Genomic DNA, 72089 nt, shown 5'->3' with positions numbered 1-72089 from the left:
TACATGACCTTTGACCTTGATCATGTGACCTGAAACTCGAACAGGATGTTCAGTGATACTTGATTACTCTTATGTACAAGTTTCATGAATCAGATCCATAAACTTTCAAAGTTTTGATGGTAATTCAACTGATACACCCAATTCGGCCAAAGTTCATTGACCTTTGACCTTGGTCATGTGACCTGAAATGCGCACAGGATGTTCAGTGATATTTGATTACTCATATGTCCAAGTTTAATGAACTAGACCAATAAAGTTTCAAAGTTATGATGGTAATTCAACAGATACCCCCGATTCGGCCAAAGTTCATTGACCCTAAATGACCTTTGACCTTAATCATTAGGCCTGAAACTTGCACAAAATATTCAGTGATGCTTGATTACTATTATGTCCAAGTTTCATGAATCAGATCCATAAACTTTCAAAGTTATGATGGGAATTCAACAGATATCCCCAATTTGGCCAAAGTTCATTGACCCTAAATGACCTTTGACCTTGGTCATGTGACGTGAAACTCATGCAGGATGTTCAGTGATACTTGATTGACCTTATGTCCAAGTTTCATGAACTAGGTCCATACATTTTCTAAGTTATGATGACATTTCAAAAACTTAACCTCAGGTTAAGATTTCAATGTTGATTCCTCCAACATGGTCCAAGTTCATTGACCCTAAATGACCTTTGACCTTGGTCATGTGACATGAAACTTTAATAGGATGTTCAGTAATACTTGATTAACCTTATGGCCAAGTTTCATGAACTAGGTCCATATACTTTCTAAGTTATGATGTCATTTCAAAAACTTAACCTCAGGTTAAGATTTGATGTTGACGCCGCCGCCGCCGCCGCCGTCGCCGCCGCCGCCGCCGCCGCCGCCGCCGTCGGAAAAGCGGCGCCTATAGTCTCACTCAGCTTCGCAGGTGAGACAAAAATCACTTCAAATACCGCTTTCTCTTTTTTCTCGTAATAAAAGGGAAGCCCAATAGACACACGCTTTAAATTCTTAGGCCTATTTATTATCTCAATATCATATTCATTTTTTATAGATGAACACTGAAATACGAAAGCTTGGTATAACAGGTCATGAAAAAGTGACTACAATAGTCAAATTGTCTTTGTAAATTCATAAAAAGTATAACTATATTCCCTTTGTGTGCTCTGGCTCCGTTGGGAAATTGAAAATTCAACATTATAAACTTTTGTTAGTTTAACCTCCTTACACCCTCCATAAAATGAAATCCCGATTGAGTGTCTCTTAAATGTTGTCTATTTATGTAAAAGGTATTCCCTGTTAAGGCCGAGTTATGATGATTCAACATTATTCTTTGAGACTTAATTACCACGAAAATGGTATTAAACTAAATGTGGAACTAACTTGTCAAAGGGCAACAAGAATAAGTAAATTAAGATTGCTACCCCCCCCCAAAAAAAAATAATAAGAGAAAGAATTTGTCAAAATAAAGCGAGCCAATTTCGAGTTACATATCACTCTTGCCCCCCCCCCCTCTCGATCTCTCTCTACTCCATTTTTTCCTTTATCACAATGGTCATGCATTCTCTCCTGAAAATCCTATTAAAATACCTTTTCATGCAAATTAAGAGTTATGACTTGTCATAAATCATTGAAAATACTAACTACATAAAATAAATCTACAGAGTTAGCAATGTGAATAAATTTAGATGAACACTTTTAATTCTATAACATTAAATCATAGCAGCAAGTGACAAATAGAAAAGTAAAATATAACATTTTTTCATATCAATCATTTCGATAAAAGGTATGCTTAATAGATTCATTAAAATATCATCTCCCTATAATGTTAACAATGTAGATATATTTTTATAAAATTTTTATTTCAATAATATATAGGACCATTATCGCTAGTGACAGCTAACATTCTGTTTTTTTAATGTAGAAATATGCAGTATTTCTGTTTAAGATAGCACCAAGAAAAATGAAAACATGCCAAACAAATGAAAAAAGGGTAATTCTTTTGCATCCATATTTGGACGATTTGTATAAGCAATTTACACATGTAAGTATAGCAGTATAGCAGATAAGTGACTATTCTGAACTTTATATTTGACTGTATAATATATTTAAAGGACTTCATAATTATATAACTATAAAAGCACAGACTAGTTGAAGCAGTACAGTTTCATTATATAATACACTGCTCTAAAGCTGAAACCAGATTTGAAAGTCCTATCAAAATTAAAACTAAACTTATGTTATTATTATTATTATTATTATTACTTATTATTTGTACTGCACTTTTCCCATTAGGCCCAAAGCGCTTACAATGAATCGATAAGATGTAATATATTAAAAATTACAAAGTTTGAAAGAGATGAGTTTTTAATGACTTTTTGAAGATTGCTAATGATGGAGACTGTCTAATTATTAGTGGCAGGTCATTCCAGGATTTTGAAGCCGACACCGTAAAAGTTCTGTCACCAGCTAATGTACGAGTTAATGAATATGTGAGGCGAAGGTGATCACTGGCCGATCTAAGAGCTCTAGTTGGTGTATAAAGACTCAAGCAGTTACCTAAATACTGTGGAGCCTGTTTATTCAATGTTTTGTAGACAATCAAGAGTAATTTGAACGTAATTCTCTGTTTAAAAGGAAGCCAGTGAAGAGAATTAAAGAGTGGTTGGGAAGGATGATCACGGGAAACCTGTAAAATTAATCGTGCTGCCCAATTTTGTAGTCGTTGAACACGGACTAATTGATTAGAGGGAATTGTAGAAAGGAGCCCATTGCAATAATCGATACGAGACAGAACCAATGAACGAACAGCATTGTGACAGGCAGACTGGTCATTTTGTAGTCAAAATCACAAGAAAATAAATATTGGTATCAGTTACCCAGCTAGAAAATAAAGAAAAAGTTATATGAGAGCCCTGATACCGGAAAGGCCATGGGGCAGAGCCAACTCCTTCACATTTTTCACAAGTGTAGACAGAGTTTCATCATCAGAATTGCAGTCTAGAGTTCTCAGAAGATGTTTCTAGTTTGGTTACTTGAACAGTTCAAAACCAGGGCACACTATTAAAATCCAGTCACTACCGATTCAACTGTCATGTCACCAAATCAGATCACATCTGCGGTGTTCAGGGAATTATCAATGACCCATCTGACAAGCGTGTCGGCCCCTGGATCCAACCTATGTATGTAGAATGAAATAATATACAAATAATCTGTTTGTTTTCAAAAGTTTTTTTGTCAATCCAATATGAAGTTTGTAGGATAGCAGACTCAATATTATAAATTGCCATTACCAAACAAAAACCTGCTCAGTCAGTATGGTACTAAAATTACAGCAAATATTTCAATTAGATGTTTCCAATTTATAAGAAAGTTTCAGCTGAAAATATGATCACATGACAAATTTTCAATGCTCTAGGGCGGTACACCAGCATTTGTCATAATGGGAATAATGCTCTTTTACAGCTTAGAAATACATGTATATCTGCTAAATTATAACATATTTCAAAATTGCTATTTCCTGGTTATAACTTTGAGTCAACATAGTTTTATAACTTCATTGTTTCCTAGATTTGCAATTGAAATTCATTTTGGTAGTGAGTGAAAATCAATGGATTGCTTATACTGATAGGATGTCATGTGAGGAACACTATGAAAATTCTCACCTGGAATTGTATCCGACCATCAGCATTGTTAAATAGCAAGTGTACCAGGTCAGGACTTCTCTCATTTGTTCTCTGAAACATCGCTTATTGTATATACTGCATCTGAAAAAAAAATGAAAATATCTTCATCATCATGATTATGATCAGATCTGAGGTGCAGTTATTAATGTAGATTATTTCATTTTCTGTAAAATGTCATAGAGACAAGGGCGAGGAAGTGGCCACCAAACAACAAAGTATAAAGCTCTATCTACATTAGATGTAGACTAAGTTTGGACTTAATAAGATGATTTATTTAAAACATAAATCCCCAGTAATCCTTGGTTTAACTAAGGACTCAACTTATTTTCCCACATGGGTTGGCCACTAACTTTACCAAATTAATTCATGATCTCAGCATTCACACTGTTATTTATTTATAGAGAGCCCCGCCCCCCCCCCTGCGGGAGGGGGTTATCTTTCCATTACATATGTTTGAAAGTACTTCTAGGAAATTAGATGATGACTTAACTAAAGTAAAGCAGACAATAGAATCTATGTATTCATTTGAGATTTTTTTAAAGGAAATTTGTTTCAAATACTATTCATGTGGGCACTTGGGAAGACAAGAACATAACGAGTACGAGTTAACGCAATCACAATGCAATTCTTGTAAATTAGTCTAGATCTAGGACTAAACTAATGCCCCTATAGATGATTATTCCACCAAATCCTCAGCCTTCATTAAATCTATTTTGTCTTGATTAATGTCATAGAATATTCTAACCCTTATGGTTTGACTAAACTTACATTCAAGTTCAATTGAGTGACAAAAAAAGGACACGCAATACTCCGTTCAATTTTTACTGACACGAAAATAAATATGTGGGGCAATGTATGTAGAGATTGGATGTTATTTTAAGGATTTTTTCTATCAGAGACGTTTAAAAAGGGTTGAAATCACTCGAAATGACTTTAAAGGCTGCATTGCATTTATTTCATTTCCTACATTTACAAGAAAACTCACCATTTCATGGTCTTCGGCTGTTCCAAACTGTAAATATTTGCCTTCCGTCACTTCGTGAAAAAACTTCTGAGTGCAAAGCGTATTCGTTTGTTTTCACGTATTGACGGCTGCTTATCCGTCACTTCGTGAAAACAAGAAATCCTTTTACCCGGTATTTTCTTGAATGTCATGTCGTCATAGCAACGTAATTAGACATTTTTGTGATCTGAAACTTTTTGAGGTTCAAGATATAAGTCATAGATGTCCAAAAATGCAAAAAACTCAAAATTGAAAAAAATGCAATTTTCCTCGTATCCGTCACTTCGTGAAAACAGGGACGAAATTGTTAAGAAGTATATTATTGGTGCATTGATATAAAAAAAATGGCGATCCTATGTTTTATAGTGCCGTTACGCGCAGGAACGCGCGCGTAACCTTGCGCGCGCGCAAATTTTTGAAACGCTTAAAATGACCTGGTTCATACTCTGTTTTGGTCAAAAAGTGATTTTGAGCATTTTAAAATTTTGACGCGCGCGTACGCGCACGTCATGACCTTTACATAACCTTTGATGACATGGGCGATTGACCTTTGACCTGAAGTTAATGTGATGTAAATATGATTAATTTTTGACAATTGATAATGAAGATATGATTGATTATGTGATTTTACAAAATGGCGTCTAGATGACGTCATGATGACCTTTTGACCTTGAACCTGTTTCATACACATGACATGATAAGTCCCCATATCTGATGATAGTTTGAAGATAATTGATGATGTAGATTTGGAGATTTTATGGTAACAAGAAAAGGGTGGAAAAATAAAAATTAAGAAATAAATAAACTAGATTTTAATTCGTCATGAGGACGAATTAGGTGTTCTGTCATGAATTTTCATTCAGTGTCGGCTAATGTTGTATGAAATGAATTACTTGGATATGATTGATAATCTTGATCAAAGTCATCATACGACTAAATTTTGACCATTCCTATATGTGATTATTAATGTGGTGATGACAATCGTGATGATTATAATGATGGTGGTGATAATACAATACGGTAAATATGAAATGAAGTTTGGATCACGTAAAACACCTTAAAAACTCCTCAAAAATTTCAGACGATTTTTACCAAAATTGACATTCTAAAATTGCGCAATGAATGGCGCCTTAATTTCCACAGCAGCTAATTTTCAATCGACAGTTTTATGGTTTTTTCTGTGCAAAATCTTTTTAAATACCCTTTGTACTGTTAGCACTTTTTTTAAGATGTCAAGCAAGAATTTTTACAATTTCAGTGGGTATAAATTTCACAGAATACATGAAAATTCATAGGTGATACTTTTTTAAAATTAAAATATATTTAATACTTTTGTTCAAAATTTCTTCTAAATTTCAATAATTTTAATTAAAAATTTCTGATCACAATGCTTCAGTTTCCCAGCATTCACTTAAAAACTGATCAGCGATGTTTTCTATGAAAGAATGACGTAGAATTTTGTTGTAAAAGTTTGCACAATTTCTTCAAATTTCGAAAAAATTTCACATTTTTTCCGTCAAGAATTTTCAATATCCATTGATTAATTGAGTATGACTGAAATTTACTTGAAAGTTCTTTCGTCATGATTTTTAGTGAAAAAAGGTAAGGTAAAAGATTAAAATACACGCAATTTTCCCGCAAAATTAACGAAATTGCACAATTTTTAAATTTCATATAAGGTACCTGCAAATTTGTTATACATCATATTCAATAGAAATGACCACAACAAAAAAATCCGGGAATTTACACAAAATGTCTGGAATTAATTTTTCCACCAAATAGCGTTTCAATATTGTAGCGTTTACTCAGAAAATACATAAATGGTCTTTTACAATGTTAAAATTACCTCTCAGTTAAAAAGTTCCGGAAAAAATACGAAAAATGTCGTACATGAAAAAGCGCAAAACCAGTGGGCTTGAAACTTACAGGAAGACCGTAAAATTTATTAATAAAACATTTTCTCCAAAATTTTTTCAAAAATTAGGCCCAGAAAAATTTTGCAAAAACTTAAACAGGTCACAAAACATTGATGCTGCGGTCGAAAGTGAAAATTATTCCCAGGTTATTTGTAGAGAATTGTTTTGACTACATCATATCAAAATTTGAGAGAAAACAGATCACTAATAAAAAAGATACGGTCAAATATGCATAAATACGTTGACGTATTTTGCGAAAATGTGTAATTTTTATTTCTAACATAATTTTGTGGTATTTACGCAATCTCCAAATGAGATATTTACTATATCGAAGACTGAGGAAAAATTGGGGGTCAACGGACTCCTTGAAGAGCTACAGTGAATTTTATATAGGCATATTTTTGCCCACTTTTGACTTGTTTTGCGAGTTTGCACGCGCGTGTAATGCACATTTGAATTGACGCGCATTTGCGTATTATTGGTCGTAAGAGGCTGAATGAGGTATCAAATTAATCAGAAGATCATGGACAGTGAACAGACATAAAATAAATGACGACTCGAAGATGCATACCGATGGTAGGAGCAAAAACGCGCACGCATACCTGTGCGCGCGCAAATTTTTGACATACTCAAAATGGCCTGAAACGGACCCAAATTTGACCGCGATTGATTTGGGAAATTTTAAAATTTTGACGCGCGTGTACGTGCGCGTCGTGACCTTTGCATGACCTCTGTTGACATGTCCTGATGACCTGTCATCTGAACTTGATATCATGCAAATATGAATGATTTATGATGATTAGTTGCGATGATATGATCAATAATTTAATTTTACAAAATGGCGCCTAGATGACGTCATCACGATTTGATGACCTTGAAAAGTTTCGTTTCGCGATTCCACAATAATATCCATACATGACATGAAAATCAAGAAATTTGACAGGCCCGATTTTGAGATAACCTGGTAACAAAATTTGGCAATAAACAGAATGCTCAGTAGTGAGCATATTATTTACTAACAAGCTATACTTACCTATACCATCTCATCAAATTGCTATTCGTTACCCTGACTCGAATAGCCACCGGTAAAAAACTCCCCGAAAGAGGCTAACTGCAATCAGGTAGCCTGGGAAACCCGTCACGGGACGAGACCCATAAAACCCCCTCGCCACATATAAGCCTCCTCTTTCGTTGCCAAGGAGGGGCGAGGTCTGCTGGGGAGGACGGGTGGGGAGCTATAGGTAAGTATAGCTTGTTAGTAAATAATATGCTCACTACTGAGCATTCTGATTTACTACACTGCGCTATACTTACCTATACCATCTCATCAAATTGCTAGAATAGCACGGAAAAACTGGAGGAGGGGCAGAAACGAGACCCTTTCCAGACAAGTAAGCATAACAATGATAAAGAAACTGATTTACTATAAAATTGAGTAGTCTCCCAACTGGAAAAGCTACTCTTGTAATAAAGGGATAAGAATCATCAACCACGTTAATGAAATATATCAACTGGAAATAGCCTAGGAAAAATTAGGACAAGACAAGAACCGCCAAGGCAAAACCTGTGTCAAATAAGTAATAAGATACAAAGGTATTGAATAGGTCCAATAGGATGCCTGGAGGATCTCCTCCAAAGAGGTACCCTGAAAAGCGCCCAAGATGCTGCTATGCCCCGTGAATCGTGGGCTCTAAAGGATCCTGATAAAATGGCATTTTCTCCATCTGACCTGATCCCCTGCACTAACCTTCGAGAAATTGTAATTGGATTAACAGGGCTGGGAGGAATCTGTTAAGAAGAAGGATCTTGTTAGTCTGGTAAGGACAGCTGAATTGAGGTAGTTTCCCTATTATAGAAGCCTGAATGAATGGCTGCTATGGCCGACCAGTAACCCTTATAAAAGAGACTGATAAATCTTTGTCAAATAATAAAGGAAATAAATCTGCTATCTGACTTAAAGAGGCAGAAATTGGATCAATTTGTAAACTGCCACACCATCTGAAGTATCTCTGGAGTCTAGAATCATGAGTGTTCTAATTATGATGTATATTCATGCATTCATTGTTTTCTTAAAATTTCAGTGAGCTTCTCTTGTTTACAAATGACATTATGCAAATTACCTGTAGAAAAAATTTCATGACACTGATGGATTTCAATATAGTTACGATTAATTGGACGATTGATTGGATCAATCGTAACTCTTTGTAAGACAGGGCCCTGGTTTGAGAACAAACCTGTCATATCATAAGATATAACCTTTCTGGTGGAATCCCCAACAAATCTAGAATTGTCTTTTCTATCCTTTTCAAATAGTTATTTTGGATGGAAACCTCTTTACACAGCACTTGCTCAACCCTTTTGATAGTTGTTGGATTGCTGCAAGGTCCATAGCGACTTTTTGATATCATACGAGGGCTTCATGATCAAACCAATGACATTTGCAGAGTAATGAATATCGTACAGATGATGTGGAGCGTTGTGGCCCTGTGGATTAGTCTTCCAACTTTGTAACAGAGGGTCGTGGGCTCGTATCCCAGTCATGGCATAATTACCTTCAGCAAAATTTTATTTATTTATTCATTTTTTTTTTTTAATCCACATTGCGCAGCACTCAATCCAAGAGAGATGAATGGGTACCTGGCAGGACTTTATTCCTCGAAAACCCAAGGTAATAATATCCAGGTCTTTGGACATAATGTGATATGTGCTAAACAAGAACTGATTTATTATCATTAACCAATTCCTAATGAAAGCTGCAGGCAAAATATATGAGATACCATATTGGCCTTCAATTTGATGTAGGCAAAAAAATTGACCACCCCTTGTACACTTTCAGAACCAGTCAGTTGGATCAGTTGGTAGAATGTACTTCTCACAAACAGGTGTGGGGGGGTATTTGCTACCACCCTGTTCGGCGTTCAACATTTAGAGTATAGAGCCTCATCGGTCTGGAGCTGCACAGTGGCTGCCGGGCTCACAATAAATTTGGTAAAAAGAATTTTGGAATATTTCTAAACTCAGATTTCTATTACGAACATTAAAATATTATCTTAATCACAATCCCTGATTGAGAACTCTGGGATTGTATGGGAATCTTTATCATTGGAACACACAGTAGATTTATGTTATAAATATTTCCAAGGAGAAGCTGATATCATTGTGGTAAGTGTGGTAGAAACTGATGGACAATAGCAGCAATTCTTAAGGGTTCACCACCCTCAGGCCTTGGTTTGAGATCTCAAGACTGTCTGAGCATCCAAAGATCACTCCATAAACCACATCTACAAGTTACTTCTGTCATTGCCTTATAAGCCAAAAATAGTGTAGATATATACCTCAGATGCCACAAAATTATCAAGAATATTACTAGGCTACATTCTATACAAGTGAACGCAACTTTGTAAGTAACCCAAGTTTGGCAAGTTTTACCATTATGCCTGTATGATTGGCCTGGTATGATTTTGACAACCTCATCCATCACCACTATTTCCTCCTTTCTATGTTCTTCTGATATGAAAGGGTTGTTTATTTTTTTAATAGCACATGAACACCTCAATATTACACATTGCTGTGGACTTGGAACAGATTTCAAATAATGAAAAGCAAAGTAATAGTCTTCTCCCTACTGCTTGTGGGGAAGGGTTAGTGTTAGATTGTCATAAGTCCCGGTTATGAGTGGGGGCCCTGAATTTGGTGCATTGAAAGAACGCCTGGCGGCCCCGTCCCCCACCATGAGGATTCCTATGACTTTCCCAGCGGCCCCTTTCATTCCTGGCGTCGCTACCAGAGCGAGGGAAGAGGGGGATGACCCCTTATGTTCATTATAGGTCTAGGGTATGGAGCTAGAGCTAGCGTATGGAGGTCTCTGGTCTGGGCCTGGCCCTGGACTAGGGCCTGGCGGACTAGGTCTACTCGAGGAGAGCTTAAAAAATGTCTTGTCAGCTGTGGTGCTGGCTGAAAAAGACTTGTCCAATACTTCTTGAAAGTGTCCATGAAACAAGTCCTTACCTTCGCAAGGAAGCTTATTGAGAATGAGAAGTCCAGCTCAGTAGCTGCCCCTTTCTCAATCATCTTGAGAGCATCTAGTCTTTAGCCCTCCTTGCCCTTGTGCATAGCAGTGTTGATTGCTGCTTGCTCATACTGGAGATCAGAGATTTTTTGACTCTAGCAATAAGTTCTTGTCATTGGTAGAGACTCAGTCCAAGCCGCTCAGCCTCACTACGAGCGGATATCAGATACCCCTAGTACATCGCGAAAACCATACCGCTCCGGGCGGCCACGTCCAGTGCTGCAACTGTAAGCTGATAGTCGGCTGAGTGGTAACCAGTGCCGCGGCGAGGGTTACGGCCCGATCTAGTCTTCCTCGCTCCCGCATCCCCGACACGGAAGGCAACGTCCGGGGCCGAAGGGATGCACAAAAAATCCTCAAAGTCTTGAGCGGCAAACCGATAATAGTTCGAGACTTCTTTACTGATGGGTATAAGCCGAGAGTGTCGCTTATCTGGGAGCGGACGTCCCGAAAGCAGGATCTATATACGGAGCGTCCATCTTGATCGCAGACGGACGAGTTCAGGCGGAAGATTGACTTCTCTCTCACTCATTATTTTCCCTACGTATACGCTACTGGTATACTGTTTTTGGCCCGAAGATGAGGGCAGTATTTAGAATGCATGTTCCCACTAGTCGGAGTATCGCGTTTGAGTATGTCAGAACTCTCTCGTACCCCTAATGGTGAATCTCTTCGATCGAATCCCATTTGCTGGGCAGCTTTCAGGGAATGCAAGGAGCTGCTATAAGAATTTGATGGGGGGGGGGGGAATCGCCCCCAATCTCCTTTAATGAATTGGGTCGGTGGTAATTGAATTCCGAATCAGATTCTCCCACGATGGAAAACTCCTTTTATCTACGGCTAGTACGAGGCGAGTTATCATTAGCCCCAACTCCGCGATCTGTATGAGGCGATCTAGGCCTCTCTCTCTACGTCTAGAGCATTGAATTATGGTCTAGAATGAGTCGAGTTTTCATTAGCCCATTGTCTCGGGCGGCTCGGGGTAGGGATGGGTCGATTGCAGCACCCGATGGGGGAGGATCGCCTGCAAGGCTTCCAAGATCCAACTACTAAAATTGTTAATAATTCCTCTTTATTATTATTATTATTATTTTAAACCGCATGTACGTAGAATAGATCTTAAATCCACAGCACTGTATGAACTCCTGCACAATTCTACAAGTACGATGATACACCAACCTGGTGGACTGTACTATAGATAACGGATGATGACCCGTCTCGGCGGGGTCTGGCAATGAATGGACTGACCGGTCACAATCCCGGGCCAGTCGAAGCTTCTTATAAAATATAGGGGTTGTAGTGGGTCGTTAACTCGAGCCTGATTGTCATTAGAACACGAGTGGTCATCGCGAGGGTTCTTCTTGCCCGCCCTACTCTTTGATGAGGAGCTACCCCGATCGGAAGGAGTGTAAACAGCCTCTTCCGATTTATCCGTACCCTTGTCTACATCCCGCCTAAGGGGCTGGGTGTCTGATTGTGTAGTGTCATTAGCCGGCGTTGTCTTGGCCGGGTTATAGGTGTTAGACTTCTTATTCTTCGGCTTTATCTTGGCCGCCTTATCATCGTGCTATGGAAGCTTAAAAGTGCCACCGAGATGTTGAGATAATTATCTCGGGAAGTCGACATCTTGATAGCAAAAGATAAGATGACGAGATCCTGGATCTCATCATGTCGACATCTTTTAGAAGAGATGATGAGATGACAAGATCCCGGATCTCATCATGTCAACATCTTTTCGAAGAGATGTTGAGATGACAAGATCCCGGATCTCATCATGTTGACATCTTTTAGAAGAGATGATGAGATGACAAGATCCTGGATCTCATCATGTTGACATCTTTTGGAAGAGATGATGAGATGACAAGATCCTGGATCTCATCATGTTGACATCTTTTGGAAGAGATGATGAGATGACAAGATCCCGGATCTCATCATGTTGACATCTTGTAGAAGAGATGATGAGATGACAAGATCCTGGATCTCATCATGTTGACATCTTGTAGAAGAGATGATGAGATGACAAGATCCTGGATCTCATCATGTCAACATCTTTAGAAGAGATGTTGAGATGACAAGATCCTGGATCTCATCATGTCAACATCTTTAGAAGAGATGTTGAGATGACAAGATCATCTCATCATCTCTTCTACAAGATGTCAACATGATGAGATCCAGGATCTTGTCATCTCATCATCTCTTCCAAAAGATGTCAACATGATGAGATCCAGGATCTTGTCATCTCATCATCTCTTCTACAAGATGTCAACATGATGAGATCCAGGATCTTGTCATATCATCTCTACCAAAAGATGTCAACATGATGAGATCCAGGATCTTGTCATCTCATCATCTCTTCCAAAAGATGTCAACATGATGAGATCCAGGATCTTGTCATATCATCATCTCTTCTAAAAGATGTCAACATGATGAGATCCGGGATCTTGCCATCTCAACATCTCTTCGAAAAGATGTTGACATGATGAGATCCGGGATCTTGTCATCTCATCATCTCTTCTAAAAGATGTCGACATGATGAGATCCAGGATCTCGTCATCTTATCTTTTGCTATCAAGATGTCGACTTCCCGAGATAATTATCTCAACATCTCGGTGGCACTTTTAAGCTTCCATATCGTGCTGTTATTATTTCTTGACTTTGTCTTGACCGAGATAATGGCCCTCGGTTTTATCTTGACCGAGTTGATCTCCCCTTTTTATTGAGATCTTTTGGGTTGGGGGAGGTTTGGGAATTAATAATGTTTATTTCAGTAATTTCTTCAGACATCGTGATTCATAAAAAAAATTGCGCGGTGGCTAAACGTTTCGAGTGTACTCAACGACGTCGCGGTAACGAAAGAGGAGGCTTATATGTGGCGAGGGGGCTTTATGGGTCTCGTCCCGTGACGGGTTTCCCAGGCTACCTGATTGCAGTTAGCCTCTTTCGGGGAGTTTTTTACCGGTGGCTATTCGAGTCAGGGTAACGAATAGCAATTTGATGAGATGGTATAGGTAAGTATAGCGCAGTGTAGTAAATAATAAATAAAGTAAAATCTGATGAATATAATAGGTGATCTGTCATATTCATGACAGACCACCTAATAATAAAGGAAAAAAAAAAAGAGAGTCAAGCGAGGTTTGAACCACCGACCCTAGCGTTACCAGGCAGGTGCGTTATCCAGTCGACCACAATCTTCCGGACAGACAGGGAGCGCAAAACAGGAAACATATTGTCAATGTAAATTGTTGCAAGTAGAAAAATGTCATGATGACAAACCTAGTACAAATTCGAGTTTTGAGAATAGTACAAGTTTTAAAATGAAACAATGGACATATTGTCTAAAGGGTACATTCTAAGGTAAAACGTATTTAAAATTTGGCGAGAAAAGACCAATATTTACGTAATTAGAATCAATTTACATGAGTGTTGTGACATCATGAAACAGAAAACACTCATTTTTAGTTCCGACGCCATGTTGATGACGTCACGATGTTTTTAAGGGTCAAATGTGGCATAAAATCATATCTCCAATTCACACTCTATTCGAATAGGAAAAAAAATTGGGGGTCAACGGACTCCTTGAAGAGCTACAGTGAATTTTATATAGGCATATTTTTGCCCACTTTTGACTTGTTTTGCGAGTTTGCACGCGCGTGTAATGCACATTTGAATTGACGCGCATTTGCGTATTATTGGTCGTAAGAGGCTGAATGAGGTATCAAATTAATCAGAAGATCATGGACAGTGAACAGACATAAAATAAATGACGACTCGAAGATGCATACCGATGGTAGGAGCAAAAACGCGCACGCATACCTGTGCGCGCGCAAATTTTTGACATGCTCAAAATGGCCTGAAACGTACCCAAATTTGACCACGATTGATTTGGGGAATTTTAAAATTTTGACGCGCGCGTACGTGCGCGTCGTGACCTTTGCATGACCTCTGTTGACATGTCCTGATGACCTGTCATCTGAACTTGATATCATGCAAATATGAATGATTTATGATGATTAGTTGCGATATGATCAATAATTTAATTTTACAAAATGGCGCCTAGATGACGTCATCAGGATTTGATGACCTTGAAAAGTTTTGTTTCGCGATTCCACAATAATATCCATACATGACATGAAAATCAAGAAATTTGACAGGCCCGATTTTGAGATAACCTGGTAACAAAATTTGGCAATAAAAATAAATAAAGTAAAATCTGACGAATATAATAGGTGATCTGTCATATTCATGACAGACCACCTAATAATAAAAAAGAAAATTCTTACGAAATTAATAGTTGATCTGTCGATTGACAGATCACCTAATAAATGAATTTGATTGTAGTATATTACTGTGGAGATAATTATTGTATGAAATTCTATAATAGTGAAGTGTTTTTCACCGAGTATTGAGTATGCATACCTGCATGCACACGGCTACCTCAAGCGAAGTTCGTGCAGGCTCCATGTCTCACTACCGCTACACTACACTCCCGTCTCCACCTACCCGAAAGTACCGGTAGGTGGAGGGTAGTGAAGTAGAGTGGAGCCTGCACGAACTTCGCTCGAGGTAGCACACGGCGGGACGGGCATCCCATGGACAATGACCATACAATGTAGGCCTAAGCTTATAAAATGTGATCGACTCCAACAATGTCGAATGCGTGTACAATGTACTGTACTGTGTCGTGTCATGTGTGTCTTGCCTGGTCTTGACCGGGTGTCTGTACTCATGTACGTGTAGGCTAGTTTCACAGTATGTGGTAGGCCTAGGGCCTAAATTTAGGGCCTAACTTACATGTTTTATGTTAAACTTAAACAATCGTTAAGTTTCGAAAAAAAAGTAGGCCTATTTATTGTTGGGACTAGGCCTAAGTATATGTAATATAGGCTACTTGTTATCAGTTAATATTTGTACTCAAATTCAATAAGTAGCAATAAGGAGAGACCTGTCTGGACTGCAGACTGTTACACTCATGTCTCATGACAGTCAATAGTGTTGGCCCAGGCCTAATTTACTTACTGATTGCCATATGTTTGCCAGGCCTTTTGACTGGGTGATTCACTATCATCATTTTCATGGCCTTGGCCTACAAGTATATACAAATCCGACTTGGCACATTTCTATGCCCCACCGACGCCATTACGAGGGCAATTTACACATAAACTAGCATTGTTCGCTTAAATTTCGATTTGCGACGTTCACTGTCGCGAGCCACGTGAACTCTACCAAAGATGGTAGGATTTATGATTACAATTTCTTCAAATTAATGCCTGAAGTAGTCTAAACAAGATCTTTACAGGAGTGTGTTTGTGGTTATGATAAGCTAGCTGATTTACAGGATGAAGCTGTATCTTTCTTGTCAGTAAAAAATTATAAATCCAATCAGCCATTCACTATAACACCAATAAGTTAACATGTTCAACAACACCAGCATTAATCTAGTGAACAGGGGTCATGATGTTTGTCATATTTTCGGTTTCTTGCAGAGTTTCGCAGGATTTATGGTGAGGACCTAATCACACTGTTCAACCAAGGACTACAAAGACTGGCAGAACCCCTTTCTGGACTTCACAAAGATAGATGCAAATGAGCCAAGAAAGATGTCAGTTCCCGGAAGTAAAGAAGGTATTCTGTTATTCGGATATTTTTAATTTGTTCATAACATCACACATTAAAAACCCAAAATGTTATACAGTGCGTCCCAGAAAAAACGAAACCGAGATTTAGTGATGATTTATCATGACTTAATCATAAATAAAATAGACAAATGACCTATCAATGTAAAGCTTAGAATCTCCTCTTTCATCCGGTATTACTTAGATTATTTCTCATTCCCGCATGAATGAGCAAAAACAATTTGAAAAGGGGATACCAAAAAGTCACTTGGCGGGCCGTATCTGTGTTTTAAAAAGAAAACCACATTTTTTAAAAGTTCAATATCTGCTCTTTAATTTGATACCTCAATTACAGAAAATGGTCAAGAAATAACAAAGTTCTGGTTATTTGAAATAAGGCTTGAATTTCAATAATTTCAGAAAATGAAGAGGTTTTACAGGCTAGCGTTCAAACTCACTCGACACTCCGTTTTGTAAACGATTAGCCATGCATGAAGTCTTTTGTTACCGTGCGATAGCTTCTGTGGGAAACCGGTGAAAACAGGTTTATTTCATGAAATTAGGGAAATACAAGCATTATTTTGAGGGATCATAACTTTTTTAATTCTCGACCATTTTCTATTATTGAGGTATCAAAGAAAAGAGCAGATATTGAACTTTTTAGTCATGTGATTTTCTTTTTGAAATTCAGATACCCCCCGCCAAGTGAGTTTTTGGCGTCCTCTCTTCGAATTGTTTTTACTCACTCATGCGTGAATGAGGAATAATCTAAGTAATACCAGATGAAAGAAGAGATTCTAAGCTTTACATTGATAGGTCATTTGTCTATTTTATTTATGATTAAGTTATGATAAATAATCGCTAAATCTCGGTTTCGTTTTTTCTGGGACGCACTGTACAATGGAAAAATAATTTGTAACATTACTCCCTTATTACAATGGATAATTTTCTCTTCATTCCAGGGTGCCACACATGATAAAAGGAAACTGTAAATACACTTTAAGAATTGAAGTTCGAACCCCTTCAGGCAACCAAATTTATGCTGACAAAGGCATGCAACCATTTTACACTCACACTTGGCATAGTCACTTGATGTAAAATGGATGTGTATCAATGTCCAACAATTCATGAGTTTGTCTCTAATGCCTGCCTAAAAGTGTTGAACTCCTGTCCATTTGTGGTCATTTTTTAAGCCGATATTCTGAGATAATTCTTCATTGAATTTGGGTTTTTTCTTTTCTATCTTTCAATAATTTGAGCTTTAAGAGTCAGATGTTAGTTATGAAGCATGTTGGTATTTAAATTTGGAATCGTTGGCAGGGCCAGAAATTTGGTGCTAATTGATTCGCTTATAGATTCTTGTAGACAACTTTATGTGTGAATCAAACTTGATTTTTGCAAACTGGTATCATGAGAATCAAGGCTGAAGGCAAAAGCTATTCATTAGTTTTGAGCAAAATTACAGCTCAGAACTTCAGTCCCTTCAATCCATACATGATCTAAACATTGCGGTGGTAACGTGGTGGTATAATCAATGTTGGATTCCAACTTGCAGAATACAAGCTTCTGTTTTGAATTAAAAACATGGTGCATTATTTAAATTATTGACATTTCTTAATCTGATTCTAGAAATTGCCATACAGATCCTACCAACCTTCTTCAAGGAAGACCTGGGTGATGTATTCTTCTCAAGTGACAAGGTATGGTACCGCATAACCAGTTTGAAGTAATTTTACAACATTGACATGGACTAGATTATAAGTTTCATAAAGCCAAAACCTACATGTAAGAATCATATTTTAGCATTCTTTTCCACTCCGCTCTACAACTTCAGACTGCTGAGCCAACTGGTGGGTTGTGTTTATCATGTTTATCACAAAGTACACTGGTATTATGTGATCAGGTACTTGAGATTTACATGCATGTTATGTGTGATAACACAACATTCCATTCAGCCCACTAGCATGCAGTTGCACATTACAGCACCAAACAAAGCTGAATATATTCTGAGTGGTGGAATTTTGTTAGTTTTACATTTTATCAGAGTTATTTATATGCCATCTTATTAATGTTATTTGAAAAGAGAAGAGAGAAATGTTTCAATCCAAGAAGGGTGAAAAATATTGTGTGTTGCTTGCTAAGAAATCTTATAATTTTTTTTTATAAAACTCCGCCCACCCAATGTCCCATAATGGTGGGCCAAGTTTCTTAAAAAAACAAACATATTTCTTCTTGAGAAGCTAAACCACATGCATTGAATAAGAAACTCTTGTTACTGTTTTTCATTGACAGGTTGATATGAAGCCCATGTAATACGTGTATCCGGCAATCAAGAGGAATCATATGAGCTTGTTCTGGAGGAGCAAAGAGTCTGTCAAGTCCAGGATAAAGTGCATGCATTGGCTTGTTACGTAGCTGGTTTCTACGTTTTTCATTTGGCCTACGAGCCATCAGTCATGAAAATTCTTGAGTTTTGCCAACTTGGAATTCTTCAGGTGAAAGATGCATATCCTGTTGATAAATCTGTTATCAACCTTCTCAACAAGTTGAAGAAGAAAGTGCCCTCCAAACAAGGGAAGTAACTGAAGTCATGGAACAGCTGTTTTTAAAGTCACACAGGCATGCCCTTTAGGTTAAAATTAATACAAGTTTAAAGATTGTAAGTATGTATTGATAAATTGTGATTTTTTAAAAGAGATTCGAAAAAGAAAGTTTAAAGTCTCATTCAGAGCATAGTAGATGGAGATGGCTCACACACTTGATGAAGCATATTCTATGGAAGCTTAAAAGTGCCACCGAGATGTTGAGATAAATATCTTGGGAAGTCGACATCATGATAGCAAAAGATCAGATGACGAGATCCTGGATCTCACATGTCCACATCTTTCAGAAGAGATGATCAGATGACATGATCCCGGATCTCATGTCGACATCTTTTAGAAAAGATCAGATGACAAGATCCTAAATCTCGTCATGTCGACATCTTGTAGAAGAAATGATCAGATGACAAGATCCCGGATCTCGTCATGTCGACATCTTGTAGAAGAGATGATCAGATGACAAGATCCCGGATCTCGTCATGCCAACATCTTGTAGAAGAGATGATCAGATGACAAGATCCCAGATCTCGTCATGTCGACATCTTGTAGAAGAGATGATCAGATGACAAGATCCCGGATCTCGTCATGCCAACATCTTGTAGAATAGATGATCAGATGACAAGATCCCAGATCTCGTCATGTCGACATCTTGTAGAAGAGATGATCAGATGACAAGATCCCAGATCTCGTCATGTCGACATCTTGTAGAAGAGATGATCAGATGACAAGATCCCGGATCTCGTCATGCCAACATCTTGTAGAATAGATGATCAGATGACAAGATCTTCTATCTCGTCATGTCTACATCCAGTGGAAGAGATGATTAGATGTCACGATCTCGTAACTCGTCATGTCTACATCTTATAGAAGAGATGATCAGATGACATGATCATGAATCGAAGATCTTGTAATCTGATCATCTCTTCTAAAGGATGTTGACATGATGAGATCCGGGATCTTGTCATCTGATCATCTATTCAAAAAGATGTCGACATGACGAGATCCGGGATCTTGTCATCTCATCATCTCTTCTACAAGATGTCGACATGACGGGATCTTGTCATTTGATCATCTCTTCTAAAAGATGTCGACATGATGAGATCCGGGATATCGTCATCTGATCTTTTGCTATCATGATGTCGACTTCCCAAGATAATTATCTCAACATCTCGGTGGCACTTTTAAGCTTCCATAATATTCACACTTCGTTTACTCACAGGAAAATCTGAATATCTCATGAGCTCCATTCCTGAGAAAACATAGTGCAAGGTCTTGTATCTTCTTTATATTTATGTGGGAACTTTTGTACACATAATCAATGTCGACTCTCAAATCTCCTGTACAAAGAATCCTTGCATAATTGCTGGGGTTGGCCTGATGGACAGATGCCAAAGTGTAGCTTGCAAGCTTTTGAATATACATTGTACTGTGAGGTAGCCTCACCAACTGCATAAAGATTCTCTCATATTAACCTGTACTGGTTAAAGAACTGCCTTGTTTATGTTATTGCACCAGCTGAATGCAAAATTGTTTTTTAAAATATGCTTGAAAAAAAGAAAAGAAAAAATAGTATTGTGAACAAGTCAAACAAAAGGACAATATTTTAAAACTTGATTGGCCATTAGTTTTGGTCTCGACGTAAATGTGTTTTCTACAAAGTGCAGTAGTTGTACATACCTGCCAAATATTCAGATTTTTGAGCTTTCAAACTAAAAATTCTGGATAGTTCAGATTTTTGAAAATCTTCATGATGGTTAATTTAATCTTAAAGTTCAAACATTTTATATATAAATTCATAGGAAAAAATCTCCATCTTTTCAATTTGATGATTTTAGACTATCAATGTTGGCAGTTATTGACTGGCATTGTGTATAGCTAAAATGTTTTGCTCTCTAAATGTGAAATGGTAAGTGGCAAGTGGGCTCTCACTTTCAAGGAAGAAAGAACAAAAACAGTAAATACAGTTCCAAAAAGACTGAAACACTAAAGAGGGATTTTCATTCTTTAATGGCCTTGGATCAAGGAAATTTCTCTTTTTTTGTTAAAGTTGTCCAGCATTTTATTGTGCTTTTGGAATGATTTTCAACTCTTAATGGAAAGTATTTTGATTCGTCAGGTTTGTAATAAATCATCAAATTTGTTGTTTTTGTTTGACAAAAATCAGTTGGTTTTGTCAAACAAAAACACAAAATTTTATATTTTGATATTATTGAATTTGATGCAATTGTTGCATGGTACTGGTTATTGCATTTGATGTCAGGAAGTTAATGCCAGGGGCATATGCAGGATTTTTTTTGGGGGGAGGGGGTGAAGTTTTGGAAAGTGGACTTTTTGCTAAATTTTCCTGAATATACCACATTTATGTTTAATTATCGACCAAAAAAGAGCTAGGGGGGGCGGCAATTTGACAACCCAATTTTCGTTTTCAAATGTACAAAAAGGGCGATTGATTAACGCAGACGCACAAAAGTAGACCTTTCGCATTTTGCGAACGCACACCCCGCACCCCCTGCAATGCATATGCCCCAGGTTAATGCAAAGTATTTTGACATTTTTAGTGAGTTTGATGTACCGTAGGCCCTAATTGTTCGAACTGAATTTGTTGCAATTGTTATACAGTAGTGGTAACTGAAAAGAATTTGTTGTCATGACGAAGATTGCTTGTTGCTCTTAAGAATATATCGAGATGTTCTAGCTTTTCTCCTTCGCAGCCTGCTTAACACTCATACTGTGACAGCAGGAGTCTCAATCAGACTGCGAAGGAGATTTGCTAAAACTTCTCTATATCCCTAATGCGGAGTATTTTGACATTATAGTGAATTTGATGTAGGCTAGGTTTGTAACTGAATTTGTTGCAATGGTTATTACTGGTAATTGAAAAGATTTGTTGTCAGGATGAAGATTGTTTGTTGTTCTTATAGGAGTGTTTGCTAATCTCCTTCGCAGTCTGCTTGACACTCATACTGTGATGGCAGAATTATCGATCAGACTGCAAAGGAGATTAACATCCTTAATGCAGAGTATTTTGACTTTGCAGTGAATTTTAGTAAATATTTCATAAAATGTTACTTGCTGGCAAGTGTTGACTGGAGTTGATGTATTTTGAATTTGTTTCCTCAGAAATTTCGAGGTTCTATTAAAACTTACAAAAATATTAACTATCTGTATTTGTTTGTTTATGACAGGTGTGCTTTCTGACTATTACATGACAAATTAACGTCAAAATGCATTACAAATTGTTGAATGAAAAAAACAAATTGAAAAATGAGAATGAGGAATTAAAATGTTGTAATGACAAACTTTGAAAAAGGTTTGTCAAATTAGACCACTTTTCATGACAAATCAAAATTCGTCATGTTATGGTGCATGACAAATCTATAATGACAAATCTTTGGCATGACAAATTTATTAATTTGTTAAATTAAACCACATTAATGACAAATTTATATTTTTCAATTGACAAAGTTATCTTTTCAGTGTAGGTGAGGGCTTCAAAACTCGTACACAGAATTTTGACCTTTGACTTCTTTGACCTCGATTTTTGACCTATATTGTACATTGGCTACAAAATGCTACATTTTTGATAACATAAGTTTTTCTTTTCTTCCATAGAAATCGAAACTTAAAGGAAATGGCTAGTAACTGATCAGTGAGAATCAGTGGGAATGCTGGGGATGATTGTTCCAATCATTGCAGGATTCATTAAAGAGTACATTATGTAATGTATTGTGTGAAAATTGTTCGCTTCAGAATGGTCTCATATTCATGTAATGTACAGTTTCATGTTTCCAGGTTAGCATGCCTGTACAGTGACGGGGCATCAAACTGCACATTACTTGAATATGAGACTCAAACCATTCTAAAGCAAATAATTTACACACAAATATATGGTAAGTACTCTAAAATGAATCCAAGAATTGGAACAATCATCCCCAAGCATTCCAACTGATTCCCACTGATCAGTTACTAGACATCCCCTTTAACCTCATAAGCTTCAAAATGATACTGGTCAAACATGTCAATATTGAGCAAAGACGAAATGTAGCCTTCTGAGGGAACCTTATCTTGGACTTACCCTGATACCGGTACTAAATTTATTATATGGAAATGTTTCCGGTCTTTAGTTATGTTACATTGGAAATTATTAAAGTTAAAGAGTGTGTACAGTTCTCGTCGAGGTGAGGATTTAGCTTATAACTTTTAGTGAGATATTCAGAAACCACACTATTATCAAGATGTCAAAGAGCATGCAATTCTATGGGGTATCAAAAGTTTATTTGATGAAATCGGTTTTTAAATAGCCGATCCAAAAACAAGGTGAAACAGAGAGATCCTAATAAAAGGCGTGACCTGTGGCCTTTAATTATTATCACTTTTTTGGGGATATCTCGGCCATTTGGAAACCAATATTCATCAAATAAATGTTGAATCCTTCTTAAAACTACATGCTCTCTCATATTTCATAAGAGGATTATCTCACTTAGGAATGTTCAAACATGAATCCCCACCTCATCAAGTACTGTACAGTCCCTTTAAGAGCACATCTTTCCTAGTGTGTTCTTTTTCTGTGTCCATTATTAAAGGTGTAGCCACTCAGCAGGGCCGGAAGGACTGTATTGTACAAAATGGGATATGTGTGCTTTAAGTGTGGCCAGCTTATAACTGGAAACTCTGTTAATCTTATTTGGCACCTGAAAAATGTTCATGGATTCAAAACTAGACGTCAGTTTACAAGTACTGTAAGGTGTGGGCAAGACGGCTGCTTAAGAACATTTCAAACACATGTTCGGAGGTTTCAAAGACATTTGCAGACTAGCCATTCCCTTGGAGGTTTATTAGCGGAAGAAAACTACGTAATACCTGAACATGAAGACATCGAGGATGACATTGAGGATGCTGAAGACATACATGATCATCAGGATGTCAATGAACGTATTGAAAACGAGCAATTTCAGGAAATGTGGGATGACTTTGATCATGAGGAAATTGAAAGGAGGTGTGCTATGTTAGTGTCAAAGCTGCTGACATCTAGCAGTATTGCCCACTCATCTGTCGATACAATGGTTACTGAGACAGCAGATTTGGTGGAAGATATCGTTTCATTCTTGCAGGAAAAAACCAAACAATTTGCTGAAGCAAAGGATATTCCAGTTGATGACGCAGATTATATGGCCCTCATGGACAGATTTGATATCTGCAGTCATCCATTCAAGAATCAAGCGGATTGAATATTTTCAGCATCTTGATTCGTTTGTGTAGCCATGTGAAATTCCTCTAGCAGTTGCATATTATCAAAAACTTAATAGGTCTACAGGTAATGTGATGCAGTCTATGCATACTGTGTCTCCTCCTTATGTACATCTGAAACCCCTTCTGAAGTTTATTCTGGAACATGGTGATACATTTGATCGCATTATGGCACACACACCTCGACATGATGGTCTAATGGAGGATTTTCATGATGGTTCGTATGTCAAATAGGATCCCATTCTGTCATCTCAATATACTCTGAAATTGATTCTATATTTGGATGACTTTGAGGTATGCAACCCCCTTGGAGCAAAGGCAGGGACACACAAGCTAGGAGGTGTATACTTCACGTTTGCAAACCTCCACCCCCAACTGAGATCTTCACTTGATAGGATATACCTAGTCATGTTCTACAATGCCAGTGACGCCAAATTGTATGGTTATCGGACCATACTTGAGCCACTAGTCAATGACCTCAATATGCTTGCAGACGTTGGAATTGACATCAGAACCACGAGGTACCATGGAAATATCAAAGTAGCCCTTGGGCAAGTAGTTGGGGATAACCTTGGGCTAAATGGAGTACTGGGATTCACAGAGGGATTCACAGCTAATCACTTCTGCAGAAGATGCACTATTCACCGTAACGAAGCGAAGACCTGCTTATCCGAGAATAGACTAATGATGAGAAATAGAGAACAGTTCGTAGAAGACCTAGCGCTCAATAACCCCCAAGAAACCGGAATAAAGCTTGACAGCCCACTGAATTCAATCAGCAATTTTCATGTAACTTCAAATGCAGTACCAGACATTATGCATGACCTACTTGAGGGGATTTGCCCTCTGGAACTGAAGCTAGTGCTCAAGAAGCTGATCAGTGATGGACATTTCAGCTTAACAACAGTGAATAGCCGAATCACCAGTTTTAACTATGGAGCCCCTGACAGCAAGAACAAGCCAACTGTCCTTACAGAACATGCACTTATACATCCGGATGGTTGTACTGGGCAAAGTGCAGCCCAGATGTGGTGTCTCATGAGACACATTTCTGTGATTTTGGGAGACCTCATACCAGAAGAAAACCGGTACTGGGACCTCATCCTTGTTCTTCTGGACTGCATGGACATCATATTTTCACCTCTTTGTAGTCTGCAAGATTGCATCTATCTGAAGCATTTAATCAGTGACAATCATAACCTCTTTCTACAACTATTCCCTGAACGACACTTGAAGCCAAAACACCATTTTATGACCCACTACCCCAATGCCATGAAAGCTGTGGGGCCACTCAAAAACTTCTGGACCATGCGTTTTGAAGGAAATCATAACTTCTCCAAACGCCTGTCTCATATAACGTGCAACTTTCAGAACATGGGGAAGACTCTGGCATTTCGCCATCAGCTTGCGCTGTGCTACAAACTACTTGCCAATGAATGTGAAAAGAAAACAGATACTGAAGTAGGCCCAGGCTCATCAGTGCTTGTGATGTCTCTTGAAGCTTCTGATCTTCTTTCAGATGAACTTCACATTGCAATGCATGATGATGTGTATGTAGCCAAGTGGTGCAAGGCATTCGGGACAGAATATAGGCCAAATGTCATGGTTGTTGTAGCCAAGACACCAGTTGGGGATCCTGTGTTTGGCAAAGTCTGCCATGTCGTTGTAACTGAGAATGTGGTTGTTCTCGTGTATGAGCAATGGGACACAAATGGCTACAAAAGGCATTATCATGCGTATGAGATAGCACCTCACCAGCCACGTTCCTTTGGACTTTGTGCAGTTGGAAATTTGATTGACTTTCATCCCCTTCATGCTGTACAACCATACAATGGCTTTGGACACCTCATCAGTCTGCGCTACAGAATTCTGTAGAACTGGTACCTGGTACTGGAAGTAATACCCAGAGAAAGATTTCCTACGTCACTTTGATTGCATCGTGGAAGTGGCCTGTAGGTATGTACACATATGTACTACATACAAATGTATTATTTTGGTCAACCCTAAAAGTACGGGGTGGGGGGGGGGGGAAGGAGCACATCCTCATCTACCCCTTGACAGTTTTATGCCTCTGCCAGAATCCCTCAAGATCATAATGCTCACATTTTGGTATTTCATGCCCTTACATGTGTACGTATGTATCTCTGTAATGCCTGAATGTATTTTTAAAGAAATTTAGTGTACATATGTATTACCAAATAAATAATCTGTAGGGAAGGTTTTTGTGCCATGGGGTCAGAGGTCAAATGACAGGTGAAAATGCTAAAATTTCACTTTTTAATCCATTTCTTTCAAAGAACTGAAAGTACACAATTGTATCTTCATGAAAGTTATGTACATTGTAGGTCCTATGTATTTCCTGATAAGATTCTCTTTGGATGTTTTGGGACATGAGGTCAAAGGTTAGGGTCAAAGGTCACCTTGAAATGCTTGTTTTGCATGATTTTATACTGAAATTACTCTATTTTTTCCACATTTACTAAATACCATGTTTTTACGTACTGCCTAATACAATTTGATATATCAAATTTATTCATACATAGCTGCATGGTTATAATATAGGGAAAATTTTGGACCAGGGGTCAACGGTTAGGTGAAAATACTCCGTGTAACTGCGTGACTTCGAGATAACGAAAAAGTTAGGACGCCATCTGCGGCACCACATCTTGAGTTTTGATGATAGGCATAAAATGCCTGATATTTACATGGAATTGAAGAAAATCTAAGTAATCCCTTAGTTGCAGTCATCCTAAACGACAAAATAGTGGCAAGAAGGTCAGTGTTTACACTCGTATTGAATAATTTATTAGAAATAATGTGTACCTTTATGACATTTATGTGTTCAAACATTAGTTGATTACACTCATACATGTGAGTAGTGTTACATGCCCCACATATAAGAATTCATGTTGGTTTATATAGTTTACGAAGGTCGAAAGTCTTAATGAAACAGTTTCTTTGATAAAAGGATGGATTTATTGTTGAATATAGTATCGACCTGTATAAATCAAGTATTGAAGTTAGTCAATTTGTGAACATTTAGCTATAATAGAAGTGTTTAGGATAATTAATGAAATACAAAGAAGGGGCAATTTAAGGTTATAGTCAGATAGGGCAATTGTGTTGAAATGCCCATGGGTCATGCCCATTTTTTATTTATGGAGATGTTATAAGAGATATATAATAGCATGGACCTGAGGAAGCTTTATTAATGATATATCATCTAATTTAAAGAGCTTAGCCAAGTTTCATGGTACTAATTGGCTTCCATCTGTGTATTTTGTTCATTACAGTTTTCACGGAGTCAAGGAAAGGACAATAAACGAAACTACTCCTGTAAAAGCATGTCTGCTATGTTTTATTGATTGGCTGCAACTACAGTGAAAACTTCAGGCTGAGAGGTTATTCTTCAACAAGGACAAGATGTCGGACGATGACTCCAAGAGGGGCCTGCAGTATCAGCAGCAGGAACGACACTTTCGCTCACTGATAAGGACTTGGCGACAGGCGGCAAACAAACTGAGAGCTGCCCTCATTGATGAAGAACTTATGTTAGTAATCAAACAAGAGAGAGATGAAGTACAGGCATCTATAGATAGGGCATCGACACTGCAAGAGTCTCTTAGCCAGACTAAAGAGGCATTAAATCTGGATGACGACAGTATTGACAAAATCGAAGAGATTGAGGAGCAACACACCGAACTGATGAAGGAAACTCATATTCGTATGAAAGCTCTACAAGTAGGCTCCTCAAGTTCAACTTCGTCCAGACATTCCTCCAAACGTTCATCACGAAAGGAGAATGAATGCAAGCAGTGGGTTGACGCTCAGAACCAAGATGCTCCTCCTACGGCGAAAATGACTCCGAGTGCTAAAGTACTTGGAACTGGGGATCAGTTGGCAGCAACCTATTGGACCAGATGAGTCTAAATCATCTGCTCCATCCAGAACCGCCTGTGTTTGATGGGAGTTCTTTGCAATATCCCACATGGAAAAGAAGCTATAACCTGCTGATTGAAAGAAGGAACATAAGGACAGAGGATAAGTTCTATTATCTTCTGAAATACTTGAAGGGCCAACCTTTACAACTGGTTCAAGGTTATTCATTGTTAGGTGATGCCTTCTCCTATGATGGAGCTAAACAGGCCTTGGAAAGTAGGTATGATGATCCCTTTATCCTGTCCAACGCCTACAGAGACAAGTTAGAATCCTGGCCGAGAATCAACAAAAGGGATAGCCAAGGCCTACGAATGCTGTCTGATTTTCTGAACAGTGCTGTACAGCAATGCAAACCATAGGAAACCTGGCGCAATTGGATGACGAGAGGGAAAATAGAAAGATCCTGGCCAAACTTCCAGACCATCTCGTCATTAGCTGGGGCAAGAGAGTTGCTAAATGGAGAGAAACTCACAGAAACACCTTCCCTTCATTTCAAGAATTTAGCAACTTTATTGAAGAAGAAGCTAACATCGCATGTGATCCTGTTACCTCACTGAATAGTGTAAAGGAGCTGAAGGTAGAGAAGAAGCGGACTGTGTTGGGTGCGACATCCATGTACCACTCAACAGATCAACGCCCACAGCCTCCAAGAAAAGGAAGGAAGCAGGCCCATGTCTGTTTGCTTTGTAAGGAACATCATCAGCTAGGAACTTGTCAGAAGTTCCTTTCAATGACCTTGAAAGAACGAAAGACCTATGTTCGAGAGAATGGACTGTGTTATGGCTGTCTCAAACGAGGGCACACTTCAAGGGAGTGTAACAGGAAACACACGTGTAGTGTCTGCAAAAAACGACACCCCACAGCTCTTCACGAATACTGGAACAGAAGTAATCAAGAGAGAATCTGTGTGCAGATGGAGGCCCAGCCTGCCAATGACAGCTCTTGGCCAATAATAGAGCAACTCAGAACATCAAGTTCTCATACCACAGTAAACCATTTGACTAAGAACAGGTAGGCTGTAAGGTGTTCTTCAGTCGTTCCAGTCTGGATATCTCAGAAGGACAGCATTGATGAGAGACTGATCTATGCATTATTAGACACACAGTCTGACACAACATTCTTGCTGGAGTCTACCAAAGAAACGATGAACCTACATGGTTCAAAGGTGAATCTCCTCCTCTCTACTATGTCAAAGAAATATGAAAGGATACCTAGCGAGAAGATTCAAGGACTCACACTTCGTGCCCACAACAGCACAAAGGTTGTCAATCTTCCCGCGGTGTATACTCGAGACATTATGCCCGCCAACAGGGAGCATATTCCTGTACCTGAAGTGGCAGCTTCGTTTCCTCACCTGACTGAAATTGCAGAGGAACTGTTACCACTACAAGATTGTGAAGTTGGACTGCTCATTGGATATGACTGCGCCAGTGCTCTAACTCCTCGTAACAAAATTCCTTCCCCTGATGGAGATGGACCGTTTGGCATGAAAACTGACTTAGGTTGGAGCATCGTTGGCGTAGCTAACCAGAAGGAGTTCGAAGTTAGCCCTGACGACAGAATTGGGTTCAGTCATCGCCTCATCACTTATGAGATACCTAATGAGCTGAACGAGAACAGAACTTCAAAGGGAAAGAGTGTGATACTTTCTCACAATGTCACCATCAAGGGAGAAATAAATCCTTCAAAAGTGCTTAGGATGCTGGAAGCCGATTTCTCTGATCTCAGAACCAGTAAAGAGCCCTTCTCACAGAATGATGTAAGGTTCATGAGAATCATAAAATATAATGTTCGAGTGTTAGATGATGGACATTGTGAGACCCCACTCCCATTCAAAGAAAATGCTCCAGATCTGCCAAACAACAGATATATGGCAGATAAGAGACTGCAGCATCTCAAAAGAAAGTTTGAAAGTGATCCAAACTACCACCGCAGCTACACGGATAAGATGGAAGCACTCCTTGAGAAGGGATATGCAGAGGTAGCACCAGAACTCAAGGCAGAGGATAGTCCAGTGTGGTATATCCCACATCATGGCGTTATACAGTGCGTATCAAAAAAAGTTTACACTTTGAAAAAGCCATGGGAATTAAAAAATATACATGTGGGTAATTTTTTCACATATAATAATGGGTTTGGGTCTCATCTATCCAATGAAAGTAAAAGTTTTGACAGAATGTTACACTTGAGTGAGCACTGTCCATTTTTGTAAAGCTCGCAGAAATCTGTTTGTGCAGAAATGCTTGTTTTCACGCTGTGTCAAGGGGAAAGGGCGAAATCAAACTTACCCTGTGAAGCATTTCTCATAAATTTCCCTAGCACTTTTAGCCAATTGAAATAAAACGGATACATTCAAGCATTTTGTAACAATTTTGCCGCCCAAATTTGAAATTTCAACACTTCCTAAGCACAACCTTTACCCTTTTTTGTGCCAGCTGGATATGAGGACATAATTGAATGTGAACAAAAGTTTATATCAGACATCTCCAGCATTTTTCATTAAGTTTTTATCATTTAAAGTTGGTTTGCATTTCATTTTCATTTAATACTTGTTTCTCCACACTTTTTCCAAGCTTGGCAATGATTAACAAAATGAAAATCAAGCCTAAGCCATTTCATGTAAATCACAGCTCAGTGTAAAGCAAATATCGTCATGATGGACTCGGTGTGTGGGGGAGTGGGATAGGGCGCAATGCACTCTTCAAAGTGTTTTGGGCAAGGAAACAAGTTTAAAAAGGTAAAAGATATCTTCATATCAATTTTACTAGCTAATTTCCACGTGTTCTTCATGATTAAGGTCTACTTTTATTCGCATAACTATTTCAAAGTTCTGCGCAAATCATTTTTCACCAACTTTTCAAAAGTAAGTGGTGCTCACTCAAGCGGAAATATTTTTCGACAGTTATATCGTCATTTGCTTAAATGGATTTGTACCAATGCTAAAATGTGGCAAAATCGTCAGGATATTACAAATATATAATTTTACAGGATTTTTTCTTAGTGTAAACTTTTTTTTGATACGCACTGTACAGCCTAACAAACTACGGGTTGTGTATGACTGCAGTGCTCAAAGTAAAGGACAATCTCTAAAGCATCATCTCCTTACTGGACCGGATCTGACGAATGCCCTTGTAGGTGTACTCTGCCGATTTAGGAAGGACGAGATTGCATCTAGCTGTGATATAAAGGAAATGTTTCACCAATTCAGAGTGAGAGAGGACCACCGTGACTACCTGAGATATTTGTGGTGGAAGAATGGAAATATCCATCCAGATCCTATGGAGTTACGTATGGCTGTCCATTTGTTTGGAGCATCTTCCTCGCCAGGCTACTCCAACATTTGCTTAAAGCAAATAGCTACTGACCATGCTGATGAATTTGGAGATGACGTGAAGGATTTTATCCACCGAGATTTCTATGTGGATGATGGATTGAAATCTGTCCCTTCTGCTAAGGATGCTGTTGATCTAGCTTCAAGAACAAGGCAGTTATGTAAGAAGGGTGGACTACATCTACACAAATTCATATCTAACAACAAAGAAGTAATGGAATCTGTTCCAGAGCCAGATAGAGCGAAAAGAGTCTCAAAGACGGATCTTCTGGGAACCGACTCACCAATGGAAAAGGCTCTTGGAGTGTTATGGTGTATCGAGTCTGACACACTGAAGTTCAGACTCACTCTACACGACAAACCCCTGACGAGAAGAGGAGTGTTAGCCACTGTCATGTCAATATATGATCCACCAGGTCTGCTGGCGCCAGTCATACTACGAGGCAAACAGATCTTGCAAGAACTATGCAAGAGCTATGCAAGAAAGCAGTAGACTGGGACGATGAACTGCCTGATGACCAGAGGAGTAAATGGGAGAAATGGAGAGCTGATTTACTCAATCTCGACTCGATATCCATACGGCGATGCTACAAGCCTGCTGCATTTGGAGATGTCAAGAAAATGCAGCTGCATCACTTTTCCGATGCTAGCGCTACTGGCTATGGCGAGTGCACATATCTAAGGTTGACCAATGATGAAGGCAAGGTGCACTGTACACTGTTGATGGGAAAAGCCAGAGTGGTACCTCTCAAACCTATCACGGTGCCACGTCTAGAACTGACTGCCGCAGTAATCTCAGTCAAGATCAGTGCATTTCTCCAGAAAGAACTTGTGCCCCCAAACACCGAAGAGTTCTATTGGACAGACAGTAATGAAGTGATGGGGTACATTAACAATGACACGAGGCGGTTTCATGTGTTCGTCGCCAACCGTATACATCAGATTAGACAGCACTCTACCCCATCACAATGGAAACATGTGGGAACACATGATAACCCAGCTGACCTTGCATCCCGGGGAGCTACAGTCAACCAACTCCTGTCATCTTCATGGTTCAATGGTCCAGAGTTCCTTTGGGAGAGTAAGGCAGATGAGTTCAAACAAGATGATGAGTTTGATGTAGAACCAGATGATCCAGAAGTAAAGAAAGCTCATACAAACATTGTACAGGGCCACTCTAAGCCTTGTGTCTTTGAGATTGATCGACTGGATAGATTCTCCTGTTGGAACAGAGCAAAAATGGCAGTAGCAAACTGCCTAAGACTGAAGTCTCTTGAAACAGCGATGTCGAGAACGAGGTCTTCCCATCTCATCCCGCACCAGGAAGAGTTCTCACCAGATCGTACCACACAAACTGACTATGAAGGAACTAAACCAAGCCCAATTGGAAATCTTGAAGGCTGTACAAAGAGATGAATTCCATGATGAGATAACGGCTATACAGAACCGAGTAGCCAAAGGTAATGACACAAATAAAGGCAAGAGATACAGACGTAAGCATCAAGGCTATAGTCGGTTTCACCGTCTAAACCCTTTCATCGACTCTGATGGGATACTTAGAGTAGGTGGACGTCTCACATGTGCTGAAGGTTCCTATGAGAGTAAGCATCCAGTTATTCTACCCAAGAACCACCATATCACAGAGCTGATAATAAGACATTGCCACATTCAGACAGCCCACCAGGGTCGAGGCATGACCACCAACCAGTTGAGGTCCAGTGGTTTCTGGGTCATATCTTGGAGCTCGACGATCTCCAGATTCATTAATAAGTGTGTCACCTGCCGTAGGCTACGCGGTGAATCTCAGTGGCAAAAGATGTCAAACCTGCCAAAGGACAGAGTTGAACCTTCACCACCCTTCACATACAGCTGCATGGATGTTTTTGGTCCTTGGGTGATAAAGGACGGCCGAAGAGAACTAAAGAGATACGGCCTCCTTTTCAGCTGCATGGCTTCTAGGGCTGTACATATAGAGACTCTTAACTCCATGACAAGTGACTCTTTCATCAATGCTCTTCGACGATTCCTATCCATAAGAGGTCCTGTCCGTCAACTTCGTTCAGACAGAGGCACAAACTTCATCGGAGCTGAGTTAGGAGAGGGTAGTGCTGCTCATCATGACCAGATCAGAAAATTCCTTCTGAATAAAGACTGTGACTACATCCACTTCAAATTCAACGTCCCATCAGCAAGTCACATGGGCGGCATGTGGGAGAGACAAATACGCACTATACGCCGAGTACTAGAAGCCTTGTTATACAAAGCTGGACAACAACTTGATGATGAGTCCCTGCGCACCCTCATGAATGAAGCAGCTGCTATTGTAAATAGTAGACCTCTGACCATCGAGAACTTGAATGATCCCACACATCCTGAACCCTTGACACCAAACCACCGTCTTACGATGAAAACTAGTGTGCTGTTACCATCTCCTGGCCAATTTCCAGTTGAGGACTTGTACTCTAGGAAAAGATGGAGGAGGGTCCAGCATCTAGCCAATGAATTTTGGAAGCGTTGGAAGCACGAATTCCTTCAGAGACTTCAGTCACGTCAGAAATGGATTTATCCTCAGAGAAATGCGCACGTCGGTGACATTGTAATTGCGAAGGATGAAAATCCAAGAAACCAATGGACGCTAGCCAGAGTAGTTGATGTATACCCATCCTCAGACAATCATGTGCGCAAGGTTAAGTTAGTGATGAGTGACTCTAAATTGGACAGTCGCGGAAAGCGAATCTCACAGCAACGTTACTTAGAACGACCGATACATAAACTTATTTTGTCGGTCACACAAGAAGACCAAGGAAGATTCCCTAACAAGGAGCCATAGGGTCTGAATTAAGACTATTCTTTTTTGTTTTGCTGAAATTGGTATCACTTTTTGGGTCTGATATTATACTTATTTCAGTTTTAATCAATTTGATACCACCGTTGGGTCTGAAGTTAAAGACTAAGTAGTTGTTATTTTAAATGTCATTCATTGAATCTGAAAATAGACTAATTCAGGAATATAAGATGTTGTTCTTGAATAATTTGAATCTAACCAAAATTCCAGAGTCTGGAAGTGATAATATCCAAAGTTATGTAACTGTTAATCATGACTTGAATTTGGTGAAATTCTATGGTCTGAGTATGAGACTAAATTGAAAATTTACAATTAAGTTTGTCTATTATAATGGATTTTCGAACAAAAACAAAACAAAACAAAAATTCCTTGGAACATAAAAGCGTTCCATCACAATTTCATTTTTTTTGTTTACCTGAATCAATTTGCATTTGTTTGATTGGGTCTATATTTGAGACTACACATATTCAGTTTGAGTTTGTTCGCACTTAAAATTGTGGTTATAGTGATTGCTTGATAATATTTAATCTTTTAAATGATCATTCAAGTCGGCGAGTCTGATACAAGACTATAGAGTAATATTTGTTTTCTTGAAATGTATAAACATGTATTATCATTTGAACAAACAAATTGAAAGGACAGAATTGAAATGTGTGAGTAAGCATAGGCATGAATATAAATGAATAAGAAATTTGTTTCAAAGTTTAAACACTGCCTTCATTGGATTGAATTTATCCTATTTGAGGTTTTAACAGGCAAGTTCGTTACATTATTTGAATTGAGAACCACAGAAACACTGATACACTCATGGATTGATGACTTTGAAAGGTTTAACTTTACCAGTATTTTTTTTTAAGGTTGCGCATGTCAAAACATGTTGATAGAGTATTAATGATGTGTTTAGGAATGAATGTAGCACATCTTTACAAATATTTGCATAATCTTTGCGTATTGCATAAATTCATAGCATATACGAGAAAGCATGAAGTGTTGATAGAGTATATCGAAGTATGAGGTAATATTACACTCTTTAATTTTCTAGAAATATGCAATTTTGCTTGTACTAGAATGTTTCATGCGATCAAGAGAACGCTCGTTGAATTTTTGATAAGTTTACAAATCAGTACTTACTTCAAATTCTGCAAAAAATCAAGCATGATATGTATTTTTTTTGGTAAGGGAGATTATTGATGTTACTAAGTGAATACTCTTGTTCATATTTAGTGAACATTGACTTTAAATATACTATATATTTAATGGTTTAGGAATGCTATATATTTTTGGAATCAACATTGAAAGACAGGTTCGATATAAACAAAATCTAATTTCTATGCTCTACCGTGACATACATTGGTGGTCGTAAGTTCATTGAATAATCTAATTTGGTAAATTAGTTTAGCTAATTTAAAGGAGCCATGTAACTGCGTGACTTTGAGATAACGAAAAAGTTAGGACGCTATCTGCGGCACCACATCTTGAGTTTTGATGATAGGCATAAAATGCCTGATATTTACATGGAATTGAAGAAAATCTAAGTAATCCCTTAGTTGCAGTCATCCTAAACGACAAAATAGTGGCAAGAAGGTCAGTGTTTACACTCGTATTGAATAATTTATTAGAAATAATGTGTACCTTTATGACATTTATGTGTTCAAACATTAGTTGATTACACTCATACATGTGAGTAGTGTTACATGCCCCACATATAAGAATTCATGTTGGTTTATATAGTTTACGAAGGTCGAAAGTCTTAATGAAACAGTTTCTTTGATAAAAGGATGGATTTATTGTTGAATATAGTATCGACCTGTATAAATCAAGTATTGAAGTTAGTCAATTTGTGAACATTTAGCTATAATAGAAGTGTTTAGGATAATTAATGAAATACATAGAAGGGGCATTTTAAGGTTATAGTCAGATAGGGCAATTGTGTTGAAATGCCCATGGGTCACGCCCAAATTTTTATTTATGGAGATGTTATAAGAGATATATAATAGCATGGACCTGAGGAAGCTTTATTAATGATATATCATCTAATTTAAAGAGCTTAGCCAAGTTTCATGGTACTAATTGGCTTCCATCTGCACGCTTAAAAATCAAATGTTGAATCGAGCGTTTTCAAACGTGCTGAAAAAGGAAAACGCTACTTTAGCACTTATAACGCTAAAGAAATGGCTGGGATATGTCACGCACGGTGAATGCGTTGATTTAACACTTTCACAAGTTTGCTGGATTAGGCAATTTAAAAGTGCTGGGTCACACGAATAAACTGATTGGTCCACGTTACATGTGACGTCATTGGCCTAATCGTCATCAAAAGCGTCCCTTGCTGCGATCCACGGCAAAATTTCAAGCGAAGCTGATGTTATCCTGCTTAATCTTCGGGAATCTGGTAAGTGATACTCCAATCTTTAGAAATCTACACCACTGCGAGTTAAAGGTATCATTGATTCTAAATTTGGTAATATATTTAGGTTATAGAAGTCTCAAACTAGTGTTTTGTGGGTGTCTTAACATTTATCTTGAAACCACTCTGCGGAACTTGTTGCACAGTTTGTTTGCATTACTACATGTACGTATGTATAATGTTCATATCTAAATTAGATTTGGTGTAACAAATTTTCAAAGTGAAACCTTGCACTTAATAGTTCAGATCCTTGTGCCTGCAGATCAGTCTCCCAACCCATTTCTTCTTTATTTTCAAGGGTAAACTATTACTATTTTATAAATCCACTGTCAATTTATGTATCATCAACTATGTAAAATGCAAATCGTGCCAAAGTTGGAAGGTCTAAGTTACTCTAAGTCTAACCCGGGGTCTAACTTAACAACACATCGGCTCAGGCAATTCACACGCGCGGGGGTTCCTGTCCCGGCTCCTGTTAACCGGTACGGCCAGTCGTGCAGCTTTCAGATGCATTTTGTGTGCTACTGCTAAGTGCTAGGTTAGCTGAAAAAGAAAATAACCAATTTTTTTACCAATTAGATCTATTTATAGGCCTACCGTTTTACATTTTTTAGGCAAGCGCACCAATACTAACAGTAACAGTAATGGTTTGATCAAAATCAACTAGATCTAGGCCTACCACAACAGTACCAGAATGGTTTTCCAGCACAGCAGGAAACATGTTGAAATGAGTAGACCTAAATATTGATTTTTTTTTTTTTTTGAAAATCTGCCACGTAGTATTAATACTTCTCTTACACTTCTCTTTAGAAACGTGGAAGGGATTACAATTTTGAAATTTGAAATCAATTTGCCAACCAAATCAATGAGAGTTTTCACATAGATCTAGATCTATGCATTAAAATAAAAAAATAAAAATAAAAAAAAGCTTGAAATGTGTGAATGGAGTGAACAAAGTGCATTTTAGTGCTCACAAAAATGGAAATATGGAATGTTGCGAAATAAAATGAAATATTGCAAAATCTTGAAAATGATGTGGCGGAAAACTCAGAATCGAGTTTCATTAGCCTTATGCTATATTTTTCTGTAATAAATCTGAAATCATGGCTACGAAAGTTCTAGTACGACAAGTATTGATTTTATAACAATAAACTTGATTTCCAGGACCAATATGAATGCCAATCTTCTCTTTGTTATTAATTGAAGTGAGGAAGTGTAATCCCTTTAAGGGGAGACCAGGGTGAAATAGGACATTTTTGCATTATCAAGAAAGATTCCTTGCAACTTTTCGAATATTTTGTCGAGCTGCAGAGATGCCAGTTTTCCGGATTTTTTCATTCCTAAAAAAAATATTCCAGGACAAAGAATATATTTTTGTAGTAAAATTCATGCAATTGATTTATACTACGTAGATGACTACAAGTACCTTATCTTGTCTGTGTGGACTATTAATTAATAGACTGTTTGTGCTCTCAGGCATGCTTCGTATACACTGTACAGGTAAGCACAAATTGTGCTTACCTGTACAGTGTGTACGAAGCATGCCTGAGTCTGAGAGCACAAACAGTTAACAGCACAAGACGAGGTACTTTACAGTGCGTCAATGTGTATGCATGATGGCAGTGCATGACTGTATGGACGATGCGATCGCGAAACAGGAAAATCACAGTAACTACTATGCGGATTTGTCCTCTGAGAACTGATTCTAAATTTCACAAATGAGTCTAAATGGAATATCTTCTCTATTTTTTATGCTTTAGGTGAGTGAGAATGTTTACTTCCACTTGTCTTTATTTGTTGTAATGAATCTTTTGAAGAATCCCTGCTGGAATTCACCTTCCAGCAAGAATGGGAGGCCTTCTTCCCCTGCACCAGTGGCCTAGATTACTTGTAGTGTGGTGGTAGACCGATGGAATCTGTCTCTTCCTCAGGAAACTTCTCTCTTTCATTACTGACGTTTTTTGGTCAGGAGGGAATCAGTCTCTTCCTCGGGAAACTTCTCTTTATCATTACTGACTTTTTTTTGGTAAGGAGGGAAACTGACCCAAAAACGTCAGTAATGAAAAAGAGAAGTTTCCCGAGGAAGAGACAGATTCCATCGGTCTAGTGTGGTGGGTACACTGCGTGCACATCATGAATTGATATTAATGAACATATGCAGTTTGTGGTTGATTTTCTATTGTTTTAACTTTATCTTGGGGTGTTTTAATTGAAATTTGGTTAACTTCATATGATAGGGAATTTCTAGAATGCTATGGAATGAAGATTTCAAGTAATTTTCTTTCACCAAAAATCTGGTTGCTGGTACATATGTAGGCAAATCTTGATCTAGTTGATGTGAACTTCCATTGTGGAATTGCTTAACAATACATGTATTGAGAAGAGTTCATGTCAACAAGCTTATCCCAAGAGGGAGGAGGGGATGGACTGTTAATTAAAAGACCCTTGGGCCCTCACTGATTTTTTTTTTGGGGGGTGTGCATGTTTAAATTTTCATGCCACCTGTAGGTCTATTGTGTGTTTTGATTTTACATCTACATGTAGCTGTAATGTATTAAGAATAATGATTTTAGATGTATTTTTAGATGTCTAAAGAACAAGTAAATGTACCAGCTTGGACCCTGGACCCCCAGCCTGGGTTTTTAGGATTTTGTGAGGGCTATCACTTAACATCTCTGATGCTGGATCCCGGGGGGACCACTCAGGTATATTGGTGTACACATGCGCGTCCAAAAACACACGTAAAAAGGGGTCTTTTTTTCATCCAGGACGCGTAACTTGCGTCACGCGTTAAGGGGTCCGAAAACGCTGATTTTGAAGAAGCGTTCGGTGAAATTGATCCCAACATACATAAAGAAGAGAATAGAGCTGCCGAAAATGGAGAAATATGTGATGGAGTCTCTTAAGAAAAGGGCAGCACTTGTTATAACAGCCTTGCTGTCGCAGCCCAATTTGACATATTCTACCATTGAAAGAATGATACAGCAGTCATCAAACTTAGTTGACAGCATTGTATCAAATTTAGAATTCTAAACAAAACAATTTCTGGAAAATGAATGCGTAGATACAAATTCGTCTGCCTACCGTGAATTGTTTGCCACTTTTGATGAAGCAAAAAAAACATTCGCCAATTTAGAATCACGTTACCTTCAAGAACAGTATTTTGTTAATGAACTAGGACTAAATAAACCAACGCCTATTTTGCTTGGAAACCGATTCGATGTGGTAACTGATAAGGATACTGGACTCAGCAAACCGGTGCTAGTTCAAGATACATTTCAGTATGTTTCAGTGAAAAAGACTCTTGGTACAGTCCTGAGCAATCCTGTAATACTTGCCGAAGTGAATGCAACCTCTCCTTCTACAGATGGTGTCAAGAGACGGTACTGTGATGGTGCTCAGTTCAGAGAACATCCTCTCTTCACAGTTTGTCCTGATGCTTTGCAAATCGCATTATTCTTTGATGAATACGAAGTCACAAATCCGATTGGAGCTAAACAGGGGATTCACAAACTTGGAGCCTTATATTTCACTCTGCAGAATATCCATCCAAAGTTAAATTCTACTCTCCCAAACATCCATCTCTTGAGTTTGTTCCACAGTTTGGATCTAGCAAAGTATGGCTTCGAACTCATCTTACAACCGTTCTTGCATGAATTGGCTGAATTAGAATCTGACCACGGTATGGATATAAGGCTTCCTGATGGGACAGTTGTGCAAAATAGAGGGACACTCATCCAAATTCCGGCAGACAACTTGGGTGGAAATGCTCTGGGAGGGTTTGTTGAGAGCTTTTTCCGCTAACTTTCCATGCCGTACTTGTCTGACATCTAAAGATGGAATGCAAACTCTGTTTGTTGATGAGAAATGTGAGAAGAGAGATGTAACAAACTATGAAATGCATGTGCAGTCTGCATTGATAAATCCTCAGTCAGTGTCAGAGCATGGAGTGAAAAGAGCATGTACATTAAATCAGTCAAGGTATTTCCATATCACTCGGAGTTTCTCCCCAGACATAATGCACGATATCCTGGAGGGAATCGGTAAAAGGGAGTGCAAGTTGGTCCTTCATCACCTAATCTGTGAAGAAAAACTCATCTCAGTTGACTGTCTGAATGACAGATTATCAAGCTTTTCTTATGGATTTGCTGATGTAAAGAACAAGCCCTCTACCATCCAGCCAAACACTCTACTGACTCAAGACAGCACTTTCAAAAACAGTGCATCCCAAATGTGGTGCCTGCTCCGCATTCTGCCTATTTTAATAGGTGATAAAGTCCCTAGAGGTAATGAACACTGGGAGCTCTTTCTCTTGCTGCGAAGGATCATGGATGTTGCGTTTGCAAGGGAAATAACTGAAACAATGATCGCACATCTCAGAATCTACATTGAAGATCACCATAGTTTGTTTACAAAACTATTTCCGACACTGAGACTCACCCCGAAGGAGCATTTCATTGTACATTATCCATACATTATGGAGCAGATCGGTCCTCTCATTAATTGCTGGTGTATGCGGTACGAGGGAAAGCATAATATTGGAAAGTGCCTGGCAAATGTCGTTTGCAGCTTTAAGGACATAGCAAAAACAATAGCCGACAGGAATCAAATCCGGCAGTGCCACAGCTGGTACACAGGAGGAGTTGTACAGAAGCCTGTTGTGCACCAGGTTGAAAGCAAATGTTTGCAGGAAACTGAAGGACAGGATGTGCTTTGTCAGAAATTTCCAAGCTTGAGTGAAAATGATGAAATACTTGTGACAAGGACTGTGTCTGTTGATGGTACGGAGTACCGACCGGGAATGACCGTCATTGTTGGTGAGAATTCTATGCCAACATTTGGACTTGTTAAGTCCATTTACTGCATTGGTAACAGCATTTACCTCTTTGGCACACTATGGACCACAGTTGGATTTGATGATCATTTCTACAGCTATGAACTTTTGGCACTATTCCCTGAAGAGTATTTCCTTCTTCAGCCTAAAGAATTGAAGGACTTTCATCCTCTACAAGCCTACAGCCCATATGCACAAGATGATGAAGGGTGCTCATATGTGGTCTTGAGAAATGCCATTGTCATTTCAGGTTTACTATCTAGACCTATTATTCCATTTGTTCTTGGGGGGTGGGGGGGTCACTCGGATATACTACGTACACAGGCGCGTCCAAGAAAACGCGTAAAAAGGGGTCTTTTTTTCAGCGATGGTTGCGGTCTAGGAGTCCAAAAACGCTGATTTTCATCAAAAAGGGGTGCTTTTGAAAGTTTAGGCCAAATGTGCTTAGGAAGTATATTTTCCCATAAATTTCCAGCATCCGCATCAAACCTGTTTAGGGGCTTGATTAAACAAGATTGATTTTTATACATTGATATATATATATTTTATACTTGATTTTAATGGATTTAATTTTTGGGGGAGGGGTAGAGGTAAAGGGTTGTTGAAGAGATATCAACCTCTAATATCTTATTTGGGAAATTATTGAGATTTGCTTTTCTGTGTTTTGTTCTCCTTTACAGATTAGAAATGGCAGCACACTTTTGTGTTAAGTTTGGTCACAGAACCAAATTAATTACTGTATCCTCAGAACCTGAAGAACTTCTGCGTGATTTGAAAGGGAAGATCGAGGCTAAATTTTCTGTCAGCAACAATGACTACAACATGAAGTTAAAACTAGATGAGTTTCAAACTTACGTCGACATTGATGAAACTGACAGCGATGATATCAAGTTGCTGGAAAAGGGTGGTAGCATTTCTCTAGAGACTAATATTACTAATCCTACAGAGTCATCATCTCTGACTCCAAAGAGATCACCAACTGTGAATGGAACACCATCATCGCCTGGAGATGAGCCAGTCCTTAATCTCGAGTGTTCTTCCTCATCTTCTTTATCTGATAAAGATGCCAGAGCACCAACTGCAACAAAGTCATCATCACTTAAGGTAATTAATTATAATTGTTTAATAATGCAGGTTCTCTACACAAATGTTTTTTTGGAATAAGGAAATAAAGCCTGATTTCTCAACAAAATTCAATAGGCTGCATTCGATAGATGATAGATAGATGAACAGTTTTTTTAGGGAAAAAATCATTTGCAGCTGAAAGCTGAACTGCAATTTCTTTTACAAGTGAAAGTAAAAGTACATAAATACACATGTTGCACTATTTTAATTTAAGAATAATCTACTTTTGATTCATCTTAAACTTATAGGGTCTGCATGCTTTGAAGAAGCCTATGAGCATTCTGAATTATGTACATTTGTACTTCTTGTCCAGGCAAGGCTAGTGCTAGTGTGTCAATTTTCAACAGTTCATTTTAAGTTTTAGCCAAATCATTGGAATCTTAAATTAAATTCAAGCAATATATCAGTTTCTGAGATATGAGAGTTCAGAACTCCTTATTTGAATTGCGCATGTGCTCTCACCTCAGCTACAGTAGGCAAATTTAGGAATTTTGTTCAAAATGTACGGAATTTTTGTTTACTATTATTTTTTATCATTTTTTTTTTTTTGCACATGTCTTCAAATAGTACCTTACTCTGAAATTTCTGCTTATTTATTGTGCCCAAAACATGACTTGGAACTCACTAGGCCTGTTGTGTGGGCATAGGTGGTAAATTTACAGAATAAAATTCTACTAATGTATGTTTAATTTACATTTGACCAGCTTGTATAGGATTATATTCTCAATTAGAGGACCAGGGATCTGTCACAATTCTGTGCAAGTAAGTTGAGTTCAAAATTGTATGTATACATAAAAGAAGCTGTCAAGTAGAAGTGAATCATTCTCTCGCCTCATTTCAGTTTCTGTACATACCAAATACAATTGTGTTATTTATGTAGTGGTCATACCAGTCAAGATGTGGGAGGGGGGAACATTGTAATATTGTTTCTTGTGTTCTCCTTCAACTTAGGGTTTTGATGTGAAGAGCCTTGTGAGCAACCATCCTCGGGGTTCTGTCATCGAATTAGAATACCAAAAGAATAAGACCATAACATCAGAGACCCGTCAGTTATTGACTACCATAGTTGCTGCCGAGATGGTTAAACTTTATTCCTAGTAAGTAATGAATTTACTGGGACTTATACAGACTCACAAAAAAAAGTTTATAACACAATGTAATTTGTGCAATTATGCACCATCATTCTCCAACCAAATGCCTTTTATAGGTACAACTTCCCATACTACACTCATAGTTATGTGTGTCATTCACTATAATGAAAAGTACCATGCAATCAGAATTTGATTGAAATATCAATGGAACAGGATTGTATACACTGCAAATTTAAATGGAACTTGGGTAAATGATGACATTGAGATGTACTGTAGATGTTTTTAGGTTTATCAAACAATCCATTATCATGATGGTAATCACAGTATTACTTAAGTCTTGTGAAGTGAACTTCCATAATATTTAATGAAAACAATATCAAATCTGGTACTTTGTCATGGTGATAGTTATCCAAGACATTCTTTGTGTTTACCAGACAAAGGATTTCCATAGTAACTACTTGTTTTCATAAGTTTCTTGTGGAGTGAACTACTTCCAAAATGTTGAAACAGCATTGGATTGTACACAATGACAAAAAATTTACACCTTCATATGATTCCACACCTGTATGTATAGTTGTGGAAAACATTGTTGGACAAAGCCATGTCATAGTAGCCACAATTTACCAAAACTTTGTAGAGCAAACTGCTTCCTCAGCATTTAAGCAACAAAATTTTATACTTGTGCTGATTTGTAACTTTGTGCAAGACATCACATGAGTTCTTGTCATAGTGTCATCATCGGTAGTTCATATTTCCACAAAAATCTTGGTAAGGGGAATACTTCTACAATTTGAACCAATAATGGTGTTGACGTGTGCATTTACATATTTCTGATTTCCCTCCCATTTCGTGCATATACAGCTATCCCACAAAAGAGCAAAAGATTGCTGTTGCCAAGTCAATCATAGAAGCTTATCCTAGCCTGAGGTCTACATCGTCAAGGAGGCCATATGTAAGTGTTGTAATTTTCACACATATGGGGCAAACTATATATCAAATTATGGAGGAAGAGTTACTCTTCCTTCATAATTTGATATATAATTTAAAAAAAAGGGATTTTCTCTTTTTAAGTCTTATTTCAAAGAGCTACTGTAGCTCTTTGAAATAAGACTTAAAAAGAGAAAATCCATTTTTTTTTTAATTTTCAAAGTGAAGTACTCCCTTAAATGTCGATCCATTTCTTTTTTTTTTATTCTGTGTCCCATCATTAAAATGTAATTTGCTAATTAACATCCTTCATATATACAGTATATATATATATATATATATATATATATATATGTATCTAAATCCTACTTAAGGAGAAGCTTTAGGGTTAATAATCGACGGAAGGGCGAACTCGATCCAAAGGGGAATATTTGGATTCGCCCTTACGTTTTAAAGCTAAAATTCTCAATGACGGGGGTTCAACACAATGCTTAAAATCTATTCCAGCAGAGGGCAGTATTCCTTTTTACTTCCTACGAACTTTGGGCCAAATCTACCCAGCAGCACTACTCTGACATTACAATCATGCACAAAACTGTGTGTATATACCGTTTGGAGGAAAACTGGTTGTTAAGGCGAATTGATGTATATGCTGACAATCTTTGTAAAATGGGGTATATATCAACATTATCTATCAATGAAAATGTAACTCAATCCACCACCTACGTTATCCCAAAACTACACCACAATATATAAACTGTACAAAACATGAATGCTTTTAATCCTAATAGTGCCCCTCCTTTTTCGAAAATCTCTATATATTTTACTTTTATATCTTCTACGAAGATTTCGCTGTTACAATGATAAGCGTTTGCAATGTGAACATGTAGTGTGCACGAGAACAGCGAAACGCACAAATTACCGCGCGCGCAGGCCTCGGCAGCGCCTAGCACGGCCTAGCATATGGGCGCTGCACTAGGCGGCCGGCCTGGCCCGGCTGCCCCGGCGCGGCACGGCAGGTGCAGGTGATGAGGTCGAGGAGCTGCGTCGCGCCTAAAACCAGTGCAGCCGACCGAACACGACGCCTTCCGCCCGTGAGTGGAAAGTTTCCTGAAAGTTTCCTGAAACTGTAAATAGTACGACAGATGGTGGACTGTACTCACTAAGAAGAAGAAGAACTTTAAGTTTTGGATATATTTCTAGCAACTTAACTGTAAGTCAGTGACCACTGTGCATACCGGTAGGCCTAGGCTAACACAAAACTATCGTCGATCTGGACTCACGTTATCAGTCATGATTTGTAATATGAAGGGAGTGCCTAAGTCTAAACCTAAAATTTGATCTCGATTTTATTACAAAGTTAAATATTATTTTGAGAGTCATCAATGTCATTCCATTCTCTATATTCTAATGATCAAGGAAACAAAAAAATTCAAGAAATTATTTACTAGAACAATGTTTTTCTACGATTTTCAGACGGGCTTGTCACTTTGTGTAGCAAAAATGATTGGTGCCCATGTCTGCGCACTAGCTCATTTTGCACGCAAATCAAATGCAGTGAAGTTTCGGACATTTCTTTTTTGACAATTATTGAAATTTTCAGGGTAGCAAATTGAAACTTGCTGATACTCATTTTTAATCAAATATTTTTGTAGTTTTTGGTATCAAAATGGATTGCTGCGGTCAAGATTGAAAATTGGTATCAGTTTGATGTTTTGTTCTATGAAAATTGCGCATTTACGTGAGTGCGCAGACATGGGCACTGCGCAGACTTGGGCACTCTTACCATACGATTTGTATTTCTGATTTTGTCTGCCTTATTTTTCCTCTTTTCTTTTAAAAGTTGAGCACACATTGAAATTTTCTTTGGCTAGCCTAAGCCTTCATTGCCGTGTTGAGTGCATGCTTTTCACAACTCCTCAGTCCTCTTTTCACAACTCCTCTCTCAGTTTTGTATTTGACTTAGATCTAGATCTACATGTTAAACGTACGAATGTCACTGTCTAAACGTAAACCCTGTTCTGTGTACTAGGCCTACCCCCATCTGATCCTGTCATCATGTAGAACAACTCCTCTGCACCATTTGCAGTTCTCCAGACTGGAGGAAACCAACCGAAGAAGAAGAAGAAGCTGCCGAGACTCCTCTTCATTAGATCTAGTCCTAACAAATAGGACTAACTGTTAAATCTGAAAATGAAATGTAGCTCCGCGGCCGTTATTGGTGCAAAAAATTCCTCCAAGCGGCAGGCCCTCCAAGCTATAAACTAGTTAGTTTTATAATATAGATTCTAGGTCTAAGTTAGATAGGCTAACTATAGGCCTAGATCTAGACTTTGTCTAGGGGCCTAGACTAGTCCTAGGATGGGGGGCTGGGTGTCTGGACACTTGTCTTAACAAAATTGAAGCCCTGTTTTTTGTCTTTGGATTAAGCCAAAATATATAGATCTAGGCCTACGTTGAATTGTGCTTTTCATCATCAATATTTGATCTCCACAATATTGTTTCCCATTTTGTGCTAAAAAACAATGAATAATTTGATTGTAAACCTTTTCAAATGGCTGTTAAAATGGAGTGTCCGGACACCCAACCCGTCCGGACACCCAATAACTGGACAAAAAGTTACTAGAGTCTAGATTTACTAGTATTAATCCGAGTGAATTACAATAGACCACACTGATAAACCTAAACTAAATAGTAAATTTTCTAAACAACAATTTTTAGAATAATAGAAGTCTAACGTAATACTAATAGGACAAAGAGGAATAAAAGATCTAACCAGTTGTTTATCAGTGTGATCTACTTTTAAACTGTTAGGCCCCTAGATCTAGTCTAGATGTTAGATCTATACCGGTAGTCAAATAACTTAATGTAGATCAATAATCTTAATGCTATTAAGTAATATCAATAGATTTACTTCTCATTTTTGCAGATGAAAAGAAGAAAGCCAGAGGAGGTAGGGAAGCACTACATTAGTTGTGGCCAGGACCCAGACTGGATCCAACAAAAATGGGTGAACAAGGAAAAAGATTAGATTTTCTTTAGCTCTGTCATCAGCATTTTCCACAATTTGTATGTTCCTTGCAGAGAAAAGTGCAAGAGCAATAATCTTCAGGGGGCTTAAGTTAGGGAATTGTATGCCTTGGGTGCTACGTAACAGAACTAGTCTAGCTACGGATAGCTCAATGTATGATGGGGTCACAATAATTTGTCCAGTTTTCACAATTGTGTTTAGATTCTGATGTTTGGAGCAATAAATCTCTTGAAATACACAATTATTTGTTGAATCTATTTATATAAAACAAATAAATAGATTGTTGACTTCAAATCATCGAAAACAGAGCATTGATTTACGAATGGATTGCGGTACAGAGATCGCTATATCAAAATTCGAATGACGAAATGATCGCATCACTCCACAGAGCAAAATTGCAACAATTGTCAACAACGAGGGTCATATATTGTATGGCATAAGAAGATGGATGGTTTTCAATATTCATATTTGTAGATCAATACAACCCTGGAAAAGATTATTAGACAAGGAAGTGTTGAGTTCATTGATAGAACTTTCAGACGATTTCTAATAGCTAACTCATGGTTAGAGGATGACTACTCTAAGGGAACAATTACCGTCTGCATTGCTCAGACAATTACACCAAGGGTAATTACCCCTAGGACAGAAGATAGATAATTTAGAATAAGTGACAAAACATAAATGTTCTAAAGGGTAATTGACCCAGGGATATTTTCACATTAAATTTGCATAGTTATCCAATTGAAACAAATCAAGTTACTTTTAAGCATAAAAGTAAAAAACTTTAAAATGCCAAGACCTACGCTTGAGTAGACCTTGGACTTGGTCCTTGGTCATTTCTACAGAGTGACCCATTCTCAGCCTCAAGCTAAACAATAACTGGAATACTGGAATTGGAAAAAAAAGCAGAAGTAAAGTAAAATCAAAACCTTTTTGAATTGTGGTTGTTGGAACTCATGTTTATGTAAATTAGATCTAAGTCTATGCAATACACTTGAGGGATTCCAATTTCCAGCAAAAATATTTTGATAAATTTTCTGGAGCAATCTACATTGAAATTGGAAAAGCAATGAGTGGTAGGTAACTTCATATCTACTCAAGATACATTTGGGTCATTCCATCTGGATTCACCCAATGGGTTTTCCTTACCGTCTCAGAATTTGCTCAAATTTGGCATACATAAAATTGACATTTACTTAATCCCAAGAACCCCCCAAAAATAATGTAAACGGTCCATTGGTTTTTGCACTATTGCCTGCCCTTTTTGTTTTGTTTTGGTAAAAATGGGTGTGACCTTCAACATTCAACGGCACATTGCGCCTGAACCTGTCGACCAATTTTTATGAAACTAGTACCATTCAATAGGAAATTCAAATTTCAAAGAGGAATTCAAAAATGGTATCAAAACTATTAGTTGAGTAATTTAAAGTGGTATGGCCTGAATCTGAATCTGTGAAGTTCCTGGTCCTGATCCTCAAGTGGATATTGATGACCAATAAGAGCGTTAGCGATCGAGAGAGCTCAATATTTTCAGTACATTTTGGAGTTGAGTTCCACCACTTTACAATTGGCTGGAGGGACTATAGTAATTATTCCTTTCATGACAGTATCCCACAGTTTATTTGGGATACTGTCATGAAAGGAATAATTACTATAGTCCCTCCAGCCAATGCGCGGAAATGCGGAAATGCGCGCTTCAGAAAAGCGGTAAACTTCAGTTCTCAGCTCAGGCATAATTGTCCATAGCTAGAAAAGCATATATACTTCACACTGAAGTTAGCTAGTATTCTTGCGTCGGAAAAACCACCAAAATTTACCCTTGCGAGCTACACGAAAACAGCGCATTCGTAGGGAAGGCGGAAGGCCATCAATAGTACATGCACGTTGATGTTAGTGCATACACACAGCGAAAGACGAAAACAGCGCATTCGCGTATAGGTGGGAGGCCATTCATAGTACACGCATGTTGATGTTAGTGCATACACAGCGCTATGGTGCAAGTGCACTTTTTTTGTCGCTAGCGAAATATGCAAATATACATTTTTGTTCAATAACGCTTATATATTTTTTGTAATACAAGGGGACATCAAAATGAAAAGAAATGTTAAAAAAATAAAACAGCATCTCATTCAAAATCAATATTAGGAATACTTTGAAGGGTTGCTTGTGCTTCCATCTGCACTCCATCTAATTTATATCCTGACTATAATCATATACAGTCACATAAACACCAAGGTATTTTGCTACATATAAAATAGATCTGTATATTGTCTCGCCTGCATAGCAGAGCGAGACTATAGGCGCCGCTTTTCCGACGGCGGCGGCGGCGACGGAGTCAACAATGAAATCTTAACCAAGGTTAAGGTTTTGAAATGTCATCATAACTTAGGAAGTATATGGACCTAGTTCATGAAACTTGGACATAAGGGTAACCAACTATTACTGATCATCCTGCATTATTTTCATGTCACATGATAAAGGTCAAAGGTCATCTAGGGTCAATGAACTTTGGCCATGTTTGGGAAATCAGCATTGAAATCTTAACCAAGGTTAAGTTTTTGAAATGTCATCATAACTTCAGAAGTATATAGACCTAGTTCATGAAACTTGGACATAAGGGTAACCAAGTATCACTGATCATCCTGCGTGAGTTTCCAGGTCACGTGATCAAGGTCATAGGTCATTTAGGGTCAACGAACTTAGAATATGCACAATTTTTTTTGAAATTTCATCATAACTTAGGAAGTATATGGACCTAGTTCATAAAACTTGGACATAAGGGTAACCAAGTATCACTGATCATCCTGCGTGAGTTTCCAGGTCACATGATCAAGGTCAAAGGTCATTAAGGGTCAACGAACTTAGAATAATCCTTAGTTTATTTTTTAAATGTCCTCATAACTTGGGTAGTATGGACCTAGTTCATGAAACTTGGACAGAAGGGTAACCAAGTATCACTGATCATCTTGCACGAGTTTCCTGGTCACATGATCTAGGTCAAAGGTCATCTAGGGTCAATGAACCTGAACCATGGGTAAGCTTTTTTGAAATATAACTTTTTTGAAATGTCACATCACATGAAACTCAAAAGTCATTTAGGGTCAATGAACTTTTACCTTATTGGGAATGTTACAAAGTATCACTTATTTTCCTACATGAGTTTCCAGGTCACATGATCAAGGTCAAAGGTCATATAGGGTCAATAAACTTAGAATAATCCTTATTTTTTTTATGTCATCATAACTTAGGTAGTATATGGACCTAGTTCCTGAAACCTGGACAGAAGGGTAACCAGGTATCACTGATCTTCCTACTTGAGTTTCCAGGTCACATGATCAAGGTCAAATGTCATTCAGGGTCAACGAACTTAGAATATGCACAAGTTTTTTTGAAATGTCATCATAACTTGGGAAGTATATGGAAGTAGTTAATGAAACTTGGACCGAAGGGTAACCAAGTACCACTGATCATCCTGCACGAGTTTCCTGGTCACATGATCTAGGTCAAAGGTCATCTAGGGATGGTAAACTTAGACCAAAGTTAATTTTCTTTTGGGGGGAAATATACTTTAAAAGTATAAGGGCCTATTTCATGAAACTTTTCATGAGACTACGAAGTATTGCTGTTAATTTTGTATGAGTGGCAGGTCACATGTTCAACGTGAAAGATCATTTAGTGTTAATGAACTTTGACCATCAAAGTCAGCACTGCTGCTATATTGAATTGCGTAATGCAGGCGAGACTGCCAGAGGCGTTCCACTTGTTTGCACAAATTTATTTGTGCTCATAAGTTTTAGATATTATTTCAATTTATATCTGACGGAATGGTTCAAGTCATTAATTATTTTCCTTCTTATTCATTCAAATACAGCATGGATGCAAGTGAGGAGAATTCAAGGCTTGGGAGGCTTCTGAACCATGCAGAAACAAATGCTGAGAGAAACTGCAGGGTGAAGGTCATAGCAGTTCAAAATGTGCCTCATTTGTGCATATTTAGCATAAGGTTAGTAGTAGAAGACCAGGAATGTATATAGATAATATGTATTTTACATTTACCTTAAATTTTGAATGCCTTTTCCCTTGGTTCAAACTAGCACTTATGTACTATATGTTCCTTAACCCGTACACTGCTAAGGGCCAGAAAAGTGGCCCAATGACCAATTTTCATGTTTTTCTTTAATTGAGAATTAATTAGGGCAACTAAACTATGCTTAAATGATGAAACATATTTAATTTGAAGATATAAACAATAAAAATATGAAATTGGATGATTATGTTAAATTTTATAACAAAAATAAGGCTAATAAAAATGGCAAAATTTTGCAAAATACGGCAAAATTATGCACATGTGGGACTACGCGGAAATTCATGGCTTATGACGCAAATATTTTAAAAACTAAATGAGATAAAACAATAAAACTTTCAGTTTTAGGTTCCTATGATATCATTCTACAAGATTAGGTCATAAATTGAGATAACTAAATTTGTTTGAATATGGAAAATATTAATAATTCATATAATTCTTTGAAAATATGACTTTTTCAATGATGAATTTTCATCTTGAAATGTCCGAAATGTCCTCAAAATTACGAAAAAACTCTTCAAAACTATTTGAAAATCAAAATTCAATATATTACGAATTAATATGATTATTAATTCAATATATAAATATGAAAATCATATTTTTGCTGAATATTTCAAAATTATGGGCTCTAGAATTCCTAAAAAAACTCAAAAACCCCTCAGCAGAAAAATTAATTGCCAGCTTCTCAAAAGAAATATGACAGAGTGAACTAATTATTACAATTGTTGAATCTAATTGTACGAATGTGCAAAATTGACTCATCAGCGCTCAAAGGGTTAATGGATAAGACGGTAGTTTTGGAACAATTGTAGTACATTATTGTCTTATTTTACTGCATATAATTTATTGAAAAATGTGTTATTTTTTTTCTCAGATTCAATTGAAGAGCGAGAATCATCACAATTATAATTTCTTCAATTTACATTATTACCTTGCCCTTGAATTTTACGGGTTAGAATGTTGAGTTCTATAGGGAAACATGAGAGTGTACATGATAAGAATTGTATGCTTTGAAATCAATTCCTATATCACCAAATTCTTTCTTCTTGAGTTTGTGTTAATATGAGAGGAAGGTAGTCTTAGTCTTCCATAGACTAGTCCTGTCTACTTTTATCAATCGTTGCCTTATCATAGCAGATTCACATGCTTGACAAAGCAAAATTTATTTCCAGAACCGTTTGTTGCTAAAATGTAAACATTTTTAAAAATAGATGATAATAAATCATGAATAAAATATAATATTTGACTAGTTACTTGATGATTTACTGTTTAGGATATTACTGGAAATAATGAAAATAGACATAGAGTTTGTTCCCCCCTCCCCCCCCAAAAAAAAAAAAATTACTACCGGACTTTAGCAACCAATACCTGTATCTGAGTATATCGATCGAAAAAGTTGTGTCTTTAGATTTTTAGAAATTATGACTATTTACCTGTATCTTGGCACAAGTCCTATCTGATTTGATTCAGTGATCACAAAGAAATAACATTTTTTTGCAGCAAATTTCCCAAGTCATCTTGGAAAAGATTATAAATGTGCTCATGATGCTATAATATTGAAACTGGCGACAACAGACAACAACATTTATGAAACAATAGCAGCAACTTTCATTATCAACATCTGCAGTCAAACACGAGAAGTTGAATTGATTATTACATGTATGCTTAACAGGCCTCATTCTTTAAAAAAAATGTGGACTAAAGAGAATTTGCACATTTGCTGCAAATACCTGCATTTATTTGTGATCACTGAAACAAATAGAATGGGACTTTCTCAAAGATACAGGTAAAAAATCATATTTTTATAAACTGAAACCAAATCTATATTGAATGAGAATTTGAAAAGTTATTGGTTTCCAAAGTGACAAGTCCTATGGTAATTTTTTTTTTTTATCAATTGACAAACTGCAATTTGGATGTCATGGTTACTCATTTAAATGAAAATCAATGGAATGATCGCTCTCCCAAAGTAAAGTGGGAGATAGTAATTAGGAGCTGAGTTTTCAATACTCTTGATATTTTTATGTAAAAAAATATTATTGTATGATTGCTATAATTTCTAATGTAAGTCAAGATAGATGGAATTTCCAATTAGTCAAGTAGAGTTTCAAAGCAAGCTCTTGATTTTCTTTGATATGTGAAACACTTTATGCACAGATAGAAATGTTTGTAAAGTGCCAACTTTTTAAAACACTGCTGATAAATGGTTTAGTCCGAGCAATTTTAAACTTCAGCACCCGTAGAAGAAGCAAAGATTTGATATATTACCGGTACTGTAAAAGCTGAAATTTTTGCTGTGGTTTACTAAAATTTGCTTAAATTTTCCCTCATAAGAATAAGATTTGTGTACAAGGATCTTTCAAAACATGAAAGTTACTTTTTAATAGAGGGTATCAAAAAATCTTTATAGTAATTTTATGACAAATTATATTTTGTGTCACGGATGGACAAATTGCAAACACTTAACTGATCACACTGGACTGTTTCCTTTTTCAACAGCCAAGTTCTATGTGGCACAGAGCTTTTGTATGATTATGGATTTAAAAAGGGGGAGGAACCATGGAAACAGGTAAACATGTACATGAAGCTACTTGTAAATTATGTGTATTTTTGTCTTGTCTAGTATTTTTTCTCTTAACCCTATGCCCTAGCAGCTCCTTTTATCTCCATTTCCCACCGTTTCCAACAACTGCCAGCCCAAAACAAACAAAAAATAGGTTGAAGACTGCTTATGGTAAAAATTTTGAGGTTCATTTTTGTTTTTAATTGCTAACCCAGCAGAAAAACAAAATTTAATTTTCATTTTCTCTGTAATGTGTTTTGTATTTGTATTTATTTTCCATATAAAATTTTCCATATATATACAATTAAATGACAATGTATGGCTGGATTGCCCTGCTCAGCTGCACCTACATGATGCAGCTTTTCTGCAGAGGGTTCCAGGAGCATAAAGTTATAAGATACAAAACAATATTATTCACAAAAGAACAATGAAATTGAGAAATGAAATTGTTTTAAGACAATTTACACATGTACATAAGAATGTGGAACCAAGCAGCAAAATTCTATAAAAAAGTAAACCCAACCTTAAAGGTCAAGAAAAGTTTTGGTAAAAGTGAATATTTTCTTCTCCAAAATTTGTCTTCAAATCTAAATGAAATAATAATAGCATGCATATAGTGCACAAAAAAATGGTGTGAAAAATAGATGAGTTTTGGTCAAGCTATTACCTACATGTAAAATGTGTTTAAGATATACAGTATCGGGGGACCCGAGTTTTAACCGAAATATTCTTTCTTGATAAAGAACACATTCTCATGCTCAAAAGTGGATGAAAATTTCAGAATTCAATTTTTGTGTATACCTTTTTATCATTCTGTGGTCAAATCTCGAAAACAATCTAGCATACGCCCAATAATAAGAATCATATTACTGTTATCGAGAGAGGGCGCTAAATACGATTTAACGGTCAAATTCAAACTTTCAAAAGGAGTCAATACATAAAAATTATGCTATGGTCTCCAAATGCTTGTATTATGTCATGATAAACATCCCGTATAATTCTCATTTTGAAATCTTTACCAAAATTATATTTGGGCTTTAAACGTAAAGATTAGTTTCGGGAGAGATAGCGCTTCAGATATTTAATTACTTTGTGAGCTGCAGCAAAACTATCCACATGCATCATACAGTTTTTCCACAATAGATATATGTTCATAGTTTGTTTAAATAAAAATCGACCTAGAAATGGCTGAATTATTGCAAAACAAAAAACAAAACAAAAAAACGGAGCAGGTCGTTTTTTTCGAACAGTGCACTGTCCACACACAAAATCAATGCGAATTCAAATCACCTGTACATACAACCAGGAACTCTCTGTGCACGCCCCGCGAACCAGCGGGGCGGAATATTGTAAGCGCACCGTACGAACAGCACAACACAGCAGTCAAATATTTCCAGATTTTTTATTTTTAATTCATGTGTAAGTGATATTTGTCTACATAATAACAACCATAATATCGTTGTTTTTATACTCCATTTATACCTACCAACCAAAAGCTGGCATCAAGTACTCGAGAGTCTCCCACCAACAAAGAGCTGGCATCAAGTACTAGAGAGTCTTCCACCATCCAAGTGCTGGCATCAAGTACTCGAGAGTCTCCCACCAACAAAGAGCTGGCATCAAGTACTAGAGAGTCTCCCACCAACAAAGAGCTGGCATCAAGTACTAGAGAGTCTCCCACCAACAAAGAGCTGGCATCAAGTATTCGAGAGTCTCCCACCAACAAAGAGCTGGCATCAAGTACTCGAGAGTCTCCCACTAACAAAGAGCTGGCATCAAGTAAAAAACAGTCGCCTACTGACCAAAAGGTGGCATCAAGTACTCGAGAGTCTCCCCCCAACCAAGCGCTGGCATCAAGTACTCGAGAGTCTCCCACCAACAAAGAGCTGGCATCAAGTACTCGAGAGTCTCCCACCAACAAAGAGCTGGCATCAAGTACTCGAGAGTCTCCCACCAACAAAAAGCTGGCATCAAGTACTCGAGAGTCTCCCACCAACAAAAAGCTGGCATCAAGTACTCAAGAGTCTCCCACCGACCAAGCGCTGGCATCAAGTATTCGAGAGTCTCCCACCAACAAAGAGCTGGCATCAAGTACTCGAGAGTCTCCCACTAACAAAGAGCTGGCATCAAGTAAAAAACAGTCGCCTACTGACCAAAAGGTGGCATCAAGTACATTGCAGTCACCTATCCAATGTAGCTCAGTATCCGACTCATCAAGCAGCTCTGAGTCTGCTTCTGATTCAGGTGATGAGTGGGCTCCTTTAGATAGAATCCCTGAAACAGATGAATCAGATTATGATAGTGATGATGAACCCATTCCTTGTAAGAGAAAATTCAGAGATTACAACAACAACAACAAAGTTTTGCAGATATCGCAAGCCGAAAACAAGTTATTTGATTTGAAACCCATCAAAACAGAAGACCCTCACCATACTCTTTTCCCCAGTAATCAGATCAGAACATGAGATCATGGAAATCAGCCATCAGAGAAGAAAGATGGGCACAAAGTGACTAATCATGCAAGAACAAATAAGCAAACAAGATACAGGAAACCACATAGGTATTGTATCTTTTGTGGGCAGATGTTTTCTAAACTATCTGATCACATACAAAAGAAGCATGGAGATCACGAGCGAGTGAAAATTGCAATGCAACTACCCAAGAAGCATAGAGTTGCGGAGATAAGAAAGATGAGGAAAGAAGGAATCCTACTTCAAAATAAACTCGAGGCCAAGAAGGAATCTCCTGCCTACAAGAGGGAGCGCTTGTCAAAAAAAGGTTCAGAGCCTGTAATGTGTGCGATATGCACTGGATTTTTTGCAAGAACGTACATTACCAGACACATGCGAAAGTGTGCAAAGGAAAGTGAGTCCGCAATTCATGGAGCTGGCTTGCCTGTCAGCATGCTTAGGCATGAGGAAATCTTAGCTCAAGATACTGATTTTGTTACAAACATAGTATCAAGATTTCGAAAGGGCAACCGATCCAGCCAACTTTGCACAACGGATCCTGTCTTGTTGAAAATTAGTAGAAGGCTGTGGATGAAAGAGAAAACAAAGTAAACACGCAGAAGTAAGAAAATCTGTAATGTCGGATATGAGACGACTGGCAAATTTGTATTTGCACATGAAAGAGAGTGAGCAAACTCTTGGGAAATTACCTACAGATGATGGGAATATTGCAGATTTATTTAAACGAAATAATTTCGGCCATCTTGAGGAAGCCATTAACACATGCACAACAGTTGAAGATTCAGACTCACTTAAAGATGGAAGATCACTGAAAGCTGGCCTCAAGCTGGGATTGTACTATCTATTGAAGGCATCTAGCAAGATCTTGAAAGGCTTGTATCTGATCGAAGATGATGACGAGGGTGATATGAATATATGTAATGGGAATTAACTTACCAGGAATGTAGCACCTTAAACACACCAATTCTTGAGTGAGGTAATCGAGCCTCTGATTGTGTGAAAGACCATTAATAATTCCCCATTCGCCAAAATAGAGTTCGTGTGTATATACATTCTCCTGAAACATGACTACTAATCCCATGCTTTCTATTTTGAAGTTATCTTGATATTCCAAAAAACAATAGTCTATGAATATTCTTCATTGTCTATAATTATTCTCTCAACATTTTAGAACGGAGGTACACGAGATGTGAGTCTGGGGAAACGGCTCAACTAAAAGAGTTCTTCAAAGAATACTTCACATCAACTCAAAACTTCCATGTAAGTTTGACTATTTGCTATATTTTAAATATGTGACCCTGCATCTCGAAACAACCATCATACCCATCAAAATAATGAAAAGAAAGTACCCATTCTAAAAAAAATATTTACTTAGAAAAGGGGCTTTGAAGTTTGGGGTCTATTCAAATGCAAAATCTCAACCAGGGGCGCTCCGTGCGGTGCATGGGACAAAAAGCAGAATACAAATCTCCACAGCAATCACTGTGAAGGTATTATTAAATTAAGCTGAAATTTGACACACTCATTACAAACAGTCTAGTTATGCTTATTCTCAACTTTCGATGCAATAGCATCATCCTTTTAAAAGTTATCAAGAGTTTGAAAGTGAAGAGGGTATAAAAGAATTTCAAGAATGAAAAGGGAACTCTACCCCCTAAAGACAAAGTGTGCTAGAAAAACTGCAGTAAAGACATATTTCCTGTTTGTTTTATGATCCAAGAAGAATTGCTCTTTCAGAAAATATGTAGAAAAATAAATTGACATATTTTGGTCCTATATTTTTGGTCCTTGTGTAAAATCGGTTTGTGCAACTTTTTGTTGGTTTTGAGATACGCGGTCACATATGATCTACACAAACATTGCCAAACTACTAGGTGTTTGAAAACACTGATCATGTAATTTTCAGGTTTGAAATATAATTACTAGACAAATGCAGTTTGAATGTGACCCTTGTCTTTTTTTTTTGCCTCTGCCACACTGTTATGTTTTTGGGCCATCTGTCATACTGACCATTCAGGATAATAATACATTAAAAATATTGAGTTTCCCCTGACCTTGTCTGTTTTGGCTTCTTTTTCTGTAAATATTCTCATTACAACTTATAGGTCATTTTGTAGTCTGAAGCGGTATTTGTTTTTTCACCGAGTACTCCGGTATTTAAAAAGGGGAATACCAGATACACCGATTTTCGGAAATTACCCCCCCCCCCATATCAATCATATTCTCACAGCCAATCTTCAAAATCTCCTTGATATTATCAGGGAGATCAATTGAGTTTTCACTTGATTCTATCAAGCCCAGTCTTTAGATGCAGTTACCAGTTATTTTGTCTTCTTAATCTGGATAAATGAGACTGAATTATGAATGCCTCATGTAGTACAGATGCTTCCTTTTGTTATGTGACTTTTTACACATAAAAAGGATCAGCAAAAGTGGAAAAGCGGAAAAAGGGGCAAAAAGTATTCCCTGAGGATTTGTCATACTGCTAGTAGTCTATTTTGCTAAGTCGTATGCATCATTCAGAGAAGAGGTTTCCACGGGTGTTCGTATCATTCTTTTTCTCATGTGAATACCATGCATACTTTTATAACGTGTTGGTGCATCTAACAACTTGAGCGAATCAAGTTAGACCTCACTGAATCTCCCTGATATTATCGGGGAGTTTTTTAGATCAGGTGCTTCTCACCTGTTAACTTATTTTAAATTTATGGCAATCTATGCTTTATCTATCTTTATTGATAGTAATTGCAATAACTTCAATGTCACTTTGATTTCAACAGCAAGAGCAGAAATTAGAAAATTCAAAATGAGATTTCCAGCCTTCAGACATGATGTAAGGACCATAGCAACCAAGGTCATGAACGAGGTGCGGAAGACCGAACGACTGACAGAGGAAAGAGTCAAACGACTTGGGATAAGATAATGAGGTGATGGGCTAACAGGTTAATCGGGACATTTCTGGTAACAGTAACACGCATCTTTTAGGATAGATTCAGGATTGTGCTTAGAATAAAATAAACTTACAGTCTTCATAAATCCCTTTTTAGTGTTTTCAACAATCCAATTAGTGAAGTCTTTCTATATGAGCTCACCTGAGCCGAAGGCTTATAACTGCACAGATGCTCGTCCCTGCAAAAACTGTCGCCTCATGGGCAACAGAGCATGCGGATAGTGATTAATCACCTAAATATTAGCTGTGGGGTCATGCTTGTTATCAATTATTTTATGGTACTTTGATGAATTGTGTTAGGGTCCCTTACAATCAAGTGGGTGGAGCATTGGAGGAGTACCCTCTCATGATCGAGCTATGAGGATTTTAAATAAAATAATGCATGCAAACATATTTTTGAAATGTGATTCAGGCAATTGCAGGGGCAGAGGTAGTTGATGTCAGATTTGCTGGCAGGATTAAGAGTACATAGGGCCCACAGGGCAACAGTTTTTTCAGGGGTGACCATTTGGTAGGCAAGTCAGAGGATCTCTCAAATTTATTGATAAAATACTACTAGAGGCATAGGATTGAAAGTTGCTCAATTGAAGCATGTGGTAATTACTAATTTGCAATTACATATGACAATTGCATGACATCAGGTGAGCACCAGGCCCCCTGGGGCTCTTATCATTTATCCCTAACTGCCCTCCTCCATAGTTTTGGCGATTGCATCGCGACCGCTACCAATTTCAGATTCTCGCTTTATGACTTTTTCCCTTGCAGTCTTGTCTTGCAAACATTTTGCAGGGACTGATTTTTAAAATTTACAGGGGAGCTATAAATAGCTCTCCTAGAGGCTCTCAAGGAGAATTTTTAGGGGAGCTAAATTTGTTCTTCACGTAGAAAGATTGGGGTTACAAGGGGCTCTGTAAATCACTCCCCAAAAAGCATTTAAGGGGAGCTTGGGAGAGCAATCGCTCTCACTCCCCTTAAATCTTACTCTCTGATTTTGATACCACATTTGTCCTTATCAGACCTACCTAAGGGGTATTATGGGCCAATTAGCAGACATGCCAACAAGAAAACGTATTCCGTACTTTTCTAGACATCTGATGTCTATGAATGCATAGCACCATCATGCCATACTGCATTGCACCTGTCTTCATAGAAAACATTTAATTGTCCAATGAATTGTCTATGTCCCTCATTTACCAGAACGAATGCTTTTGGTGCAGGAATGAAACACTTGTGAAAATGTATGTATGTATGTTTGCTATTGAAAATAATTGAATAATAAAAGGTTTTCAGGTCGACAGGTGGAATGAGATTGATATTTTATGATCTGAATAATTATTGACATCTAATGAGTTTGGTACCCCTTATCCAAATGTAAAAGACAAGAATGCGCTTTTAGGTTGGCAGTACTGAATTAGTATGTGCATGTCATTAAAAAGGCTATAGCTGCATATATTTGTGTACATTTACATACATTAATACTTTATGCAAATCTGCTGTACTCATAAAAATAGATAAGAATTGATTTATTTCACATTTGGGAAACATTAATCTTCATTATTACACAGTTTTCATGTAATTTTGTACTTGTTTAGGCTGAAATTATGAAAATATCCCCAAAATGCATAAAATACGCATTATGAATAATTCATTTCCTAATTATGCACAAAAAAAATGCACAATTGATTTTAAAAAATTACACCACCAGATTCAGCATCCAGCATTCAGATAAAATTTAGCTTCTCAGCCTCACTCCAACTAGAGCATTTTACCCACTGTACAATATATAAATACAAATATATGTTGTGCTAGTAATGTCATGCCTAGCTGATTCTAGTTCAAACTCGGAGATGTAATCATTAGTCTAGTAAGATAGATGATTGTTTGTTTGTGAAGGCAGCTTTAATTGCAAATAACTGGAATTAAGTATTTCATTGTTGATTCACCTAACTCTCAGCAGCCTTATTAAAAAGGCTGTATAAAATTAAATCTGACTTATTGCCTACCTGAGCAAATGCCTTCTAAAGCCTCCCCTAATGTTTTGGGGGTTTACTTTTTTTTTTTTTAATGATGTTGGTGCTGGGGACAAAGCAGGTATACTTGGCAGACAATCAGTGTATATATGCATAAAAATATACATGATAGCACAGGTACGTCATTTTTGTAAGTGTAAGCATGGCTGGAGTATGTTTTTTTTTTATTCAATTCAGTTGACTTCTGCTCAGGAGATCAAGTGTAATGTGAAATGTACTGGAATGGATATCATTTTTTTGATAAGTGCTTGTCTTATGTTTCACTTGCTCTAGATGTGTAACAGCTACATTGTAGTTCATGTATTTGTGGAATTGGACACGAGAAGAAGAAATTCATGACATATCCTTCCCTTGTCAGCACCACCCCCTTCTCTTTCTCTCGCTGTACTAGTTTATCGAAAAATTCACCTAAAGAACTGAGAAACAAAGTTTACCTGCATAATATCGATTGCTGTGTTTATTTTTTATACAAAACAGGACAAATATCAAAATTCATGACGAACGTTGAAGAATTTTGCTGGATGTTATTACATGCATTGCTCCTTTTCATAGTATTGTATACCCATTGCATAATATACGTTTGTGTGTTTATTGTTCAAGTATGAAGTAGGAAACTTATTAACAATTCATAACAAAGGTTCAACAAGTTTTTCCATTGCCATAATATGCAGTGTGTTACATAAATTAACCATTTGTCTTGGTTTAAGATATACATTTGGTATAAATATAACAATTATTAATTAATTATTAATTATTATTTTATTATTAATTATTAATACAAAAAAAATTTGCTCATAATTATAGATAAATGAAGCGCTCCTTATCGTTCATAGCATCAATACAATGCTTCCCCTTATGTCACATATGGCACTGCATGTCTAGAAATTATGAGAAATTGAAAGGAAATTTTTCAAGAACTGAGATTTGTAGTATCTGTAGTAATCTGTATGTATTTAGTACTGTGAGTTTGACATGTACAAGAGGTCGTAGTTCATGAAATGTGACATTTCAATTGTTCCTTTGCATGTTTGGTGTTTATAAGTACTTTGTGGATAACCCAGGTTTGGTGCAGTTCATGCTTCAACTTCATTGTGAATTGTCTTTTTACATTGTGTATGAATGGATGTTTTCACATTGTGATAGATTACTTGTTTCATTAAAATTCACTTAATCAGATGCACTTCTGTCCTCGTATGACATTTGTTGGTGTAAGTTTTTGTCTTTAATCTTGGACGCAGTCTTTTTCTTCATTTGTCTGCAGGGGGGGATAATAATCATGCAGACTTCTCAATAACACTGCCTGCAGTTACTGTAAGAGAGGAGTAAGACTTAGAGTGTTTTAGAAACGCACGACATTGTGTTTCAGGGTGAAATGATTCTTCCATATGAAGACAAAGTTACTCTTCCAGGTATCCCCCCCCCCCTCTTGGGGGCACAATAAACGTGGCTGCCGTGCGTACACCTTTATTATTTTTTCATTTCATTTTCTTGCGGGGACAGGGGAGGGGGCTCTCACCACAAATTTTGTAAGCTTCAAGCTTATTATCTAAATCCCACTGTCAAAACAGACTTTACTATTATTCATGTACAGGTATTGGTGTATGTTTGTTTTTAATATGTGTGTGTGTGGCGTGTGGGGATACATATATTAGTCTGTAAATATATTGAAAAAGTGTTTGTGTATGTATGTTATACGTGTTTATGTAAGTGTTCTTTTTGTTTGGGGGGTGTTTATACATGCGTATAGGGGTGTGTGAGGTGGTTGGCCTATTGCTTGGTTTGGTGTAACTATGGGCATGCGTTTGAAGGAATGAGGGAAATGAGATGAATTGAATTTTTATTTATCAAACGCCTAGTGGGCAATGACCACAATCTCATAATGTGTTTATTTGAGTGTGTGTTTGGGGGGGGGGGGTGCACAACAACAACGTGAAATGAGCGGAGAAGAGTGTGGGTGGATTAGTTTATATGCCTATAAATGTGTTATGCCCTAAATTGGTATACCTACTTCAAGAATATAGGCGCATAATGAGTTTGTAATCAACATCCCATTGCCGTAATTAGTCTTAAACTGAATGGGCATCCACTACCCTATTGATTGTACATTAAAAAAAACAAAAAAACTTAAATACAGCCCCAAAACTTCAATTTTTTAAAATAATCATGATCCTTTTAATATGCAATAAGTCGTGAAGACTTTTTTGTGGGGGGCGGTCTTTAACCCTTTTCAGAACTTAAACTCACTTTCCCCTGACTGAACACCATCCCAAACTGGGGGGGGGCGGGGGTACGCCCATGCCACCCCATGATCATCCCCCAGCTTGCGCTGTAGGCTACATTACGTTGCTCAGTATTTAACCTCCTTACCGCCATGCTATGAATCACGGTAATCCACTGCCCAAACCATCTATGAAAAATAATACATGCAGGTTAGAATCTTGCTTTCTCACCGGTCACCCCTCCCCCCCCCAAATCATGATCACTCATTGACACCGTTTTTTGCAACACATATTTTAAAAAGAAGAGTCTACCCAAAAATATTTTTTCAACAGGATCAGAAATATTAGATGATCAGAACAAAAAAAAAAGTTGAGAAAAATCGGACAACTAATAAGAAATTTATGAGTGTTTAAATCATGGAGCTAAAGCTCCATGATGATAGATAGGTAGATCCCCTATATGCATGTTTACATCAATACAAACTTTGTAGCTTACGTACTGTAGAAATGATGCATTTTGCACTATAAATATAAACAAAATTATGGTAATTAGTGCACCCACGACGTCATCAAATTGGCAACAAGTCTAAAAGTTTTCACTGATTTGCCCATTTTGTTCAAATCATTAAAAAGTCAAAACTTTTTTTATTACCTGTCCGATTTTCCCCCAACTTTTTTTTTCTGTATCTCTCACTTTAACGTCTATTTTTTTTCTATTGCCAAAATAAACAAAGGTGCCGGTAATGGATATCCTTGTCTAACGAGTAACGCCTCTTGATGGGAATATATCGTCGGCGGAGGACCAGAAGGGCGCTATTGCAGATCAAAGATGTTCCGTTGGGAACCAGAAGGGCGCTATTGCTATTGACTTTGTACAGCAATAGCGCCCTTCTGGCTCCGAACGGAACACCTTTAAAATGTAATAACGCCCGTATGGCTCTCAACAGACGATAATATGTTAGCCATCCATTCAAAATGACGTTGTTGAATATATATAATATAGCTATCGATTTCCTAAATCCAGTTTTAAAACCATAAGCTCTTAAACAATTTAAAATAAAATTCCACTCTAGCGTGTCAAACGCTTTGTGAAAATCAACAAAAATAGACACCTTTCGGCAGGTTGCGTATAACACGACTAAATATATTTCCGAAAAATTTGTTCAGCTTTTGAAATCGGGACCGGCTTGCGATTGTGATGTCCGCACAGTTCAATACATGACGTACGTATCTATTGTCCCATGACACACGGCTTAATTCTACGAAAGTAGCTTTAATTATGTTGTATTTGAAAATATCAATTACATCCTGAATGAGCCTTGCTACATCAAAACCACGTCTAATATCCCTCCTGATCTTCGTCAATCAATTTATGCAGGACTTTCTGTAATCCATTAGCGAGTACTGTTGTAATCAACTTATAATCGATATTGAGCAACGTTATTGACCGCAAATTTTGTAGGTTTTCTCTTTCACCATTTTTGAATATGGGAGAAATAATCCCTTTCCTCTGTGAATATCATAGTATTCCTTTCGGAAAGCTCTTATTAATACTCTTAAAAATAATCCCCTATATAGTGCTGTTATGTTTGACAAAAACGGGTATTGCGTGTACTTCCAAAGGTGAATATAGTGGTGCTACATGTGACAAAAAGAGGTATTGCATGTACACAAAGGGGAATATATATAGTGGTGCTGTATATGGCGAAAAAGGGGAATTGCATATATACAAAGGGGAATATAGTGCTGCTATATGTGACGAAAAGGGGAATTGCATGTACTTACTAAGGGAAATATAGGGCTGCTATATGTGACGAAAAGGGGAATTGCATGAACTTACAAAGGGAATATAGTGCTGCTATATGTGACGAAAAGGGGAATTGCATGAACTTACAAAGGGGAATATAGTGCTGCTATATGTGACGAAAAGGGGAATTGCATGTACTTACTAAGGGAAATATAGTGCTGCTATATGTGACGAAAAGGGGAATTGCATGTACTTACAAAGGGAATATAGTGCTGCTATATGTGACGAAAAGGGGAATTGCATGAACTTACAAAGGGAATATAGTGCTGCTATATGTGACGAAAAGGGGAATTGCATGAACTTACAAAGGGAATATAGTGCTGCTGTATGTGACGAAAAGGGGAATTGCATGAACTTACAAAGGGAATATAGTGCTGCTATATGTGACGAAAAGGGGAATTGCATGAACTTTATATTCGGCAATTGTATCTGCTCGTCTTCATTTCATAAAGAATTTATTTCGAACGGCGTTTTTAGAGGCCAGTTCTTCCGATAAATAAGAAGTTTCGGCACTAAAAACGATCCGAAATCCTAAACTAAACAATTAATTCGGCAATTGTATCCGCTCCGTCTTCTTTTCATAAAGAATTTATTTCGAAACGTTTTTAGAGGCAAGTTCTTCCGATAAATAAGAAGTTTCGCCACTAAAAACGTTCCGTTATTAATCCAAAACTAAACAATTAACTCGGCAATTGTATCCGCTCCGTCTTCATTTCATAAAGAATTTATTTCGAAACGTTTTTAGAGGCAAGTTCTTCCGATAAATAAGAAGTTTCGGCCGCTAAAAACGATCCGTTATTAATCCAAAACTAAACAATTAATTCGGCAATTGTATCCGCTCCGTCTTCATTTCATAAAGAATTTATTTCGAAACGTTTTTAGAGGCAAGTTCTTCCGATAAATAAGAAGTTTCGCCACTAAAAACGTTCCGTTATTAATCCCAAACTAAACAATTAATTCGGCAATTGTATCCGCCCCGTCTTCATTTCATAAAGAATTTATTTCGAAACGTTTTTAGAGGCAAATTCTTCCGATAAATAAGAAGTTTCGGCACTAAAAACGAGTCTTTGTAGCTACTCGACGACTGACAACTCAAGCAACTCGACAACTGTTCACCATATGGATTTTTTTTATTCGACGCCGTTTCACTTTTTGAAAATTAATTGGTACTCGTTCAAGATTCACCACATTCAAAAACATATTCGGCAAATAGTCCGGCAGCCAAGGGGGGTAAGGTTGCATTGAAATGTTATAGTTTTTTAAAAAACTGATTTTGACTGGTAAGACCTTCTATTTTAACAATCCACATGCTGGAGCTCTGTCAGCATTGAGCAATTTAAGATATACGCGAAAATCCAAAATGGCCGCCGGCGGCCATCTTGGATTTTCTATTTCCTTACTTTAACATACCTAAAATATTCAAAATCCGGAATATAGGGGTTTTAGGGGGTGGAGAATCCAAATCTAAGGTTATTTTGGGGATACAAGCATGTTCTGGTAGCGAAATATAACAAAAGTGGCCATTTTTCAAGATGGCCTCCATAGAACATGCAGTAGATCTATATTGACTATATAGGCCCTACACAGGAATACCTTATCAATTCCCCCATCTAAATTCAAGTGGACAGTCAAGTTGGGAGGATGGGCATAATGAAGAGAATTCATCGTGCATTAATCTTGATCAAGAGCAATATTTAAGATACCTATGTTGCTTATATGTATATAGATACATACATGCTTTTAATCGTCTTCAATGTATCCTTCTGATATGACAATTTTTTTTATTTTTTTTATTTTTATTTTTTTACTACGCTTCTTACTGAAAGTAATATCTTTGGAATGATGCAATATAATGATCTATTGACATCATGCAGCTTAATATTTAATAAATCAAACTGTGAGGAGGGGACCATGGTCAATATATTCCTCTCCGTAATGAAATGTTTGGCATAACAGTGCTTCAATCCATCTGATTTGCTTTAAAACATTGCACAAACTGCTGTAACAGCGGTTTCATATGCATCATTATTTGCTCATTGTAGAGCAGATACACTATTGATTATTATCTCTGCTTATTCCTGTTAACAAAAGATGAGGGTGTGATGGTGAAAAAAAATAATAATTGAATCAATAATGATTATTTTCATTAGAAAAAAATTAATATATATGACTTGCTTCAATGAGCATAATAAGTTTCTTTCAGCATTAGGCGCAAAAAGCTTTTTTAAAAGCTGTAGGCGAAGGTGATATAAAACTCTGTATCTGCTCTAAAACTTAGATAAAGCTACAACTAAAATTGTACTTTCTTAACTTCAATGCCCTCTTAATATTCGTTTGATTCATCTCCTACTGGACCTCTGGAAACATTTCTTGCAAATCCTTGTTAGGGCATTTTAACCCTGTTGACAGGTTATGGCACTACATGGATAGAATACTGTACAGCCTATGCAAATACTGTACATACAAGGCATGTCTCTACATTGTAGGTACTTGGGCATCAAATTAGATTGAGGATGCTTGGACGAGCTACATAATAATACACATGTACTTCTGCTGAGACTGTAATAGGTAGTAGAGATTTTGCATTATGTACCATTAATATGCATCCATAATCAAAAATCTTTGGGTCTGGGAAATTTGGACTGGGTTCAAGGGCATTCCTCCAGATCCAGGTTGGAAGATGAGCATGTTATGTGTTGTCAGTGAAAACTTCCATTGCCATAGTGGGAATGTACCCCTGGTTAGGACTTTCCATCACCATATAATCCAACGTGCCTCTGCCATTGACATGATTGATGTACATGTATTATGGGGTTGCCTATAGCAAGCTCCAATATATCCTACTGACACCATGAACCTGCATCCCAGGATTGTTTCTCATGAGCTTCCACAGAGTTCCCTTTCCAATGCTTAAACATACCCCCAACTGTGTCCCAGCCAGTCAGTGCATGACCTGGTAGCATCAGGAAAATGATGTCTTTCAGCTTGTCGACTGTGTCAGGTATATGTCAATGATGGTCCTGTCTTTGATTGTTGACTGCAGGCACTGGTGACTCCATCACTAAAAATGATGAAAGACCTTGCTCGTGGTTATAATGAAACAAAAGGATATAATGTCATCTGCGATTACTTGCATAAAACTTCCCTTATCGGTTGCCAGTTTAATGGCTTGCTATATAGCTGGACAATAAAGCTGATGGCCTTCTACCCCATATTATCATCACTACCGCCTCCTTTTATATAGGACCACAGAAACCTTCTGGTAGATTGTGTTCAAATTCTCTCATATCTGCTTCATTCCTATTTCATGAGAAGCATGAACTCACTCTGGATCAATACGGCCATTCACAACATTGACTATAGTTTCTGGATGATCCTGTGACTCAGAAGTCAAGTTCTTAGACAAACCATGGTGACATGTGTTGCCCAATGAACATGATATTGTGTTTCAATATCAATGAACTTAGACGTATGACGGTTTCTAGAAACGGGCCCGAAATTTACCTTCGATACCTTTTCTGTTGGTCTTGGTCTGCAGATATATGAGATGTCTGCAGATATATGAGATGTATTTTCCTGATTGACAAATAGGTCTTGAAGCAGATTTCCACGAACATGCAAGCTGAGGGTCCATGTCTTCATTGTTTCAGGTTTGAGCATGGTTTTGATGATGTCGCTCTTGCCAATTCCATACCTCATGAAGGTACTCTCCAAAGACATATTGCTCCAGATACCTACAGAGCCCTTGATTATGGCGCTTACATGCTCACCTTGCCAGAAATTCCGAAGTACTCTTCCAAACGCTTTCCTTGAGATGTGACATGACGAGTTGAAAGAATATCTTGAGGGATCTAATTTCCAAGACCAACAGATTACGGATACACGAAAGAACATAAAAAAGGTCGCTACAATAGGCAAGAATCAATTAAGCGCTTCAAATGATTTTTACAGCAGTTTAAAGAACAGATAATTATGTTAACCTCTTCCCAATCAGGCGGTCAACCATACATGTATGCCCATTCCCTACATATCAGGAAAATTTATTTATTTTTAAGGGGCTAAGCTCGGGGGGAAAACACTAAAAATCATTGAAATTGTGGTCTTTAGCATTTTCTCAGGGAAATTTCCCTGAATTATATTTATTTTGGGGTATAGTTTTTTAATCTTTCCGGAACATTCTTGAGATAGAGTCCCAAATATGGTTTTATAAACCTTTTTTTTTTTTTTTTGGTTTCCCCTCCAAAAGCTTGTAATACGGAGTAATTTTATGCTGCTTCCCTTCCAAAAGCTTGTAAAAGGGCACAAGTTTGATGCGGCTTCCCCCCCAAAAAAAAAAACAAAAACAAATAAAACAACCAAAAAACGAGTGATAGGGGTATCTGTCTGAATCCTTAACAAGTACACAAAGTCATGTATGTATTTGTTCACTATCCGAGTTGGGGGAAGGGGGGTTGTCAAACTATTAGGGAGTGAAATATTTCCTCCCCTCCTCACAGGTTAATGTATTATGTAGGCAAACTTAAGATGCCATTACATTATTATATTGCATCATCCCAAACAGATTACTTTCAAAACAGGTTAATACAAAAACATCAGAAGGATGCACTGGATATGATTAATAAGCCTATACATCTATATCAGCAACATATGTATCTTAAATTTTGCACTTAATCCTGATATTATTTCATTTATTGCACTATGAATTGTTTTGATTAGGTCTATGCCCATTCTCCCAACTCATCAAAATCAAAAATGGGGAATTAAAATGACTCATAAGGTATACACGTGTATATAGTCAATTATACTGCATGTTCTATGGGGGCCATCTTAGAAAATGGCCGCTTTTGTTATATTTCGCCACCAGAACATTCTTGTATCCTCAAAGTAACCTCAGATTTGGATTCTCCACCCCCTAAAACCCCTATATTCCAGATTCTGAATATTTTAGGTATGTTAAAGTAAGGAAATAGAAAATCCAAGATGGCCGCCGGCGGCCATTTTGGATTTTCGCATATATCTTAAATTGCTCAATGCTGACAGAGCTCCAGCATGTGGATTGTTAAAATAGAAGGTCTCACCAGCCAAAATCAGTTAAAAAAAAACTATAACATTCCAATGCACACTTAGGCCAAAAGTCAATGGGCTGACTGCCGGACTAAAAGATTCACCAGGCTCGCTATAAACTATACGGCGAAGATTCACATCGGCCGATATATAATACGGCAAAGATTCATTTTGGCGCGATTTTTTCTAGGTGAAGATTCGGCGTCGAAGCGGCGACGAGTGCTTGGCGAGCCTTAGTAGACAGGGCTAGGGTCGGACGGCTGCAAAAGAGGTTTATACTACTAGTACTATACTAGAGCAATCACGTACGCATTGACGCGCGCGTAAAGCGGCTGGGGACCATATCCGGCCGTTCAGTTAAGTCGCGTCGACGTCGGAATCCAGCGCGAAATATCAGCGTGAGGGAAAATGGCGCGGTCCTCGACTTGACTTCTGGCTTGACTTGACGAGGACTTTAACACTGCTGGTAAGCTAGACTTATATTATTCAAAAAAAAAAAAAAAAAGTGGCGGCTGGACCCGGCGCGGTCTAACTGGCTGACCAAGACGTGTAGCCTAGGCCCTAGGGCTAGGTCTAACGTTAGATCTAACACTGATCTGTCGAATCATGCCTTCATGCCTAGCTTTCGTCTACGGAAGCATTACGCCGGAATTTATGAGGCATCTGATATTACAGAGGGTTGCCGCTGCCTGTCAATACCGCAATGGAGAACAATATTTGGAGAGATGTATTGGATATTTTTATTCAGGGATCTTGACGTGGAGTTTATGAAATTTGTTTTCGAACGTAAGAAGTTCATCAGCACTGTAGTGTCAGAACAAGAAATGAACTGGTAGATCTAACAGTTAGGCCTAGTGGTAGGAAACATGTCCAGACAGACCTGCAAAATATTTTCTGAACTTGAGTTGAATGAATTATTGAGACTTGAGGTGACGATCGACAAATGGTGCTCACATAACAATCACAGACAGACACAGCAGCAGTAGCCTAGCCTAGGCCCTAACGTTAGGCCCCTAGCCTAGGCCAGTCTTGAGTAAGTTGCCCCCCACCCCCCCCCCAAAAAAAAAATAAATAAATAAATAAATAAAAAAATAAATCTTTGTCAATCCTTTGTAATGGGATTAGATTTATCCTTTACAAAAGTTTAATTCAATAAAACTTATGATGTGGAGCCCAAACTTCGTCCATTTCTAATATAATATCTGGCCATTCTGGGCCCTCTGAACTGTGGAACACGGGTGGTGGT

At 37.7% G+C, this 72089-nt stretch overlaps 3 protein-coding genes across 3 annotated transcripts; all 3 read left to right on the top strand.

Annotated features, from left to right (window-relative positions):
- Window positions 1–24533: 24533 nt before the first annotated feature.
- Window positions 24534–26000, top strand: LOC121430905. Its single transcript, XM_041628339.1, has one exon. It carries the CDS (start codon window positions 24534–24536, stop codon window positions 25998–26000), a length of 1467 nt encoding a protein of 488 aa, XP_041484273.1.
- A 3208-nt stretch (window positions 26001–29208) lies between these two features.
- LOC121430896 lies at window positions 29209–32811 on the top strand. The gene is made up of 3 exons (XM_041628327.1): window positions 29209–30078; window positions 31097–31776; window positions 31812–32811. Exons 1-3 carry the CDS (start codon window positions 29209–29211, stop codon window positions 32809–32811), a joined length of 2550 nt encoding a protein of 849 aa, XP_041484261.1.
- A 277-nt stretch (window positions 32812–33088) lies between these two features.
- Window positions 33089–34225, top strand: LOC121430886. Its single transcript, XM_041628315.1, has one exon. It carries the CDS (start codon window positions 33089–33091, stop codon window positions 34223–34225), a length of 1137 nt encoding a protein of 378 aa, XP_041484249.1.
- Window positions 34226–72089: the final 37864 nt, after the last annotated feature.

The sequence above is a fragment of the Lytechinus variegatus genome, chromosome 1 (genome assembly GCF_018143015.1).
Source record: "Lytechinus variegatus isolate NC3 chromosome 1, Lvar_3.0, whole genome shotgun sequence".
NCBI classification, from domain to species: Eukaryota; Metazoa; Echinodermata; class Echinoidea; order Temnopleuroida; family Toxopneustidae; genus Lytechinus; species Lytechinus variegatus.
This window is presented reverse-complemented; position numbering and strand designations above follow the sequence as displayed.

Coding starts and splice junctions, on each gene's coding strand:
- LOC121430905 (XM_041628339.1), top strand. CDS start 24,534: ATGTTCTACAATGCCAGTGACGCCAAATTGTATGGTTATCGGACCATA.
- LOC121430896 (XM_041628327.1), top strand. CDS start 29,209: ATGAACCTACATGGTTCAAAGGTGAATCTCCTCCTCTCTACTATGTCA. Junction 30,079..31,096: donor TCAAGGCAGAGGATAGTCCA/GTGTGGTATATC, acceptor CGCACTGTACAG/CCTAACAAACTACGGGTTGT. Junction 31,777..31,811: donor CCCCTGACGAGAAGAGGAGT/GTTAGCCACTGT, acceptor ATGATCCACCAG/GTCTGCTGGCGCCAGTCATA.
- LOC121430886 (XM_041628315.1), top strand. CDS start 33,089: ATGACCACCAACCAGTTGAGGTCCAGTGGTTTCTGGGTCATATCTTGG.